Source organism: Natrix helvetica, assembly GCF_964273705.1.
Source record: "Natrix helvetica genome assembly, chromosome: 14".
NCBI classification, from domain to species: Eukaryota; Metazoa; Chordata; class Lepidosauria; order Squamata; family Natricidae; genus Natrix; species Natrix helvetica.
In genome coordinates, this window is record NC_138564.1 from 4,764,434 (window position 1) to 4,835,239 (window position 70,806).

The following is a 70,806-nucleotide window of genomic DNA, read 5'->3' on the forward strand; positions in this document are numbered from 1 at the left end:
GCGTGTGCTTGGCTCTCTTTTGCACGCGCGGGTGTTTATTTCTGTCCGGGGTGAGCGGCTTTGGACGCAGATGGCCAAGAAGTGAAAATCGCCATGGGACTTTTCGTTCGTTTTTTGCTGGGGGCGCAGTTTGTTTCTTGCTATATCTGAGATGGGGGTGGGGGGAGTGGATGAGGTTTCAGGATTTTTTCTTCTTCTTCTAGGGATCCGGATTCCAGAAGGGTTCTAAGAATTTGGTCGTAATAAAGCAAGGCAAATCCAATTGTTTTTGGAAAGCCATGATCTCAAACCTAAAAACCTAATATATATGTTGTATTTGTGCTGATAAATAAATAAAGGGAGACTAGTATAGATCTATTTCGAGCTAATTAGCTCTCATCAGCTAGCCATACCCTTACTGGGATTTGAACCTGGGCTCCAGGGAACCTGGGAACCAGTAAGGGTATGGCTAGCTGATGAGAGCTAAATAGCTTGAAATAGATCTATACTAGTCTCCCTTTATTTATTTATCAGCACAAATACAACACAAATATAAAAAAGGCAACATTAAAAATAAAAATATGGTTTTCTGCCTGGATGGTCTTCTGTAATGAGCCGAAGGACAGAAAGAGGGAGTAGTGAGCTTCCTCCCATATTTGGGCATACTAGGGGTTGTAACACAAATACATATATATGTATGTATGCATGCAAATATGCACAGTGCTTAATTGACAAGTTTGAGTAGAGAATAGAATAGAGTAGAATAGAATAAGGAAGGGAATGGGAATAGAATAAGGAAAGGAATGGGAATAGAATAGAATAAGGAAGGGAATGGGAATAGAATAGAATTCTTTATTGGCCAAGTGATTGGATGCACAAGGAATTTGTCTTTGGTGTATATGCTCTCAGTGTACATAAAAGAAAAGATACATTCGTCATGAATCATAATGATATCAACACTGAATGATAGTCATAGGGTACAAATAAGCAATCAAATCATACTAGGAAACAATATAAGGATACAAGTAACAAAGTTACAGTCCTGCAGTCATAAGTGGGAGGAGATGGGAGATAGGCAGGATGAGAAGATTAATAATAATGCAGACTTAGTAAATAGTTGAGGGAATTATTTGTTTAGCAGAGTGATGGCCTTGGGAGGGGGGATGTCCTTGTGTCTAGTTGTCTTGGTGTGCAGTGCACTGTAGCCTCGTTTTGAAGGTAGATGAAACAATTTATGTCCAGGACGCGAGGAGTCTGTAGTTATTTTCACAGCCCTCTTTTTGACTCGTGCAGTGTGCAGGTCCTCCATGGAAGGCAGGTTGGTAGTAATTGTTTTTTCTGCAGTTCTAATTATCCTCTGAAGTCTGTGTCTGACTTGTTGGGTTGCAGAACCAAACCAGACAGTTATGGAGGTGCAGATAAGGAGAAGTAAGAATGAGATATGAAATGTAGACATACAGGAAGAAAGGTATAACAGTAGGTAGTGGAATTAACATACAATACCAGTCAGTAAATAAGTCAGAATCTCCAGTAGAAAGAATTGCACAATTCAGAGTCTGATAACATTTTATTTTTCTCCTGGAAACTGATTCATTGTTATTGTTACTGCAATATTGGCAGGATTATTTTTCTCTGCACAGATTTGGAGGCACAATCAATCCAGCTTTCTTTTTATCCTGAGCATTTCCAGTGATGTTGAACTGCCATGCCCATGTTGGCTGGGGATGATAGACTTTGTCCTCCACAGCCCCCAAAGCGTTTACCTCTTTGGATTTCTGCTACAGAATTCAAAACCTGCCTTCCTGAGGCAAGAGGGTTTTAGACTTGAGATTTCAGATGATAAAGCCGCTTCTTTCTATTTCAAGAGATAAGTCGGAAAGATATGGCTTTAAAATCAGAAACTAGCTGCTATCTCTTTCCTAGGGGGAGGAAAAAAACACTCAAATACAGATAGTGGTGAGACTGAAAGAAATCAGAGTTTTTAAGGAAACTTGCAGCCAAACAGATTGGCTGTCCAGTTTCCAGTTTCTTTCTGACATCTGTCATTCACAAGAGAGAAAATCCTGCTTACCTTTGGACAGAAGTTCATTAACAGCTGCAGCTGAAAAATATTGATCAGGCTACTGTATCAATAATTTGATTATTATTATTGATAATACTTGGATAATTAAAACAATAATTTAATATTTGTTTCCACTGCTTAAGGCGGTTTGCAAGAGAATAATAAAACACAGGCTTAAATAAAGCCAAGGGAATTATGTATTCAAATGTGTGTTTACTTCTGCTGTTAAGGAGACCTGAAAGGGATTGAGGAATTCAGAGCTGTGGGGCTGGGGAATTCTGGGAGTTGAACTCCACATATCTGAAAACCACCAAAGCTGAGAAACACTAACCCAGGCAATCTAAACAAAAAATATCTGCAACCATTTCACCACAATACAGTATTTTTTCCTTAAGAGACAATAAAGAACACACAGTAGAATACCTAATACCTCATCTACCTAATATAGGACACTGTTATTGTTGTTTTTGAGTTTCTTTGAATTTGGTCTCGGACACCACACATTCCACAGTCTATATTATCATCTGTCTATCTCTCCATCATCCGTTCATCCATCATTCTCTGTCTCTCTCTCTTCATCCATCTATCCATTGTCTGTCTGTCTGTCTGTTTATCAATCATCTATCTATCTATCTATCTATCTATCTATCTATCTATCTATCTATCTATCTATCTATCTATCTATCTATCTATCTATCTATCATCTAGAATATAGAGCTGGAAGGGACCTTGGAGGTCTTCTAGTCCAGCCTCATGCTCAAGTGAGAGAACCTATACCACCTCAGACAAGTGACTGTCCTCCCACCCTCTCTCCCCCTCTCCCTCTCATATAATAGAGCTCGAGGGGACCTTGGAGGTCTTCTAGTCCAGCCCCCTGCTCAAGCAGGAGAACCTATACCACCTCAGACAATGATTGCCCAGTCTCCCCCCCCCTTCTCTCTGTCTCTCCATCCGTTCATCCAGTCAGATTTGTGTGCCCCTCATCTCGTCTGGAGGCGGCTAACAAACAATAAAAAACCGGTAAAAACATTAAAAATGACCATGGAATAAATCGCCCCAGTAAACAACAGTGTCCCGCTTAAGCGGAACGGCATGGCCGCCCACCTTGTTGCTTGGGGGGACCGTTCCTAACGGCGGACTGCTGCAGCCGAAGGGCGGAGCGGACCATAGAGTTGAGGCAAGAGTGGACGAGGAGCCCCTGGCTTCCGGTGCCGGAAAAAGAGGGAATGAAGCCGCCAGGGACCTGACCGGAAGTAGGGCACAGCTGCCAACTGGCCATGCGGCTATTGCTCCTGGTTCCCGGGCGAGCCCAGACGGGCAACGGGACCACCGCCCGGAGGATACAGTAAGTGCCCCCCCCCACCTCCATGCCCGGCTTTGCACCCCCTTAGGCTGAAATTAGCCTGGTGCAAATCTCTGCAGCGCTTTGGCGGGTGGTGGGCAGGCGGGAGTTCGTCCGGTGCAGTTGCGAAGGGTGGACCAGTGGCTGGAGGGGATGCTCAGGACTTTCCCCCTGGGGCGGAAAGGGAGGCCCGTGTTGCTGGCTGGGTTCCCACGAGCCGCCAAACCCGGGTCGAGGAGACTTAAGCTAACAGTTGCAGAAAGTCTCATTTATAACATTCAAAAATGCATAACAAATACCAGTGACTGGTGCTAATTGTTGTTGTTGTTGTTGTTGTTGTTGTTGTTGTTGTTGTTGTTAATCTTTAGTGAGATTCACAGCCTTTGGGGCTGGTTGGTAGCCTAACACCTCGAGTCCTAACCAAGGACCTAGGAACTGTGGATATAAGCTGTTCCAAGTAGGATGTTTTTTTATAGTCAGAATTATTATTATTATTGTTGTTGTTGTTATTTCATTAAATATGAAACTCAGTCAACTGAACATTTAAAAATGTGTCACAAATACCAGTGACTAGTGCTAATTATTATTGTTGTTATTATTATTGTTGTTATTGTTATTATTATTATTATGTTGTTGTTGTTGTTGTTAATCTTTGGTGAGATTCACAGCCTTTGGGGCTGGTTGGTAGCCTAACACCTCGAGTCCTAACCAAGGAACTGGTTAAGGTAACATCAGAGGATATAAGCTGTTCCAAGTAGGGTGGTTTTTTATAGTCAGAATTATTGTTGTTGTTGTTGTTGTTATTTCATTAAATATGAAACTCAGTCAACTGATCATTCAAAAATACGTCACAAATACTATTGACTGGTGCTAATGGTTGATACGGGTTGCTGCCAGCGTCCTAGGTATCAACCAAGGACCTTCTTAAAATATAAGATGTTCCGAGCAGTGCAGTTTTTTGCAGTTCCGCTGGTGTTATTGCAGGAAGCTGCAATTTGGGGATGTATCTTGTAAAATTCTTGGACATGTTGCCAAGTGCCCCGATGAGAACTCTTTTGGGGACTTAAGGGGTGCACATCTGTGGGGTGAATCTGAAATGGGAAAACCGGGTAGTGGGAATGTAACTTTTTGAGTTTGTTTTGTATTCTGGCTGCTTGTTTTGTATCCTGCGTGGTTGTTTTATACTTTTAGGTGGTTATTTTGTCTTCTGGATACTTTGTATTGAAGGAAGTTAGCACCCACCCCCTCTTAGAAGAATGAAATATTGTAGGAATATTAAAAAGGCAGAATATTATATCCTAAAGGACAAAGACTTCATCCCTGGAAGCTTTCAAGAAGTGGCTGGACTGCCATCTATCAGAAATGGTGTAGGGTCTCCTGTTTGGGCAGTGGGGGTTGGACTAGATGACCTGTAAGGTCCCTCCCAGCTCTGTTATTCTATATTCTATTCTATGGTTCCTAAAGACAGAAACTTAGAGCCTCAGCTCTCTGCTCTAAATAGAAACTAAGAGGCCAACTTTTAGAAATGCAGATCTGGTAATCCATTCAAGGCAGGATTTTAAAACCCCAAGGGAGCCAGCATCTAAGATTAATTACATTTGTTAAACCAAGATTTTAAAAAACCAACTCGTTGCAGGCCTTCGCGAGACAAACTAATTAAAATCAAATTTAAAAATACACAACACGAGTCTCTAAATTACAAAATACTGTAAAACAAACTATAAAAATCCATGTGCTCATCAAAACAAATGTTCAGCTGCCCAGAATCACAGGTAATTGATGCTTCTGCTTCACCATTATACCATCTTCCCAAGCAGCCTCCATGTTTCCAGGGTCTTTCTCCCCGCTTAGAACTGAACCCGGATGAAAATTTCTTCCAACAGTTTTTTTCTGTATTTATATATGCATTGTAACCCGGATGTCAAACAATGTGTATTTGTCTGGGTGTAATACACCCATTTTACAAGAGGTTTTTGGATCTTAGCTTGGCCCGTATGTTGATTCTATACACAATGTGCAAACATGGCATTCTCTCCGACGTCAGAGTTCAAGAACTTTTGAACTTTGTTGAAGAACGCGTCTGAGCATGTAGGCGGCCAGGAAAACAACGGATTATCAAGCAAATTCTCTTCCCACCCAGCTTCTTAAAAGTCCAGCTTTTACTTCCATAGAGCATCACTAGGAATATCACGGCTTACATGAGAACGTAATTTATTTGATATTCCGAGTGGAAAAAAGTTAGATTAATGGAAGGGTCCTTGTAGGTCATCTAGTACAACCCCCCACTCGAGCAGGAGACCCTACACTATTTCTGACAAATGGCAGTCCAGTCTCTTCTTGAAAGCTTCCAGTGATGAAGCTCCCACAGCTTCTGAAGGCAAGTTCTCTTCCATTCGTTGATTGCTCTCACTGTCAGAAAATTTCTCATTATTTCCAGGTTGAATCTCTCCTTGTTCATTTTCCATCCATTATTCCTTGTCTGGCCTTCAGGTGCTTTGGAAAACAGCTTGACCCCCTCCTCTCTGTGGCAGCCCCTCAAATACTGGAAGACTGCTATCCTGTCTCCCCTGGTCCTTCTCTTCACTAGACTAGCCATGCCCAGTTCCTGCAACCGTTCGTCATGTTTTAGTTACAATGTTTTAGTTACATTAATTACAATGCATGCTGGTGGAAAAATGTTTGATCCAATTTCTGGAAATGTATGTATGTATATATACAATACAATACAATAATACAATAATACAATAGTAGAGTTGGAAGGGACCTTGGAGGTCTTCTAGTCCAACCCCCTGCCTAGGCAGGAAACCCTATACCCGTGATGGCGAACCTATGGCACGCGTGCCACAAGTGGCACGCGGAGCCATTTGTCAGGGCACGCGAGGCGCTGCCCTGTCAACTAGCCAGCGCACATGCGCGCGCTGGCCAGCTGACTTCACCTTTTTAAAAGCTATTTTTCGCCTTCCCCAGGTTCCAGAGGCTTTATTAGGAGCCTGGGGAGGGCGAAAAGAGCCTCCCCCGCCCCCCCGGAGGCTTCAGGGACCGTCCCTGAAGCCTTCGGAACGCTTAAAACCACCCTCCGAGCAAACCGGAAGTGACTCGGAGGGTCGTTTTAAGCGCTCCGAAGGCTTCAGGGAAGTCTCTGGACAGTCCCTGAAGCCTCTGGAGGGCCTCCAGGGGGTCGGGGGAGGCTCTTTTCCCCCTCCCCAGGCTCCTATAAAGCCCCTGGAGCATGGGGAGGGCAAAAAAAAATGTAAAAATGGGGGGGTTGCGCGTTTTGCGCGCATGCGCACTGGGGGGTCGCGCGTTGCATTATGGGTGCGGCACGCCTGCACTCGACCCCCCTGCACTCCCCCCACTTGTGGCACGCGAGCCAAAAAAGGTTTGCCATCACTGCCCTATACCGTTCCAGACAAATGGCTATCCAACATCTTCTTAAAGACTTCCAGTGTTGGGGCATTCACAACTTCTGGAGGCAAGCTGTTCCACTGATTAATTGTTCTGTCAGGAAGTTTCTCCTCAGTTCTAAGTTGCTTCTCTCCTTGATTAGTTTCCACCCATTGCTTCTTGTTCTGTCCTCAGGTGCCTTGGAGAATAGCTTGACTCCCTCTTCTTTGTGGCAACCCCTGAGATATTGGAACAATGCTATCATGTCTCCCCTAGTCCTTCTTTCTCTTAAGCTAGACATACCTAGTTCCTGCAACCGTTCTTCATATGTTTTAGTCTCCAGCATACAATACAATACAATACAATACAATACAATACAATACAATAGCAGAGTTGGAAGGGACCTTGGAGGTCTTCTAGTCCAACCCCCTGCCTAGGCAGGAAACTCTATACCATTTCAGACAAATGACTATCCAACATCTTCTTAAAGACTTCCAGTGTTGGGGCATTCACAACTTCTGGAGGCAACTTCTGTTCCACTGATTAATTGTTCGAACTGTCAGAAAATTTCTTCTCAGTTCTAAGTTGCTTCTCTCCTTGATTAGTTTCCACCCATTGCTTCTTGTTCTACCCTCAGGTGCCTTGGAGAATAGTTTGACTCCCTCTTCTTTGTGGCAACCCCTGAGATATTGGAACAATGCTATCATGTCTCCCTTAGTCCTTCTTTTCATTAAACTAGACATACCCAGTTCCAGCAACCGTTCTTCATATGTTTTAGCCTCCAGTCCCCTAATCCTCTTGGTTGCTCTTCTCTGCACTCTTTCTAGAGTCTCCACATCTTTTCTGCATCGTGGCGACCAAAACTGAATGCGTATTCCAAGTGTGGCCTTAACCCTTCACGTGATCTTGATTCTATCCCTCTGTTTATGCAGCCTAGAACTGTGTTGGCTTTTTTGGCAGCTGCTGCACACAACTGGCTCATATTTAAATAGTTGTTCGCTAGGACTCCAAGATCCCTTTCACAGTTACTACTATTGAGCAAGGTACCACTTACTGTATACTGTACCTGTGCATTTCGTTTTTCTTGCCTAAATGTAGAACCTTACTCTTTTCACCATTGAATTTCATTTTATTAGATAGTGCCCAATGTTCATATACACACACAGACACACACACATATATACTGTGTATTCCCGAAAATAAGACAGGGTCTTATTTTCTTTTGACCCCCCCCCCAAATATGTGCTTGGCCTTATATTCGGGGAGGTCTTATTATTTTTGAGGTGCAGGAGGCGGCAAGCATGGTCACCTCATGGCTGTTGGTGCATTGCAATATTTTCAGGAAGGGCTTTTGTTAGCGCATGCGCTCAAAAGCCCAAATATATATACATACATAACACACACACTTTGGCTGCTAATATCTCTCCTGAGTCTCATTAGGAAATTAGTTTCAAATCGTTGGCAAGCCTATTCATCTGAACGGTGGAAAGAAAGAAAAGAAATCTGATTTGTGTTATAGTGGACATCCTGCTCCCAATTTTAGTTGTAAGTGGGAAAATGACCTGAAGAGTAGAACTTCATGGCTTTAATTCCCCCCCCCCCCGCAGAAATTAATGCTAATATCCTGCCTTTTTTAACCTTATTCCGTCTGCTCCTTTTTTCCAAAGAGATCATTTACAAGCTGCTGGGCATTTGTGCACCTTGAAGGACACCTCCGATTATGAGTCCCCGTTGGCGATTTCAAATCTCATCTCTTCGGAGAAGTTGGAGGCAGCTCTGGGCATCCATCTTTTTAAAGCCGGAAGGCTTCTTCAAGGTAAGATAAGATCTCTTGGTTTCAAAAGGGGTGGAAAACAGTGTTGTTGTTGTTGTTTTGACAAAAGCCTGCTTCTTTAAAATGTGTGGTATAGCTTGGATAAGTCTGTTAATAACAGGGCTGCCATAATATGCATAACCCCCTAGGTGGAGGCAGAGAGTTAGTTTTCTGTATTGCTCTGCTACCCTCTGCTGGTTACGTAGATGTTTTGCACTGTGGATGTGTTCTTTGGCCTAACCCAGGGGTCGGCAATCTTAAACACTCAAAGAGCCACAAAGGTCCTAAACCGGAAGCCCCCCATTCAATTCTGGAGCCGACCGGAAGTCCAGTTCCCCCACCATAGAGTCTCCTCCTAGTGCGGCATCCATTTTCCTCTGCTGACCGGAAGTCCGGTTCCCCCACCATAGAGTCTCCTCCTAGTGCAGCTTTCTTTTTCCTCTGCTGACCAGAAGTCCGGTTCCCCCACCATAGAGTCTCCTCCTAGTGCAGCATCCTTTTTCCTCTGCTGACCGGAAGTCCAGTTCCCCCACCATAGAGTCTCCTCCTAGGGTGGCATCCTTTTGCCTCTGCCTGCCCTAACCGAAAGCAGGTTGCCAACCCCTGGCCTAACCATGGCCCAAATCTTTTCTAGCGACGTGAAATCTCCATTTTTAGCAGGAGAATAAGGCCAGGATTCAACAGAAGCCATCTGTTGGTAGTTCCTCTCCAAGAGATGCTTTTAATTGGCATTTCAACATCAGTGACTTATTGCTTTCCTATCTGCCTGCATTCCGCCCCCCCCCACCCCCTTGACGGCTGATGTCCAGAGATGCTGGACCACCTGACCAGCCTCTCTAGAAAAGCAGACATTGGAGAACAGCTGGCAAAATGGGTCACGAATTCCTCTGACAGCCACTTCTTGACAGTTTACCTGATTCCTTTTTAACAAGTGAACTCATTCTACCTAGAATTTAAAAACAGCCTTGTTCCTAATTAGCTGCCATCAACCGCTGCTGTTTGTTAGCTTAATGGAGTGTAAAACTGCCCAGTTAATTGTTTCTTCCCTCCCCTTCTACTCTCCTAATGCTTTTTTTTTTTAAAGAAGGGGGAGGTTTATAGTTTTGCTAGCATCACTGCTTTTGAGCCTCCCTGTTGGCAGCCGAGGGGTGCTTGATTTGAAAAGACACAATGCAAATTGCCCTTCTTCGTAACAACAAGACTGGCATGGTAGAACAGGTTTGAGTGGCCAGGTGGCTTCCATTTGGCCGAAGACAACCTGCGAGATGCCTGGTGTCGCATTTCCATTTGAAAAGACCTCTTCACCTGGCTAAAAGCACCTCCTCCTCCCAAGAAAGGCACGCCGGGGCAAGATTCAAAAAGGCAGAGGGATAATACAGGTGGTCCTCATTTAGTGGCGACCGTTTGCCACCCCACCGCTGAGAAGAAAGTAACTTGGCAACCTGTCCTTGCCTTGAAAACTTTTGTAGGTCTGTTAAACCAAGGAAAGTGTCAGATTGCCGAAAAATGCCCTAATTGGTTCATAAGTGGGGTGATTGATTCATAATTGATTCATAACAGGTATTTTGGCCCACCAGCGGCCAGTGGAGCTGGCAGCAGATTCGGACAGTGAGGAGGTTGGGGAGGAAGATTGGCCAGTCCTGGAGTCTGGGGAAGGCTCTGATGAGGGCTCTGTGTCGGAGGCAGAGATGAGTCCAGGGCCGTCTGACAGTTATCAGCTGCCTTCATCCTTGAGGCAGAAGAACAGCTGGAGTCTGTTCCCAGTGTGCACATGCGCAGAGTTGCCAGGAGAAGGGAACAGCTAGGGAACAAGAGCCGACTCAGGAGTAAAGGCACAGGGGGACGGTGAATGCCTTCCCCAATAGGGAATAAAAGAGGAGCAAAGGGGGGATGGAGTTTGCAGGAGACCACTAATTCATCCCTGCAATCTGCATCTGAAAGATATCGGCCTGGCCACTCTCCATGCCTGATAAAAGGTCGGTCATTGGGAACTCTCTTGAAAGACTGTGGGAGAGGAAAGACTTTGCTGGAGAGGAATTCACTGTCAATTCAATAAAAGGGATTTATCGGGACGACAACATGGCTTCGTGCTGCTGGGGAAGCCTAGATTGGAATAACAGGATCCTGAGCCTGGCCATTTTTCACTCAGGGATTGTTTTGCTTAATGACCCAGTGGATGATGGTTGTTAAACAAGGACGACGTGTGGAAGAAAGCACAAGCAAAGAACCGTCCTTGGAAAACAAAACCCAGAGGTCAAATGATAGAAAGTAGAGAGTGGTCTTCATATTACCACCTTCGTTGGGACTGGAATTTCCATTGCTGATTTTATGACCTTTTTTGTTTGTTAAGCAAATCTGCAGTTGTTAAGTGAATCGCGTGGTTCTTAAGCCAATCTGGGTTCCTCCCATTGATTTTGCTTGTTGGAAGGCCTGCTGGGAAGGTTACAAATGGCGATCCTGTGACCCCCCCCCCATTGGCAACGGTCATAAATCCCTACCGGTTGCCATTTTTAATTGTGATTGTGTGCTGCAATGGTTGCAAGGGCAAGGGCCAGTTGCAAGTCCCTTTTTTCAAAGCCATTGCAATTTCAAACGGTCGCGAAACAAATGGTTGCAAGTTGACTGCCTGGATTTGCAAGCCCCTTCCAACTGAGTACTTCAAGACGTGGGCTGCTTCAAAGGGGAGATCATTCAATCAGAACGTAGTTGGGAAGGATCTTGGAGAACTTCTAGCCTAGCTCAAGCAGGAGAACAGAGCAAAACAGAACAGAAGAGAATAAGGAATAGAATAGAATAGCTATTGGAATAGAATAGAATAAAATATGGAATGAAGTAGAATAGAATAGAACAGAATAGTTATGGGAATAGAATAGAAGAAACAATAGAATGGAATAAAGAATAGAATAGCTATTGGAATAGAATAGAATAGAATAGAATAGAATATGGAATGGAGTAGAATAGAATAGCTATTGGAATAGAATAGAATATTGGAATATAAGAATAGAATAGAATATGGAATGGAGTAGAATAGAATAGCTATTGGAATAGAATAACTATTGGAATATAATAGAATGGAATGTGGAATGGAGTAGAATAGAATAGAATAGAATAGAATATGGAATGGAGTAGAATAGAAGAAACAATAGAATGGAATAAAGAATAGAATAGCTATTGGAATAGAATAGAATTGAATAGAATAGCTATTGGAATAGAATAGAATAACTATTGGAATATAAGAATAGAATAGAATATGGAATGGAGTAGAATAGAATAGAATAGCTATTGGAATAGAATAGAATAATGGAATATAATAGAATAGAATGTGGAATGGAGTAGAATAGAATAGAATAGCTATTGGAATAGAATAACTATTGGAATAGAATAGAATAGAATAGAATAGAATATGGAATGGAGTAGAATAGAATAGAATAGCTTTTGGAATAGAATAGAATAGAATATGGAATGGAGTAGAAGAGAAGAGAATATGAAATGAGACTAGAAAAGAGTAGAATAGAATAGGGAATGGGTGAGATCATCCGTGGTTTCGGGGTGGGATACCATTTGTACGCTGATGATACTCAGCTGTACTTTTCCACCCCGAACCACCCCAACGAGGCCATCGAAGTGATGTCCCGGTGTGTGGAAGCCGTACGGATCTGGATGGATGACAACCGACTCAAGCTCAACCCCTCCAAGACGGAGTGGCTGTGGGTACCAGCTCCCCGGTTCAGCCAATTAATTCCATCATTGGCCATTGGGGGCATTCAACTTGCCCCCATGGAGCGGGCGCGCAATTTGGGCGTCCTCCTGGATGCCCGGCTGTCCATGGATGACCATGTGACAGCCGTGGCAAGGGGGGCGTTCCACCAGGTTCGCCTGGTGCGTCAATTGCGCCCCCTACTGGACCGGGACGCCTTACGCACAGTCACTCATGCGCTGGTGACGTCTCGCTTGGACTACTGTAACGCTCTCTACATGGGGCTTCCCTTGAAATGCACCCGGAGGCTACAGTTGGTCCAGAACGCAGCCGCGCGGGTAATTATGGGGAGTACTAGGTACTCCCATGTGACACCGTTCCTGCGCGAGCTGCACTGGCTTCCTGTGGTCTATCGGGTGCGTTTCAAGGTTTTGATAATAATCTTTAAAGCGCTCCATGGCTCAGGACCTAGTTACTTGCGGGATCGTATTCTGCCCCATACATCCCTGCGACCAATCCGCTCGCACAGAGAGGGCCTCCTCCAGGTGCCGTCCACTAGACAGTGTCGGGGGGCGGCGCCTAGGAGTAGAGCCTTCTCTGTGGCGGGCCCAGCCCTGTGGAATGACCTCCCTCCGGATATTAGGAATACCTCTGACCTCCGCTCCTTTCGTATTAAGCTTAAGACCCACCTATTCCAAGCAGCTGGCCTGGCTCAACTTTGATCTAACCATATCGCTCCTGACGGGTTTTTACTGGGTATTTTAATTATATTTAATTATCTAGGGGTTTTTAAATACTGTATTTTAATTGTTTTATTTATCAGCCGACCTCCTCCTTGTGTATGTCTCGGTATATGTCTCTGTTATATGTTTGTTTTGTCCACATATTTATTTCATATGTTTCATTGTACGCCGCCCCGAGTCCTTCGGGAGAGGGTGCGGCTAAGAAATAAATTATTATTATTATTATTATTATTATTATTATTATTATTATTATTATTATTATTATTATTATTATATAAGACTAGACTAGACTAGACTAGACTAGACTTTGGAGATCTTCTAGTCCAGCCCTACTCAAGCAAGAGAATCTATACTATTTCAGATAAGTGACTGTCTAGTCCAGGGGTGGGGAACTGTGGCTCTTTTGCGACTTGTGGACTTCAACTCCCAGAATTCCTGAGGCAGCTATGTTGGTTCTGGAATTCTGGGAGTTGAAGTCCACAAGTCGCAAAAGAGCCACAGTTCCCCACCCCTGGTCTAGTCTCTTCTTAAAAACCTCCAGTGATGAAGCACCACAACTTCTAAATGCAAGCTGTTCAACTGGTTAAGTGTCCTCACCTTTAGTTTCTCCTTAGTTTTAGGTTACTTCTCTTGATTAGTTCCCACCCATTGCTTCTTGTCCTGCCTTCAGGTGCTTTGGAGAATAGCTTGACTCCCTCTTCTTTGGGGCAGCCCCTGAGGTATTGGAATCCTGCTATCATGTCACCCCTAGTCCTTCTTTTCATCAAAGTAGACATATGCAGTTCCTGCAACCGTTCTTCGTGTGTTTTAGTCCCTTTGGAAGGGTTTCACCCAACACTGATCTCAGAGTTTTGTTTGGTGGACCAAGAGGCACCATCTGTGCCACAGGATTAAGAACTGTTGAAATTCTCAATTTTTCAGAAAGTCCCATTCCTTATGGAATTATCTTTGGAGGCACGGATGTTAATGAAGATGCCAAAAATGACGAGAAGGCCCAAATTATGGAGAAGGTGTTGGATGCAGCCAGGTAAAGAAATGTTCCTCTTACTTCTCCTTATTGTCCTATCATGAATCAATCAACATCTATTTGGACCTTTGTCCCCAAATTGTTTTTTTTTTCCCAAAAGACCACTGGACTATCTTGGTGTTTTCTTTGAAAGCATTTCACTTCTTTTTCAAGAAGCTTCTTCAGTTCTTGGATGAGAAGCAAAAACAAGAACGTCCAGTTGCCTTTTTGGAAAAAGCATCTTTTGGGCAACCATGGCCTGGATAATTGAGAATCTCCATAGACTGTTTGGACATTCCTTAGATTGGAGCAGAGGATCTATAAGTCAACCTTCTTCAAGACTCCGTCTTGGAAAGTCCTCAACTGTGGACACTTGGGTGGTGGGATCTTACGATTCAGAGCCCATTTTGGCAAAGGCCTCAATTTGGAGAACCTTTCTGGATGAGGCCCCCTGTCAGGCCTGCAGTCATATTCCTTTTAGGATCTTTGGCCTGCCACACACACTCTCATTTTACTATGCTGTTTCATTAGTGGGTTAATTGGGAGGGGGAGTAGTAAGGAGTAGAATTGTAGAATGTGTTGTTGTCAAAATAAAACATTCCTTTCTAGAAGCCCAAGGTCATCTTTCGTCTCCGCACCTCTGCACCTGACCGGAACTAGATGGGTGGAAATGCCAGTGTGGCAGAGGAAGATTGGACCATGGGATGGGCTTGTGGGTGTGGGGGCAAGGTTTTGAACTTTCAACTGGGTGGAAACCCCAGGAAGCTTTCAGATTCGGGTTTCCACAGTTTGTACCAACATGTCTCTCTTATTTAATTGGAACTTTGATGAAAGCTATGCCTTGAACTCTGATTTAATTCTGGATATTTGGAAGGCTGCTAAAAATAGCCCGTTTGCTTTGAACAGAAAGATCTTGAGTTGGGTTGTGTTTTTGAGTCCATCAAAAAAAAAATAGTCTGTCATGTTCAGAAGTATTTTCTTCTCCATGTCTCTAGGTTTGCTGTGTCCTTCACCGAAGCCATGAAAGAAGCAGCTGCAACGTATTGGGTAGGTGAGACTTGGGGATGGAGGACATTTTTTATTTTGCCTCTTTCTCTTTATTTAATTTGCTTCCCCTTGGTTTTGAAGATTCTTGGTTTTGAGCTTGAAGTTCTTCTGCAAGGAGTTTGCTCACCTGGCTTAAGTCATGCCAATCCTCCTCCTCCTCCTCCTCCTCCTCCTCCTCCTGGACCTTCAGTGGTAAAAACAGATGTGACATTCTTGCGAAAAGACAGAAATTGGTCCTCTTTGAAGCTACCTCTCCTCCTCCTCTTGATCTTCATCCTCATCGTCAATGAAAAGATATCTCTTCTCCTTTTCTTCTCCATTAACACCAACATAACCTTGTGGGGAACACTCTTCCTCCTCCCTTCTGCCTGCTTCTCCTCTTCCTCCTCCTCCTCCTCATTAGGGATCTTCAAAGATAACAACAGATTTGACATTCATGTGAAAAGAGAGAAAATAATCAGAGACATATCCTCTTTTTGATCTCCTCCTCTTCTTTTTCTTCTCCTTCTTTCTTCTTCTTCCTCCTCCTCCTCTTCCTCTTCTTCCTTCCTTCCTTTCTTCCTTCCTTCCTTCCTTCCTTCCTTTCTTTCTTTCTTTCTTTCTTTCTTTCTTTCTTTCTTTCTTCTTTTTCTAGGTATCTCTTCCTCGTCTCCTCCTCCTCCTTTTCTCCATCAACACATCAACTTGAATGGGAAACAGCCTTCCTTCTCTCGTCTTCCACCACCAACAACACCACCTTTTTGCTCCTGGTCCCTCTGTCTTTTCCCCTTTCTCCTCTTGGCAAACCACGCCCCCAACTCAAATTTCTGCAAGCCCCATTCTATCCATTTCTGTGCTCCATCTGTACCTCCCTTCAGCCCACAAATCAGCTTCTCAACCTTGCAGCGTTCAGATGCAACGCTAGCCAAACACCTGCAATTCCAAAGTACGCCATTTTTTAGAACCAGGTTGGGCGCAAAGGGGGCCTGCTAAGTTTGGGGGCTTACCTGTGCACTGGCAAACCAAGGTCAAGAGCTCTTGGGAACAGGATTGGCAACCTGAATGCAGGTAGAAAAACAAGGGCGATGGGTGGGAGAGCGAATTGAGGCTTGTGTCTGGCTTGAAAGCGGTAAAAAAAAAAAAGGCAGATTTGGTTCACCAATGTTGGAACCTGGAGGAGAATTGCTTTTTGTGTAAATACAGTGTTTGATAGCAATCACAGACATGCCTTTAATTTATTTCGATACCTTCAAAAAGAACTACTCTAGATAAGTGCCCTCTTCGGCTATGATTCTCTGCCTTGAAAACAAATTATGCCTCTTTTGTGGGCAAGCTTCTTCTTTTTTTCCCCCCTCCGTCTCTCCGAATGGCGGCCTTCATTAACCGTTCTTGTTTCTTTTTTCTTCCTTTTGATTTTTATTTTTAAAAACCCTCTGTAATGATGGCAGTGGGGGTTTGTCATTTGCCCAGGAAGACAAATAAGTCTAATAAAAGGTAGAAAAATAGTGCTGGAGAATGACTCTCTCTCTTTCTCTCTTTTTCTTTCTCTCTCATTCTCTTTCTCTCTCTCCTTCCCTTTCTCTCTCTGTCTCTCCTTATCTCTCCTCTTTTTCTCCTTCCCTTTCTCTCCCTCTTTCTCTCTCATTCTCTCTGTTTCTCTCTCCTTCCCTTTATCTTTCTCTCTCTCTTTCTCCTTTTCTCTCTCTTTCTCCCTTTCATTCTCTCTCTTTCTCTCTTCTCTCATTCTTCTTCCCTTTCTTTCCCTTTCTCTCTTATTCTTTCTGTTTTTCTCTCTTTCTCCTTCCCTTTCTCTCCCTCTTTCTCTCTCATTCTCTCTGTTTCTCTCTCCTTCCCTTTCTCTACCTCTCTCTCTCTTTTTCTCTCTCTTTCTCCCTTTCATTCTCTCTCTTTCTCTCTTCTCTCATTCTTCTTCCCTTTCTTTCCCTCTTTCTCTCTCTCTTATTCTCTCTGTTTCTCCTCTTCCTCCTTCCCTTTCTCTCCCTCTTTCTCTCTCTCCTCTCCCTCCCTCTTTCTCTCTCTCTCCTCTCCCTTTTCCTTTCTCTCTCCTTCCCTTTCCCTCCCCCTCTTCTCTTTTTTTCTCTCTCTTAAAAATCTGCTTCGCTAAAATCCTGATAAGAGTATCAAGTTACAGAAATTGATTGCTGCTTACCATAAATATTGATTGAAGCTCATTGAGGGCTGCCTGCTCTGATTAGCGCCTGACGTCACCCAAGCAGCTGCTTTTTAAAAGGGGTAATTTTAGCCAAAAATCTAGGCTCATCTTCTTGGCTGTGTCTTTTAGACTGCCCAGTTTTTAAAGCCAGCATTGAGATCTTTATTTATTCCTTCTTTTCCTTGAATATATTTCTGAACGGCCTGCGTAGGGTCAAAGCCCAACGCGAAAAGAAAAACAGTTCTCAACTTACAACCATTCTTTTAGTGACTGTTCAAACTTACAACAGCACTGAAAAACAGGATGTAGACACTACATTTTTCACACTTAGCACCATGGGAGCATCTGATGGCCATGAGATCAAAATTGAGCCGCTTGGCAACTGACTTGTACTTATGACGGTTGCCATGTCTCAGGATCATGCGACCTTCCAACCAATAGAAAAGCCTGATTCACTTAAATGTGTTACTAACAAATAATAATAGAATAGAATAGAATAGAATAGAATAGGAATAGGAATAGGAATAGGAATAGGAATAGAAAAAGAATAAAATAGCTATTGGAATAGAATTGAATAGGGAATAGAATAAACAGAATAGAATAGAATAGAAAAAGAATAGAATAGAATAGGAATAGAATAGAGTAGAATGGGATAGAATAGAAAAAGAATAGAATAGCTATTGGAATAGAATTTAATAGACGAATAGAATAGAATAAAAAAAATAGAATAGAATAGGAATAGAATAAAGTAGAATAGAATAGAATAGAAAAAGAATAGAATAGCTTTTGGAATAGAATTTAATAGAGGAATAGAATAGATTAGAATACAAAAAAATAGAATAGAATAGGAATAGAATAGAGTAGAATAGGATAGAATAGAAAAAGAATAGAATAGCTATTGGAATATAATTTAATAGAGGAATAGAATAGAATACAAAAATAGAATAGAATAGGAATAAAATAAAGTAGAATAGAATAGAAAAAGAATAGAATAGCTATTGGAATAGAATTTAATAGAGGAATAGAATAGACTAGAATACAAAAAAATAGAATAGGAATAGGAATAGAATAGAATAGAGTAGAATAGGATAGAATAGAAAAAGAATAGAATAGCTATTGGAATATAATTCAATAGAGGAATAGAATAGAAAATAATAGAATAGAATAGGAATATAATAAAATAGGAATAGAACAGCTATTGGAATAGAATTTAATAGAGGGATAGAATAGAATAACAGAGTTGGAAGGGACCTTGGAGGTCTTCTAGTCCAACCCCCTGCTTAGGCAAGAGACCCTACACCACTTCAGACAAAGGGTTATCCAATCTCTTCTTAAAAACTTCCAGTGTTGGAGCATTCATTGGACGCTTTTTAAGAAGAGACTGGACAATCTGAAATGGAAGAGGGTTTCCTGCCTGAGCAGGGGGTTGGACTAGAAGACCTCCAAGGTCCCTTTTAACTCTGTTATTCTATTAACAGGACTAGAACAGGGGTGTCGAACTCAAGGCCTGTGGGATCCTGATGAAATGAGGGGAGGAACCAGGATGTATCTTGCAGACAAAAGTCTCTTGTTTATTTCTTTTTGTTGGCCTCTCTTTGCACACATTCAGAATAGCAACCTTTGAAAGGTGAACAATTTTGCAAAAGATTGCTTTGTCCCTTTAGTTCGAGTGATTAACTGTATTTCCCCTGTGTTTTCTTTCTTTTTTTTTTTATTATTCATTTGCAAAGCCTCAAAGCAGGGACAAAATCTGTGTCCAGGCTCAAGGTAAGCGTTTCTTTTTTTTTTTCAAAATCCTCTTTCCGCCCCCTGGAGAACGATTTCCTCTTTCTGTCTATCTTCCAAATGGGAAGCAACCACCTGCTTCCCTCCAAGCTTCGTGGTTTCTTTGGTTTTGCATAAAAACAAGAAGAAAATGAACTTGCCATCTCTGGATTTAAGGATTAGATAGGCGAGATCAAAGAAAGAAGAGCCATATGATGTAACTTTGGAAAGAGGTTAAAATATATTTGTATTTTTAACAGCTGTGGACAAGAGTAGAAGGCTCTTTCTTTTCTTACTTTCTTTATTTCTCTCTCTCTCTCTCTCTCTCTCTCTCCCTCTTTCCTTTCCTCTTTCTTTTTCTTTCTTTCCTTCTTTCTTTCTTTCTGTCTTTTTCCTTTCTTTCTCTCTTCCTCTTTCCTTTCCTCTTTCCTTTTTGTTTCTTTCCTTCCTTCCTTTCTTCTTTCTTTCTTTCCTCCTCCTTCCCTCCCTCCCTCCCTCCCTCCTTTTCCTTTTTTCTTCTTTCTTTTGTTTGTTTCCATTCTTCCTTTGCTTCCTTCCTTCCCTCCCTCTTTTTCTTTAGTCTTTTCTTTCTTTCCTTTCTTTCCTTCCATTATTTTATTTCTTTCCTTTCTTTTTCCCCCCCTCCCTCGTTTCCTTTTTTCTTTCTTTTTTCTTTCCTGCTTTCCTGCTTTTTTTGCTTGCACATTTTGGCTTTTTCTTTCATTTTCTTTTTTTCTTTCTTGTATTACTTTGTCTTGGTTTTTATTTCCTTGTTTAAAGGTTCGATGCGCACGTTTGATTTTTCCTTCGTTCTCTTTTTTTCTTCCTTCCTTCCCATTAGTTTGTCTTCATTTTTATCCACTTGTTTTAAAAGTTTCAATTAAGAAAAACGATAGACCAAATGAAAACAAGCTGCTGAAATTCTTGCCCTGGGTTTGGAGGGGCAGCTGGACGCAAACCCCGAATTTGCTCTCATTTATAGGGATCGTGAGCCTTCCAAATAGGCAGCATAACTGGGCCGAATTTCTGCAGAGGGCAGGTAAGAATGCATGCAAGCGTGAAATGTCCCGGATTTTTTAGTAAAAGTCTTTCTGAACACAAATCTCTTCCTCTTTGGAGATCTGGGAAGGGAGAGGGAAGGGTAAATGAACGGAGAGGAGGGAAGGGAGAGGAGGGGAATAGAAGGGGGCAAGGGAATGGAAAGGAGAAAGGAAAGGAATGGAGGTAAATGGATTAGGGACAAAATGAATGAATGAGAAAGGGAGAGAAGGGAGAGGAAAGGAAAAGCGAGGAAAGGAGGTGAATGGATGGGAAAGAGAATAAATGAATAGGAAGGAACGGAACTGAAAGGTGGACATAGGGAAGGGATTAAATGGATGGGGAAAGGAAAGGAAAGGGGAGGAAAGGAAAGGAGGTAAATGGATGAGAAAGAGAATAAATAAATGGGAAAGAAAGGAAAGGAAGCTGGGAGGAAAGGGAAGAAAAGGGGGAGAATGGAAGGAAAGGAAAGGTGGACAGAGGGAAGGGATTAAAAAGATGGGGAAAGGAAAGAAAGGGGGAGGAAAGGAGGTAAATGGATGGGAAAAAGAATAAATGAATGGAAAGGAAAGGAAGATGGGAGGAAAGGGAACGAGGAAGATGGGAGGGGAGGGAAGGGAAGAAAAGGGGGAGAATGGAAGAAAAGAAAAGAGAGGAAAGGGAACGAGGTAAATGGATGGGGAAAAGAATAAATGAATGGAAAGGAAAGGAAAGGAAGATGGGAGGAAAGGGAAAGAGGAAGATGGGAGGGAAGGGAAGAAAAGGGGGAGAATGGAAGGAAAGGAAAGGTGGACAGAGGGAAGGGATTAAATGGATGGGGAAAGGAAAGAAAGGGGGAGGAAAGGAGGTAAATGGATGGGAAAAAGAATAAATGAATGGGAAGGAAAGGAAAGGAAAGGAAGATGGGTGGAAAGGGAAAGAGGAAGATGGGAGGGGGAGGGAAGGAAAGAAAAGGAGGAACGGAAAGGGGTTAAATGGATGAGGAAAGGAAAGGAAAAGAAAAATAAACGAGGAAGGAGAAGAAAAGAGAGGGGAAAAGAAAGAGAAGGAAAAATGCCCAGGAAACCATCACGATACCTCCTAACACTGTTTACCCCAGTTTGAACAGAATTCCTCCGCACCACGCCTGCCCCATCCCCTTGCCATTTCACTGAGGCAAACCTGGGGAATTGAACCCAGAGCCAAAAACCTCTTCTTCTCCTCTTCTTCAACCCCGGGGAAAGTGGATTGCTTAGCGGTAAAAAGAAAGGATTTTAAGATTTTCCCTCTGAAAGTTCTGCAAAAGAGCTCGTACATCCCTCCCTGCTTCCTCAGCCGGTTGGGGTACTTTATTGCTCCCCCCACCCCCACCCCGCAAACTTTATCCTGGAGTCAAAACAACTCCGTTGGGCCTTGTGGCTTGGCCCACGAATCACACCCTCCGAGCTGTCAGCAATTCGAGTACCGAGAAGCCCGGAAGACTTTCCCTTCAAGCTGAGCGCTGGTGACAAGTAGATAATTAAAAATTTCCATAGAGTGCGCCGCAGGCGGCTCGGCCCTGGTTCAGCCTCCCCTCCGCCAATCCTGGCAACTCCCTTGATTTGCCGAATCAGGCTTCTTTTGGAAAGTAGAAAAGCACTAAGCACAAATCAGAAAGGAGGTTGAAGAACCCTTCATTGTTCTGTATTTTGGCAGGAGGCTATTGTGGCTCAGTGGCTAAGACCCTGAGCTTGTCGATCAGAAAGATTGGTGGTTGGGCAGTTCGAATCCCTAGCGCCAGCATAACGGAGCGAGCCAAGCAAAAACGCTGGCCCTTTTAGACTCGGGATGTACACGTTGCGTTGTTAGCCTGGAAGTGCTGGAAAAAAACGGGCTTGAAACGGAGAACTTTGAAAGTCGCCATTGCTTTTTGCCAGCTAGATGGGTCTATAGCTAGGGGGAGGGGGCTCCTGCCCATTTTGTGACTGAACTTATAGACATGTGGGTGGGAGATCACCAGGAAACATTTAAGTTTCATTGTGGCACCGGGGACGGACCGGCCTCTCAAGATATCAGAACCACCACAGACTTCCGCTCCTTCCGACAAAAATTGAAGACTCACCGGTTTCGATTAGCTGGCCTGGCATAATTATAATTGCGACAACTGTTACCTCCTGGAAACATATTCTTACCTGGTTATTTATAGGGTACGGTTTTAAATTTAACTGATTTTAGGGTTTTTAGAACCATATTTATATTCTTCCGTACAGTTCTTTTAAATTTTTAACCTCCTCCTTATGTGTATTTATATCTGTATTTATATTTGTATTTGATACTTGTTGTTTGTTGTGTGGACTGTACACCGCCCCAAGTCCTTTTTGGGAGAGGGGCGGTCTAGAAATGCGAAGAAAATAAAAAATAAAAATAAATAAATACTGGGCTGATCCTGGTTATGTAAATGGAACCCACACATCAACGGGAAGAAAGGGTGGTTGCCTATCCGATCCGCTAAACCCCCTGAGGGAGAAGGGGGGGTTTCCAATATTACCAACGCTGAACCTAACCTAGCGGCCGTGGTGCAGGAAAAAATTGAGGGGGAGGAGAAAACCCCAAAGGAATATTGGGACCTAAAGGACGTTTTCAGTGAAAAATCCTCTGATAAATTACCCCCTCACCACGCGACGGATTGCAGCATTGAGATCCTCCCAGGAGTAAAACTTCCAAAACCCCAGATTTACTCAATGACCTCACGCGAAATGGAGGAATTGCGGAAGTTAATAATACTTTATTTACAGTCACAGACCAAAACACGACCACCTCCGGCTGGACTTCCCTGGCGCTATCCCCCACCGCGAGGAGGTGGAACCAGACTCTACAAGCTGGTACCGCCCCAGGCACCTGATGGAATCGGATAGATTCCAGACGGAGCTTGGGCCAATACCTGTAGCCCTGTCCCGCTCCCGCTCCGAGGACCTAGTGACTGCCTGGAATAGGGCGACGACTGGGGCCTTGGACCGGGTTGCGCCTTTGCGACCTCTCCTGCGGCATCGACCCACCCGGGCTCCTTGGTTTACTGAGGAGCTAAGGGTGATGAAGCGCCACAGGAGACGTCTAGAGAGCAGGTGGAGGTCCTCACACTCCGAATCTGACCAAACACAGGTAAGAGCCTATTTGCGGACTTACCTTGTGGCAATAAGAGCGGCCAAGCGTAGGCATTGTGCCGCCCTTATTGCGTCCGCGGATAACCGCCCTGCCGCCCTGTTTCGGGTGACCCGCTCCCTTTTATCGCAGGGGACGCGGGGGGCACCCTTACAGGGAAGAGCAGAGGAGTTTGGGGAATATCTGCAGGACAAAATTGCTCAGATCCGGAGCGGATGGACCTCCGTCAGTGGACCAGACGAGCCGTCAACAGCGAGTCTTGAGAGACCATTCTGGGAGGAGTTTGACTCTGTTGCCCCCGAGGATTTGGACAGGTTGCGTGGACGGCTGCGGCCCACCACATGTTCAATGGACCCGTGTCCCTCCTGGCTGGTACTGGCAGCCTGGGAGGTGACACGAGGCTGGCTTCTGGGCCTGGTGAACGCCTCATTGGGTGAGGGATACTTACCAACCGCCTTGAAAGAGGCGGTGGTGAGACCCTTGCTCAAGAGGCCTTCGCTCGACCCAATGGAGCTAGCTAATTACCGTCCAGTCTCCAACCTCCCCTTTTTGGCGAAGGTTGTTGAGAATGTGGTGGCGCAGCAGTTCCCACGACACCTGGCATCAGGCTTCCCCAATACAACAGCTCTAAGCTGAGCATAGTTTACCCAGTCATCCCAGCAAAAAGTCTGGCTGCCCCGGTGATTACTAGAAGCCAAGGCACTTCGAATGAGGTCACGACGGATCTCATGTGCAAACTCAAGGAGGGCCTTGAGTCCGATGACTGGTTCAAGGAACATTCAAACAAATGTACCATGAAAGATGGATTGACTTGGGTAGGGGCTAAATTATATGTTCCTGTTGACCTGAAAACTATTGTTCTTCAATGGGCCCACGATTCGAGAATGACAGGCCATTTTGGATTTGTAAAGACTTTACATCTGGTTAAGAGACAATTTTGGTGGCCTTCATTGAAAAAAGACATTGAGTCCTACATAGCCAGTTGTCCCGTTTGTGCTGCCACAAAGCGCCCACTGGGAAAACCCCAGGGCCTTCTCCAAGGTGTGGCCCACCCTGAGGCCCCATGGAAGGAGATATTGATGGACTTCATCGTCGAATTGCCAGAGAGTCTAGGAAATATTGTGATTTGGGTAATTACTGACCTGTTTTCCAAACAAGTTCATTTTGTGCCCTGTTCCAAAATCCCATCAGCTAAGTCGTTAGCTAAGTTATTTATTTCACATGTGTACCGGTTACAAGGAGTAACTGAACGCATAATTTCGGATAGGGGGGTTCAGTTCACCTCCCTCTTCTAGAAGAAGTTTCTGAAGCTAATTGGCTCTGCCCAGGGGCTAAGCTCCGCCCACCATCCTCAGATTAACGGGGCTTCTGAGCGGACTAATTCTGTTTTGGAACAGTACCTCCGGTGTTTCATCAATTATCAACAAGATAACTGGGCTGAACTGTTACCACATGCTGAGGTGGCATACAACATCTCTGTGCACAGCAGTACCGGCTTGATCCCTTTTAGAGTTGTGTTTGGACAGGACTTTGTACCAATTCCTGAGTTGCCTCGAGAAAAACCACAAATTTTGTCCCTCTCCGAGTGGAATGACCAGCTTCGCCAAATTTGGCCCATGACCCGCAAGGCGTTGGAGGCTGCTCACCGGGCGCACAAAAAACAGGCTGACGAAAAGAAGGTGAAGCAAAGGGAGTACAAAGTAGGAGATCGAGTGTTTATGTCCACCAAGTTTCTACAAACCACCCAGAAATCAAAGACACTGGGGCCGAAGTATGTCGGTCCTTTCCCTATTGTGAAAATCATTAATCCTGTTTCTGTAAGCATCTTAAGTGGATTTATCCTGTATTTCATGAAAACCTGTTGAAACCAGAGCACACTTCTTCTTTTTGTGCGCCCCTACCTGCACCCCCTGCCCCTCTTCTTATTGAGGGAGAGCAACACTTTGAGGTTAAGGAAGTCCCGTTACTTGTCCCAGCTTCTGCCAACCTAGCAGTTCGAAAGCACGTAAAAAATGCAAGTAGAAAAATAGGATCCACCTTTGGTGGGAAGGGAACAGCGTTCCGTGTGTCTTCGGTGTTGAGTCACATGACCATGGAGACGTCTTCGGACAGCACTGGCTCTTCGGCTTTGAAACCAAGATGGGCATCTCCCCCTAGAGGCGGGAATGACTAGCACATATGTGTGAGGGGAACCTTTACCTATTGTGGAGAGACAGGAAATGGATGGGTTGAGTTTGGCAGTTGGATTGGGGAGGAAGTTGGATATCTTGGCTAGTTTCTTGATGTACTTATGGGGGGTTCTGTGCTCCCCAGTTTTCTGAGCCCCCCCCCAAATAAATAACCCTTTTAAGTTTCAAACCCCCAAAACATCATGTTGAGAACATCCGTGACTTGTGATGGATGGGCCACGAAGGAGGCAGATGCAAGTAGGAAGTCACTTATCGTAGGAATTAATCAGAAATGGGGAATAAATCGGGTTCTCTTAGGGTTTTTGAAATGGGAGTAGAAGTATGTGTTTTCAGGATTGGCAAAGTCCTCGAGACCACCAGCAGAGAGATTCGGTGGAATAATTGTACTGAGGTCTGGATTTGGTCTTCAAAGTAACACTACTTGGAGTGTTAGTGGACAACCAGCTAAATAGGAGCCAGCAGTGTGCAGCGGCAGCCAAAAAAAACAATGCAATCCTAAATTGCATTAACAGAGGGATACAATCAAGATCAAGGGAGGTACTAATACCACTCTATAAAGCCTTTGTAAGACCACACCTAGAATCCTGCATCCAGTTTTGATCACCAGACTACAAAAAAGATGTTGAGACTCTAAAAAAGAGTGCAGAGAAGAGCAACCAGGATGATGAGGGGACTGGAGACTAAAACGTACGATGAACGGTTGCAGGAACTGGGCATGGCTAGTCTAGTGAAGAGAAGGACCAGGGGAGACAGGAGAGCAGACTTCCAATATTTGAGGGGCTGCCACAGAGAGGAGGGGGTCAAGCTATTCTCCAAAGCACCCAAAGGCCAGACAAGGAATAATGGATGGAAACTGACCAAGGAGAGATTCAACCTGGAAATAAGGAGGAATTTTCTGACAGGGAGAACCATCAACCCATGGAACAGAAGTTGCCTTCGGAAGTTATGGGAGCTTCATCACTTGAGACTTCAAACAAGAGACTTTTGTCAGAAATGGTATAGGGTCCCCTGCTTGGGTGGGGGGGTTGGACTAGATGACCTACAAGGTCCCTTCCAACTCTGTTAATCTGTAATCAAGAGAAATCTTGGGGTCCCCTTCCAGGCTAATGGGAGTTGTAGTCACAGGTACCACCCCGTCATCCTTAGGGGAGAAGACGCAAAACATTGCAAATTGATCCCCCAAGTTTGCCTATCGCTCATAAGTTCTCAACTTAACCGCAGTTTGTTTCCTGACCATTCCAAGTTACAGAGGGCACCAAAAAAGGAACTTATGTGACCATTTTCCACACTTACGACTGTTGCACCCTCCCCCAGAAGTCCCGTGGTCAAAATCCCTACTGACTCCTATTTACGACGGTTGGCAGCGTCCCGTGATACCTTTTTGCGACCTTCTGAGGTGGTGTGGGAGGGGGGGGGGAAGCTAGATTCACAACGACCATGTTAGTAACTTTCCCCCGCTGCAGGGATTCGCTTAACAACGGTGGCCAGACGGGTCGTAAATTGAGGCAAAGGTCACTTATCAAATGTCTCCCTTGGCAGCAGAAATGTTTGGGCTCCATTTGCGGTCGTAAGTCGAGGAGCCAGCTGTACTTGAGGAGAATATTTTGAAGACGCAGCAAAGGGCAGGTGGGGGAAGCTTTGAAATACTCACAGGTTGCGTTGCGTTGCTATGCGTTTGTGAAGGACGACAAAGGAAAAAATACGAAAAGGTCAGCCCGCCGCGAAGAATTCCTCATATATATTTTTTTTGAAAAATGCAGCTTTTGGCTGCTGTGAATACAGTTAACAAGTTACCTCCACAGAAGGAGAAGGAGGAGAAGAGGGGAAAAAATTAAAATTGGAAATGGTTTAGACCTCCGCGGAATATTAAAATTGCATTAAGGGTAATTTTTGCTTCTTTACATTATCAAGCAGAATGGCTCTGTGCTTTCTGGAGCACACTGAGGGATATTTTGATTATGAATCTCGTTTTCTCTCTCTCTCTCTCTTCCAAGCCTTCTTTTCTTTTCAGCTCCTGTTTGGTAATTGAGCTATTTGGACTGAGTTTTTTTTCCCTTTTCTTTCCCCCCCCCCCCTTTCACGTTTCCTTTCGCTCGCCTTCTGTCGTCTGCTGCTTTGTAGCATCACCTGGTTCCGACTGGATCTTAATGAGGCGTTTGCAAATTCTAGAGGAAAGCAGATTATATATATATATATATATATATATATATATATATATATATATATATATATATATATATATATATATACACACACACACACACACACACACACACACACACACACACACACACACACATACATATTCACTTTCTCTCTCTTTCTCTCCCTCTCTCCTCTTTCTCTCCTTTGCTCTCTCTCTTTCTCTCCTTTCTTTCTCTCTCTCTTCTCTATCTTTTCCTTTCTCACTTTCTTTCTCTTTCTCTCCTTTTCTCTCTCTTTCTCTCCCCTCTCCTTTCTCTCTCTCCTTTTCTTTCTCTTTTCCTTTCTCTCCTTTTCTCTCTCTCTCCTTTTCTCTCTCTTTTCCTTTCTCACTTTCTTTCTCTTTCTCTCCTTTTCTCTCTCTTTCTCTCCTCTCTCCTTTTCCTTTCTCTCCTTTCTCTCTCCCCCTTTCTCTCTTTCTCTTCTTTCTGTCTCCTTTTCTCTCTCTTTCCTTTCTCTTTCTCTTTTTCTCTCCTCTTTCTCACTCCCCTTTTCTCTCTTTCTCTTCTTTCTCTCTCCTTTTCTCTCTCTCTTTTTCCTTTCTCTTTCTCTTTTTCTCTCCTCTTTCTCTCCTTTCTCTCTCTCTTCTCTCTCTCTCTCCTCTCTCCTTTTCCTTTCTGTCCTTTCTCTCCCCCCTTTTCTCTCTTTCTCTTCTTTCTCTCTCCTTTTCTCTCTTTTTTTCCTTTCTCTTTCTCTTTTCCTCTCCTCTTTCTCTCTCCCCTTTTCTCTCTTTCTCTTCTTTCTCTCTCCTTTTCTCTCTCTCTTTTTCCTTTCTCTTTTTCTCTCCTCTTTCTCTCCTTTCTCTCTCTCTTCTCTCTCTCTCTCCTTTTCTCTTTCTCCTCCCTCTCTCCCTCCCTCCCTCTCTCTCTCTTTCTCTCTTTCCGGATTGGGTTTTAATTTCCAGAAAGCAATATTACAACCCTGGACACTGCGTCCTCCTACCCCCACTTCCCTGGTGATATTTAGGAGAGATAAAGAGACGGCATTGGTGGTGCTGGTTTTAGATTACTTATCAGCTGCCCCCACCCCCTCCTGTTTTATACCAATTTTGAAATAGATTTTGCAGAGATTGTTTTTAAAAAAACGAAGTGGTGGACAGGGGAAACAGCCATCAAAGCCTTCCCCCTTTTTTTTGCTTTTCTTCTTGTTTGAAAGGTCACTGCAGGGAGAGAGAGAGAGACGGAAATACCATAAAAACAGAGAGGATGGTTGTATCGTTTCCAGTTTAGTTCTTTCGGCAAAAAAAAGAGCTTAAAAATACCCCCTGAATTACTTGCAGCATCTACAGTGGATGGAGGCATCAATAAAGCTGCTGAAACCCGGCGGCCTCGTTTTTTGTCACCTTCGGGTGTTTTGAAGTCCTCGAGTTACAACCGTATTGAGCCCGGCTGTTGCGGTCCTCAATTGTTCACCGTCGTAAAGCACGATCGATGGTGCTTTTACGTCGGGGTTTTTGTGGCGGTCGTTAAGTGAACGCCCGTAAAGCAAACGTGGCCGTGAGTGCGATCGTGTCCAAGTCGCGAAACGGACACCGCGGTTGTAAGTGCAAACCCATTGATTGGTAGGGGAAGCGTTTCGCCGAAAACTGGGAGGAACTGAACGGGGTTTTGGGCAAAAACCATTTGGTAAATTCAGTCGCGGGACAGCGGGAATCTCCAGACTGATGTAAGTGTGGTTGTGTTGCTGAACCCTCCCAAATGCAATCACGTGACTATGGGAGCAGGGGTGGGATTCAGAAAATTTAGCAACCGATTCTCTGCATTCTAACCACTAGCCATCATGGAGGGAAAGAGGGAGGGAGGGAGGGAGGGAGGAAGGGAAGGAAGGAAGGAAGGAAGGAAGGAAGGAAGGAAGGAAGGAAGGAAGGGACTAGCAATAGCAATAACGCATAAGACTTATATACTGCTTTACAGTACTTTCCAGTCCTCTCTAACTGGTTTACAGAGTCAGCCTCTTGCTCCCAAAAATCTGGGTCCTCATTTTGCCCACCTTGAAAGGAGGGAAGGCTGAGTCAACCTTGAGTTGGTCAGGATCGAACCGCTGGCAGTCAGCACAATTAGATTGCAATACTGCATTCTAACTACTATGCCATCATGTAGGTAGGGAGGGAAAGAAGGAAGGAAGGAAGGAGAAAAGGAAGAGCAATAGCAATAAGACTTACATACTGCTTCACAGCACTTTACAGCCCCCTCTAAGCGGTTTACAGAGTCAGCCTCTTGCCCCCAACAATCTGGGTCCTCATTTTACCCACCTTGGAAGGACAGAAGGCTGAGCCAACCTTGAGCCCATAAAAATTGAACTGCTGACACCCGGCAGAGTTAGCCTGCAATACTGCATTCTAACCACTGTACCACCACGGCTCCTAATAAGAGGGAAGGTGTTGGGTTGGAATCCACAATTTGGCAAATTCCCAAACGGGGCCTTGGCCCTTCTTTAATTTTCCGAGAAGTGCTGATCCTTTGAAACTTAAAAAGAAGCTTCAACCCTCCTCTCTCTACAGGGATTGCCCAGGACGACCAGAGTCTATACACCTTCCTGCTGATCTGTGGACTAAGGAGAGTCAAAGATCCACTTTATCTGCTGGATGTTTTCTCAGGTCAATATTTTCCCGTCCAACGTCTTCGCAATACATTTGGCATGGATGACCTTGCAAACGGCCATCTTTCTGGATGACTGGGAGGCATAATTTGAGGAGGCAGGGGGGCCTGGAATGTGACGGATACAGCTGTTGTGTCCATCTGACCGGAGTTTGGGTTTTCTAACATCTAAATTTTTCTAACTTTGTGTGTGTGTGTCTGGTTAGGGAGGCGCATTCTCCTTTTTTACAACATCACTTGGTGCTATGGAATGAAGAGCCTCTCAGAGCCTCAGAATTGTAGCACCACATAATTTTTAGGGGCCCCCCAAATCTGTCAGATTTGTCTTGTTCTGGTTCTGATCAGGTTCCAAGTGCCACAAAAATCAAGATACGATGTGTTTTGTAACTAAGTAATTTGGCCCTGGAGAAAAAGTGGGAAATGTAAAAAAAAAATGGTAAAAGATCTGGTGTTACAGGACTCTGCAACAGATCTGAATGCAGAGCTTAGAACAGAGCGCAGAGAAGAGCAACAAAGAGGATGAGGGGACTGGAGGCTAAAATATATGAAGAACGGTTGCAGGAACTGGGTATGTCTAGTTTAATAAAAGAAGGACATGGGGAGACATGATAGCAGTCTTCCAATATCTCAGGGGTTGCCACAAAGAAGAGGGAGTCAAACTATTCTCCAAAGACAAGAAGCAATAGGTGGAAACCACTCAGAGGCTCTTAGTGTATCAGTGAGCTGGGCAGTGAAATAAATTTAATCAAGCGATTAAAAAATAAGTAAATGGAGCCCTTTTTCTTTGAGGACTGAGGATTCTTGGTTTTATAAATTATTTTATATAAGACAGGGTGAATATCTGACTGTCGGGTTGAAGGAACAGCTCCGGAGATGACAGGATATCAACCGTCATCCTTGGCCTATCTCTTTAATTGATCACATTAAATTAAAATTAATTTCATTGATTGAGTGGTCCATTTGCTCGCCAGACAAATCTGAATTCTCCAGGTTTATTCTTTTGTTTATTCAGTTCCTGGAGCCGTTTTTCTTCAGCAACCAAGATGATTAGGGGATTGGAGGCTAAAACATATGAAGAACGGTTGCAGGAACTGGGCATGTCTAGTTTGATGAAAAGAAGGACCAGGGGAGACATGATAGCAATCTTCCAATATCTCAGAGGCAGCCACAAAGAAGAGGGAGTCAAGCTATTCTCCAAAGCACCTGAGGACAAGAAGCAATGGGTGGAAACTAATGAAGGAGAGAAGCAACTTAGAACTAAGCAGAAATTTCCTGACAGTCAGAACAATTAATCAGTGGAACAACTTGCCTCCAGAAGTTGTGAATTCTCCAACACTGGAAGGTTTTAAGAAGATGTTGCATCAGTGTTTGTCTGCAGTGGTGTAGGGTTTCCTGCCTAAGTAGGGGGTTGGACTAGAAGACCTCCAAGGTCCCTTCCAACTCTATTATTCTATCTCAAGCAAGTGACTCTGGACACCAAACATAAAACAATTAAAAAGAGTTACAGGATACTGCAAAAATATATAGGGCAACCCAAAGGGGAAAAAATTCCATTATAGGTGTCAATTTAGCCAGAAAACAGGGGCCTTGATATTTAGATTGACGCTACATTGGTGTAGGAAACGGTTTACTAATCAAAGGAGGTATAACACTTAATTGATTGGCCATGGGAGATTTAGTTGAGGAATTACTCGTACTTCAAATGCTGGGGGAAGCTAAGAGCTAACCAACAGCTGGTTGAAATGTTCCTTCTCAGGAACAGAATCCTCCACCATTTGGGTCCAATGTTTCTGTAGGCATCTCTGGTAGCTTCCCACCTCAGCTGGACTAAAATAACAACTTGAAACTGCTTCAACCAGTAACATCAAGACACTTGTTGTGGCCTGTCAGCGGCCAGAGGAGTTGGCAGCAGATTCAGACAGTGAGGAGGTTGGGGAGGAGTCTGGGGAAGGCTCTGTGTTGGAAGCAGAGAGGAGGTCAGGGCCATCTGACAGTTCTCAGCTGCCTTCAGAGTCAGACATCAGTGAGGCAGAAGAACAGCTGGAGCCTGTTCCCAGTGTGCGCATTTGCAGAGTTGCCAGACGAAGGGAACAGCTAAAGAACAGGGGTTGACTTGGGAGTAAGGCCACAGGGGGACGATGAATGGCCCCTCCCAGAGGAAATAAAAGAGGAGCAAAAGGGGAGGGGAGTTTGCAGGAGACCATTAGTTCCTTCCTGCATTCTTGCCAAGAATTGCACCGTCTGAAAGATCTCGGCCTGGCCACTCTCCAAGCCTGATAAGGTCTGTGACTGTAAATCCTCCCTTGAAAGACTTTGCTGGATGTGAATGAGCAGAATTAATAAAAGGGGTTTTTGTCAGAACAAGGAGTTTGCTTCATGCTCTTGGGAAGTCTGGGTCAGAACAACTTCTGCCACCAGTTATTGTTAGTCCATGTTACCATGCTTTAGTCTCACCTGAATTTTCATCTAACTAGAGTTCTCACCTGTTCACTTGACAGAGTGGCATCGGGAGGACTCCAGGGTACACCTGCTCATTGTTGGACCTGCCGTAAGTTCTCTCCATGCCCCCATCACCACTATGAATGAACTCCATCCTCCATGCTCCTCGTTGTCCTTTCCTTCTCTTTCCTTCCATCTTTCCCAGCATTAAGCTATTTCCAGCGAGCCAATTCTTTGCATAAGATTTATTTTATTTTATTTAGTTAGCTGTAAGGTAAAGTTAAGGTTCCCCTCGCACATATGTGCCAGTCGTTCCTGACTCTAGGGGGCGGTGCTCATCTCCGTTTCAAAGCCGAAGAGCCAGCGCTGTCCGAAGACGTCTCCGTGGTCATGTGGCCGGCATGACTCAACGCCAAAGGCGCACAGAACGCTGTTCCCTTCCCACCAAAGGTGGTCCTTATTTGTCTACTTGCATTTTTAAATGTGCTTTCGAACTGCTAGGTTGGCAGAAGCTGGGACAAGTCACGGGAGCTCACTCCGTTAGGCGGCGCTGGGGATTCGAACCGCTGAGCTGCCAATCTTTCTGATCAACAAACTCAGCGCCTTAGCCCCTGAGCCACCGTGTCCCCTGTTAGTTAGTTGTACCCCACCAAATTGATCAACACAGAAAACATATCGAACCTAAGTTCCTCTTTATTTTCCCAACAAAAGCCCTGTGATATGGGCGACACTAGGAGAGAGAGATTGGCCCAAGGTTGGTTTTCGTGCCTAAGGCGGGACTAGAAATCTTCTGGTGATTGGCCCAAAGTCACCCAGCTGGCTTTCGTGCCTAAGGTAGGACTAGAACTCACCGTCTCCTGGTGATTGGCCCAAAGTCACCCAGCTGGCTTTCGTGCCTAAGACAGGACTAGAACTCACCGTCTCCTGGTGATTGGCCCAAAGTCACCCAGCTGGCTTTCATGCCTAAGGTAGGACTAGAACTCACCGTCTCCTGGTGATTGGCCCAAAGTCACCCAGCTGGCTTTCGTGCCTAAGGTAGGACTAGAACTCACCGTCTCCTGGTGATTGGCCCAAAGTCACCCAGCTGGCTTTCGTGCCTAAGGTAGGACTAGAACTCACCGTCTCCTGGTGATTGGCCCAAAGTCACCCAGCTGGCTTTCGTGCCTAAGACAGGACTAGAACTCACCGTCTCCTGGTGATTGGCCCAAAGTCACCCAGCTGGCTTTCGTGCCTAAGGTAGGACTAGAACTCACGGTCTCCTGGTGATTGGCCCAAAGTCACCCAGATGGCTTTCGTGCCTAAGACAGGACTAGAACTCACCGTCTCCTGGTGATTGGCCCAAAGTCACCCAGATGGCTTTCATGCCTAAGGTAGGACTAGAACTCACCGTCTCCTGGTGATTGGCCCAAAGTCACCCAGATGGCTTTCATGCCTAAGGTAGGACTAGAACTCACCGTCTCCTGGTGATTGGCCCAAAGTCACCCAGATGGCTTTCGTGCCTAAAACAGGACTAGAACTCACCGTCTCCTGGTGATTGGCCCAAAGTCACCCAGCTGGCTTTCGTGCCTAAGGTAGGACTAGAACTCACGGTCTCCTGGTGATTGGCCCAAAGTCACCCAGATGGCTTTCGTGCCTAAGACAGGACTAGAACTCACCGTCTCCTGGTGATTGGCCCAAAGTCACCCAGATGGCTTTCATGCCTAAGGTAGGACTAGAACTCACCGTCTCCTGGTGATTGGCCCAAAGTCACCCAGATGGCTTTCATGCCTAAGACAGGACTAGAACTCACCGTCTCCTGGTGATTGGCCCAAAGTCACCCAGATGGCTTTCATGCCTAAAACAGGACTAGAACTCCCAGTCTCCTGGTTTGTAGGCCAGCACCTTAACCACTAGACCAGACAGGCTCTCTAAATTGCCCCCAGTAGGAGACGTTTCCTTTTATTACCTTGTCTTGATAAAAAATCCGCTTTCTTTCAACGTCGAACCTTTGTCTTCCCGCTTCCCGTTTGGCTACAGCTCCTATTTCCCCATCCTATTAATTTTTTTCCCCCTTTCCACTCCGGTTCACTGCAAGATTGGAAAGCGAACTGGTGTGGAAGAGAAGATTGTGGAAAGGTACATAATCTAAACATGTATTTTATTTTTATTTTTTTTCTCCCCCTCCCTTTTCTGGCTTCTGATGCCTCCCTGCTTAGTGGAGGCTTCAGGCAGTCCACTTGTCAATTTTTATTTGCGTCAAGTTTCCTCCCAAATGAGTTGTTGGAAGTGCCGGAGGGAGCTGCCAGGACGTTACACATCTGGAAAAAACCTCAAATTCTCTCTCTTTCTGAGCTTAGTCCTGGTTGTCGGGGGGGGGGGAGGCAGGTAGGTTGGTGGGAAGCAGGAGAAAGTTTTTTTGGGGGGAAAAACAACGAATAAAAGAGCGAAGTTTTAAGTCCTCAAATTAGAGCGTTAGAACTAAATCCTCTGACATGAATGTTGGCATGGTAGATATTTGGTTTTTTTTAAAAACAAATGCTTTATTTTGGCATCCTACCCTGAGCAAACGACTTCTTTCCAACACCGACGATTTTATTTTCACAATCTGGAGCTTGTTTTCCTGGCGTGCAAGCCGTTTGTGCGTTGCCGTCTTTATTTTATTTTTATTTTGTTTCCCCCCGCTGTAGGCTGATCCAACTTTCGCAAAAGAAGTCGAGGAGAAGGTGAACAGGTAGGATGCTCCAAGGTGATAAGGAGATTATTATTATTATTATTATTCTCTCCCGAAGGAAACCTCTTGTTTATTTTCCTGAATTTCTTACCCCAACTTTCTCTAATCTCCTCTCCTCCAGAGGTTTAGAAGTACAACCTTGAGGGCCTTAGGGATCTTCACGCTATGATCCTTCCTTCCTTCCTTCCTCTCCTTCTCCCTTTCTTTCTTTCTCCCTTCCTTTGTCCCTCCCATCTTTCTCCTCCCTCCTCTTCTTCTCCCTCTCCTCCCTCTCCCTTTCTTTCTCCTCTCTTCCTCTCTACCTTCCTTTCACCCTCTGCCCTCCCTCCCATCTTTCTCCTTCCTTCCTTTCCTCCCTCCCTCCCTCTCCTCCCTTTTTTTCTCCCTCCCCTCCCTTCCTCTCCCTTCCTTTGTCCTCCCATCTTTCTCCTCCCTCCCTCTTCTCTCACTCTCCCTTTCTTCTCCCTCTCCCTTTCTTTCCCACTCTCCTCTCTTCCTTTCTACTTCCTTCCACCTTCTGCCCTCCTCACCATCTTCCCTTCCTTTCCTCCCATCATTCCTTCATCCCATTCTTCCCCCCATCTTCTTCCTTCCCTCCCTCCCATTTTCCTTCCTTTTTTTCCAACCCATCTTGTCTGTCTCCCTCCCATCTTTCTCCTTCCTTCCTTCCTCCCTTTCCTCCTGTCCTTCCTCCTTTCCTCCCATCCTAGCTCCCTCCTTCCCCTCTCCTTCCTTCCTTCCTTCCTTCCTTCCTTCTTTCCTTCCCCACCCATCTCCCTATCCAAAGCAATTCTGGGCGGCTTACTATGATTTAAGTTGTCATTTTGAGCAACCCAAAAAACCACTTTGGCTGCCCAAGCGCTTGGCGTTGGAGAGAGAGGCCTTGTGGCGTCACATCCATTAGAGATGATCCACTTTCCCAGCTCTGAAGTGATGAAAACTTCCCAGCTCTGACAGATTTGCACCTGAAGGGGAAACTCGTCTTCTGCCCAAGAAGCATCCCAGGCCTGCTAGCCTGCTCACCCTATCCACGAAACCTGCTTTGATGTTGGGAGAGTGGGAAGCCTTACAGACAGGGATCCTTTTGTTCTGACCCAGGCTTCCTTAAAAATCAAGAAGCAGAGTCTGGATCCCAGCAAAACCCCTTTTATTTACACGTCTGTGAATTCCTTTCATTCACAGTCAGCCAGGCTTGGCAAACAGTCTTTCCGAGGAATATTTATCCACACGAACCTTATCTCGCTTGGAGAGCTGCCAGGAAGCTAGTTTCCAAACATGGGGCAAGGCAACACTTTGCCCAGAGTCTCTTATAGTCACAAACAGAACTTTCCACTCTCAAACGGACTAAAGGAATGAATTGTTTCCTGCAAAAGCCCCCTCCCCATTTGCCCCTCTTTTGTTTCCTCTGGGAGGGGCCAATCACCTCCAAGGTGTGGCTTTACTCTTGAGTCGACCCTGCTTTCTTAGTTGTTCTTGTTTTTTAGCAGCTCTGCGCATGCGCACACTGGGAACAGGCTCCAGCTGTTCCTCTGCCTCACTGCTGTCTAGCTCCCTCTCTGCCTCCGATGCAGAGCCCTCGTCTGAGCTTCCCTCAGCCCCCAGGACTGGGCCGTGCTCCTCCCCAACCTCCTCACTGTCCGACTCTGCTGCCAGCTCTTCTGTCCGCCAGGGGGCCACAGCAAGTTTCGGATTTAGCTCAGTCTCAGGATGTCCATCGATTTGACTCTGGGGTTACGAAGAAGTCAGAGTCTGAAAGAACAGCGTTTAGGCTCTTGCGCAGTCGGGCAGCGCAAGGAAGTGTGATTAAAATGTAATATTCCCCCTGCCTCCAGGAATCGGGAATCGCATTGCAACGTATCTAGAAGATGGCAGGCTGGGCCTTTTTTTAAAAAAGTGTTTTTTTTTTAATTTTTAGTCCCATACACACATTTACAAGTATACATTCTCCTAGTTATTTTTCTGATCACATTTTAACACTTTTAAACATTCATTTTTCATATAAATAGATATATATGATTGGGATTGCTTTGCTCACCATCCCATACACCTATTTTGTTTTACCGCCACTCTACTTTTCTTTCTTTTCCTTTTCTCCCTCCCTCCCTTCTCTACTTTCTTCTCCTCCTCCTCTCCTTTCTCTTTCCTTCTTTCCCTTCTTCTCCCCTACTCCTCTCTACCTCTTCCCCTTCATGCTCTCTGTCCTCCACTTCCTACCCCTCCCCATCTTCCACTCCTTTCCTCTTCTTCCCCTTCTTCTCCCCTACTCCTCTCTACCTCTTCCCCTTCATGCCCTCTGTCCTCCTCTTCCTACCCCTCCCCATCTTCCACTCCTTTCCTCTTTCTTCTTCCCCTTCCTCTCCCCTACTCCTCTCTACCTCTGCCGCTTCATGCCCTCTGTCCTCCTTTTCCTACCACTCTCCATCTTCCTTTCCTCTTTCTTCTTCCCCTTCCTCTCCCCTACTCCTCTCTACCTCTTCCCCTTCATGCCCTCTGTCCTCCTCTTCCTACCACTCTCCATCTTCCTTTCCTCTTTCTTCTTCCCCTCCCCTTCTCCTCTCTACCTCTTCCCCTTCATGCCCTCTGTCCTCCTCTTCCTACCCCTCTCCATCTTCCTTTCCTCTTTCTTCTTCCCCTTCCTCTCCCCTACTCCTCTCTACCTCTTCCTCTTCATGCTCTCTGTCCTCCTCTTCCTACCCCTACCCATCTTCCACTCCTTTCCTCTTTCTTCTTCCCCTTCCTCTCCCCTACTCCTCTCTACCTCTTCCTCTTCATGCCCTCTGTCCTCCTCTTCCTACCTCTCTCCATCTTCCACTCCTTTCTTCTTTCTTCTTCCCCTTCCTCTCCCCTACTCCTCTCTACCTCTTCCCCTTCATGCCCTCTGTCGTCCTTTTCCTACCCCTCCCCATCTTCCACTCCTTTCCTCTTTCTTCTTCCCCTTCCTCTCCCCTACTCCTCTCTACCTCTTCCCCTTCATGCCCTCTGTCGTCCTTTTCCTACCCCTCCCCATCTTCCACTCCTTTCCTCTTTCTTCTTCCCCTCTCCTTCCCTCTCTTCAGGCAGGCTACAGTGAGGCTGCCTTAGCATCAGACCACTTGCTTTTTAAGGCGCCTATTCTTAACTTCCCTGAGAAATCAATAAACCCTCTGACTTAGCGTTTCTTGTTGAAATAGGTTGGCTCCGCGCTTCTGCGCTTGACATTTTGGTGAGGCCTTGTGGCCCGGCCTCAGGAGAAACGGACTAAATTCCATGTCATGCTTCAGAACACACCCGCTAGAATCTCTCCAGGAGACAGCTTAACACACACCCCCTCCAAAAATATATATATGGGTGGATAAATAATTAAAAGAAATGAATTCACAGTTGACCTCTTCGACGGAGAAACATCTAAGAAATTACGAACTGAAGGACAGTTAAGAAAATAAAATAAAAGGGAGCAGTTTAGGGAAAGTTTATGTTGGACGTTCCATAACAACACAGAATTTAGAAATGATACTGAATTATATTTGGGTTGGCGGAAATGCCATCCCATAAACTGAGCTTTGAAATATACACCAACAACAATAGAAAAAGAAAGGGAGAGAGGAGGAGAGAATGAAAGGAAGACGGGGCAAAGAAGAAAGAGGTAAGGAGAGGAGGGTGGAAGGGAGAGGCAGAGAAGGAGAGAGGGTAGGAAGGGGAAGAGGAAGAGTAGGAGTAGGGGAGAGGGAAGGGAAGAAGAAAGAGGTAAGGAGAGGAGGGTGGAAGGAAGAGAAAGAGAAGGAGAGAGGGTAGGAAGGGGAAGAGGAAGAGTAGGAGTAGGGGAGAGGGAAGGGAAGAAGGAAGAGGGAAGGAGAGGAGGGAAGGACGAAAGAGGGAAGGAGAGGAGGATGGAAGGGAGAGAAAGAGAAGGAGAGAGGGTAGGAAGGGGAAGGGGAAGAGTAGGAGTAGGAGAAAGGGAAGGGAAGAAGGAAGGGGAAGGAGAGGAGGAAGGAAGGAAGTAGAGAAGGGAGGGAGGGAGAAAAGAAAGGGAAAATAAAGTGGTGTTACAACAGACGGAAGGTATGGTAAATAAAGCAAACCAAACTGTATATTATAACCCATTAAATGAAACAATAAATGCATAAGAATGATAAATGTAAAGAAGAATAACCCTCATACTTAAAATGGTATGTAACAGAATAACATAAAAAAATTCTTTGGAAAAACAACGAATTTTTTAAAAAAACGAACACAAAAATTTAAAATCACGGTAGAATTGGCAAATCTCTCTCCACCACCCCAAGACGCTGATCATCTATGGAGATTCTTTCATCAGATTGAGGATTGATATTCCAGAGATCAATCCTCAATCTGACGGAATTCCATCTCTTTCTTAGTGATGGTGGCTAACGGGCAGAGATGGTGGGAGTTACAGGTAGTCCTTAAGTTACGTCCGTTCCTTTTAACGACCACTTGAAGTCATGACGGCGCTGAAAACAGCCATGACTGGTCTTTACGCTGAGGACTGTGCCAGTATTTCCTGCGATGACGTGATTAAAACTCTTGGCAACTGGCATGTACACCCGACTGTTGCAGTCGTGCAATCTCCGTTTGCAACAAGCAAAGTGCATGGGAAAACTGAACAACGGCACGTTTTCTCTTGATGCCGTCAGAGAAAAACGGTCGTTAATTGGAGCATGACTCACATAAAGACCTCATGAACTAGCAAAGAAAGTTCTGTTCCTGATTGTGGTAGTAAGCGGGGGGGGGGGACGGCTTCTACCAGCCATCCATTGGAAGACGATTAACAAGCTGGATTTACTCTGTAGGTCAGATGGGGTCCACTTATTGCCGGAAGTCCCCCAGGAAGATCTTCACGCCGTTATGAAAAACTGTTTTGCTGTCGTGAACAGTTCTGTATCGGAAGGGATGTCAGCTGCGATTTTAGAGGTAATAATACTTCCTTACTTCCTGGTGGGGAGAACCCTGTTGAGCATTCCTCTTGGCAACCTGTGTTCTCCTCGTGTTGAGGTTTCTCAAAACTCTTAAAAGATGTAGAACATAGAATAATAGAGTTGGAAGGGACCTTGAAGGTCTTCTAATCCAGCCCCCTGCTCAAGCAGGAGACCTTATGTCATTTCAGGCAAATGGCTGGCCAATCTCTTCTTAAAACCTCCAGATGAAGGCAAGTTGTTCCATTGATTCATTGTTCTAACTGTTAGGAAGTTTCTCCTTAGTTCTAAGTTGCTTCTCTCCTTGATTAGTTTCCACCCATTGCTTCTTGTTCTGCCCTCAGGTGCTTTGGAGAATAGTTTGACTCCCTCTTCTTTGTGGCAACCCCTGAGATATTGGAAGACTGCTATCCTGTCTCCCTTAGTCCTTCTCTTCATTAGACTAAATATACCCTGTTCCTTCAAACATTCATTGTATGGTTTAGCCTCCAAATCTCTTGTCATCTTTGTTGGTCTTCAAACAGACAAAGCTTTTTTTTGTCAAACAGACAAAGCTGTTTGAACTGTTTTGTGAAATTGACCAACAATGTTGAGTTTGCTCTCCCCTGTTTGGCCCTCTGACTTGGATCCTCATAGAGACCGAGAATGCAAGCACACATGTGTACACAGAGACAGACAAACAGGGAGAGGGAGAGAAAGAGAGAGGGAGAGGGAGAGAGAGAGAGAAAAAAAAAGAAATGAGAAAGAGAGAAAGGAAGAGAAAGAGGGAAAAAAGAGAGAGAAAGTGAGAGAGAAAGAAAGAAAAGGAGAGAGAGAAAAAGAAAGAAAGAAAAAGAAAAAAGAGAAAGAGATGAAGAGAAAGAAAGAGAGAAAAAAGAGAAAGAAAGAGAAAGAAAGAGGGAGAAAGAAAGAAGAGAGAAAAGGAAAGAGAGAAAGAAAGAGGGAGAAAGAAAGAATGAAAGAAAAAGAAAAAAGAAAGAGATGAAGAGAAAGAAAGTGAGAAAGAGAGAGAGAAAAAGAGAAAAAAGAGAAAGAAAGAGGGAGAAAGAAAGAAGAGAGAAAAGGAAAGAGAAAGAAAGAGGGAGAAAGAAAGAATGAAAGAAAGAAGAGAAAGAGAGATAAAAAGAAAGAGAGAGAAAGAAAGAGATAAAGAAAGAGAGAGACTGCAGAGGGGAAAACACAACTGAAAAATTTCTCTCTCTAAGAAAACCCCCTGAATGAAGCCCACTGTTTAAATCAACCCTATTATTAAAAGTCAGCTCTGATTTAGCCTGGCAATTGCAAGCAAGAGAGGCCAATTCTCCTTGGCTGATTTATCGGCCTCTTCTTCCTCTGAATTGTGAAAAGACCAAAGAGCTCACTGAACTGTGAACACCTCAAAGTTGGGGTGCCAAGAGAAAAGTTTTTAAAAACAAAAAGAAGAAGAAGGCAAGAACATACGTTTCCACTTCCCTTTTCACAATCTTCAAAAGGTCAGAAAATCTCTCTGGATTTCCTACCCGAAGAAGCTGGAAATCAAAATCAGAAAGGTTTGGACGAGGTTAAAACCCCTTTGGGCTCCCCTCCTCATTTTAAACGAGACCCTGAGGACTGGAAGCGCAGTTTGGAAAGGAAAATAATCGCGATCACCTCAGCAGCTCCAAAGATTCTCCCGGGTAAATCACAGGGGCAGGAAAAAAAAATCAATGGAAACCAGCTTTGAAATGCAATCTTTTCCTTCCTTCTGTTGGCGCTCTAAAGCCTTTTTTTAAAAAAAGTTATTTAGCCCGTTTATTGCTGGATGGTCTGGCCTGAAATTGTAAAGTCGGGATTTTAGATGTTGCAGCGAGCCAAGGCAAGTTTCAACTAGTTAACTTTTCTGGTTTATGTTGGCTGATCCAGGCAGGGTTTTCCGAAAGAGGAAAAATAGCCGAACAACCGAATAACAGAGTTGGAACGGACCTTGGAGGTCATCTAGTCCAACCCCCCACCCAAGCAGGAGACCGTACACCATGTCTGACAGATGGCAGTCCAGTCTCATCTTAAAAACCTCCAGTGATGGAGCGCCCACAACTTCTGAATGCAGTCTTCTGGAAAAGCAAAAATAAAATCCATGGCATTGTGATCAAGTTTGAGGTCAATGCAGAGGTCTTTGTGGCAAGCAATTCCACTGCTTAATTGTCCTCACTGTTAGAAGTTTCTCCTTAATTCCAGGTTGCTTCTCTCTTTGATCAGTTTCCAACCATTATTTTTTGTCTGGTGCTTTGGAGAATAACTTCTGACAGACGGCAGTCCAGTCTCTTCTTGAAAGTCTCCAGTGGTGAAGCTCCCACAACTTCTGAAGGCAACTTCTGTTCCATGGGTTGATGGTTCTCACTCTCAGAAAATTCCTCCTTATTTCCAGGTTGAATCTCTCCTTGATCAGTTTCCATCCATTCTTCCTTGTCTGACCTTCAAAGGTGCTTTGGAATAAGCTTGACCCCCTCCTCTCTGTGGCAGCCCCTCGAATATTGGAACATATGCTCTGAGAACCAAGAGACGGCAAAGTTTAGAGAGTTTGGTTGGGAGGTAGAGAGTTAAGATAAGAGCCCTCTTAACTCTCTTCCTCCCAACCAAACTCTCTACACGTTGCCTTCTCTTCGTCCTCCACAAGGCAGCCCCTCTCTTCCGGGATTCCAGACTACATTCCACCACATCTGATAAATTTTGCAGAGTTCCGTCCTTCTAATTTGGCCCCGGGATTTAATATTTGCTCAAGAGTTGAAGGAACAAGGAGGAGAAACATAACCGTACATCAACTGGAAGTGGTTTGCTTCTGAAAAGGGGGAACACCTTGTCAGCTGTCACATTCTAATGCATCCAAATTACAGGTATTTTTAATCACACAGTCACCTTGCTCAAGGAAAGGACAACTGCCTTAAAAGGCCCAGGCATTTAGGGCAGTAATTGCATACTGCATAAACCATTCAGGTAGGTTTGGTTGGTACAATGCCAAGCATTTGCCTCCTGCATTCGCCATCTGCCACCATAGTTCCTGCTGATGTAATAGCAGGATGTGGGTGTGCATGTATTAAACAAAAGTTCAGCAGATGAGTTGGATACAGATACAGATTAACAGAGTTGGAAGGGATTGTTTAGGTCATCTAGTCCAACCCCCAGCCCAAGCAGGAGACCCTACATCATTTCTGACAGAGGGCAATCCACTCTCTTCTGGAAAACTTCCAGGGATGAAACTCCCACAACTTCTGAAGGCAACTCATTCCATTGAATATAGAATAACAGAGATGGGAGGGACCTTGGAGGTCATCTAATCCAACCCCCCTCCCAAGCAGGAGACAGAGGGCAGTCCAGTCTCTTCTTGAAAGCTTCCAGGGATGAAGCTCCCACAACTTCTGAAGGCCAATTAAATGAATGAATTAATCTTAATCTTTAAATTACCTCTCTTCTCCGAAGACAATCTCCCCAAAAGACGTAATAATTTCAGCTCCTACATTCTACTACAAGTAGCCCTCGACTTAGAACAGTGACTGAAGTTACAACAGTGACTTATGACCTGGTTTTTTTTCACACGTACGACCTACAGCATCCCCATGGTCAAATGATGGAAATTTGAATGCTTTGGCAACTGGCTCTTATTTGTGACAGTGGCAGTGTGTCCCAGGGTCATGTGATCACCCCTTTTTTGTGACTTCTTAACCAACAAAATCAATGGGGAAGCCAGGTTCCCTTAACAACTAATTTAACCCACACCAGAGTTATCTGCAAGGCCTCCGTTCTACCAGATGTGAGCCCTGCATTCTCTGTGTTACAGGCAATGGATTTAAATGTTCCCGTGCTGGCAAGGAATATTCCAGGAAACGCTGCCGTAATTGCACACCAAATGACTGGATTATTATATACGACCCCAAAGGTAATAAGTTAAAATATGTGTAGGTCTGTCTGTCTTTCTATCTATCATCTATCTGTATACCTCTATCATCTCTCTTTCTCTCTCTATCATCTATCTATATCTATATCTATATCTATCTATCTATCTATCTATCTATCTATCTATCTATCTATCTATCTATCTATCTATTTATCTATCATCTGTGTCATCTATCTTTTGGCAGGCCTGAAGATCCAATGACCAAGATGGCTTCCAGGCCATCAGATATACATCTGTATATCTATATCTATCCTATGTCTGTCTGTCTATCATACATTTGTCTGTCTGTCTGTCTGTCTATCTATCTATCTATGTATCTATCCATCCATCCATCCGTCCATCCATCCATATCATCTGTATATCTTTATCATCTATCTGTATATCTATCTCCATCTATCTATCTGTTTGTCTGTCTACCTGTCTCTGTGTCCGTCTGTCCGTCCATCCATCATCCGTATCTTCTGTATATCTTTATCTATATATACCCCCATTTATCTATCTATCTATCTATCATCTATCTATCTATCTATCTATCTATCTATCTATCTCTACCTACCTACCTACCTCTATTATCTATGTCTGTGTCTGTCTGTCCATCTGTGTGTGTATGTATGTATGTATGTATGTCTATCATCTCTCTATCTCTCTACCTACCTACCTTATCTACCTACCTATCTACTTCCTACCTACCTACCTACCTATTCTATCTCCGTTGTTTCCTGACTGATGCTGGATAGGAGAAAGAAATAATTTCATAGCGGGAGCTGTCCATGACTCATGGTGCTGAAAGCCGACTTGGGGGTTAAGCTTTCAACCAGGACCTAATTCTGCCTCTCCTGCCCCCTGGGAAGCCCACAGGATGTGTCACCTCCCAGATAATTTATAGCTCCACTACCATAATGAAAACCTTGATCTTATTTGTGTTAAGCTTTCGAACCGTTTGTGGCACACAGGTCGCAGCTGTGAAAGTTCCTAACCACGGAGATTTTAAGTCCCCTGAACGTACGCTGCCGTGAAAGGTTCACCCCGTCTCCTAATTAACCAGAGTGTGTTATTAAAACTCAGAAAGAAGGGTCCAGGGGGGTAGAGGGAGGAATTACGGGGGAATTAATCCTGTTGATCCCATAAATTAGATTTCAGTTCCCCATCAATAATCAGGTACGTGCAATAACGCTACTCTTTTATAGAATAAAAATGCAGACCCAGATTAAATAAAACCACCAAGTGGAAAATACATTTTCTCCTTAAGCCTATTTTTTTTAAGCATGATGAATGCTGTTAAGTATAGCCAGGAAGTTAGATGTTCCGTTTTCATTAGTCTTTGATGGAACTACCCCCCTTCTGGAAAAAAAAAAATTCTGAGAAAAATGTTGCGCTTAACATGTTCCTCTCCATAGTTGTTTCCCTGCAGGCTCAGGAATGAATCTTTTTTTTCCTTATAAGTTACAGCAGGTTTTTCTTGAATCAGAACATTATTATTACGTTTTTAATGTGTCCTTGAGGTCCCAGGGGTGAAGACCAGAGAGAAAACAATATCTTACTTCAGGCTTTGAATTGGTTTCTTTTGTTTTGTTTTTTGGCAAATTGTCTTGAGAGTTGTGTTCCTCCTGATCTGTTCTGTGATCAAAGTTGGCGTTGGGTAAGATGGTGAGGTTCTAGAACCTTTTGAGAATTTTAGGCGGGGAGGGTATGATCAGTGTCCCCTCCCACCAAGAATCCACTATTAACAGCTAAGAATTATCTTGAGAGAGAAAGAGAGAGGGAGAGAAGGAGAGAGAGAAAAGGAAAAAGAAGGAGAGAGAGAAAATGAGAGAGAAGGAGGGAAAGAGGGAAGAAAGAGAGACAAGAGGAAGAGGAAGAGAAGAAGAGAGAGAGAAAAGGAGAAAGAGAAGAAGAGAGAAAGAGAGGAGAGAGAGAAAATGAAAGAGGAGAGAAAGGGAGAAGAGAGCGAGACAAAGAGGAAGAGGAAGAGGACAGAGAGAGAAAGAGGGGCAAAAAGGAGAAAGATGAGAGAGAAAGAGAAGGGAAAGAGAGAGAAGAGATAGAGAAAGAGAAAGAGGAAAGGAAGAAAAGGAGAAAGAGAAGGAGAGAGAGAGAAAGAGCAGAGAAAGAGAAGAAGAGAGAGAGAGGAGAGAGAGAAAATGAAAGAGGAGAGAAAAGGAGAAGAGAGAGAGACAAAGAGGAAGAGGAGAGAGAGAGAGAGGGGCAAAAAGGAGAAAGATGAGAGAGAAAGAGAAGGGAAAGAGAGAGAAGAGATAGAGAAAGAGAAAGAGGAAAGGAAGAAAAGGAGAAAGAGAAGGAGAGAGAGAGAAAGAGCAGAGAAAGAAAAAGAGAAAAAGAAGGGGAGAGAGAAAAGTAAAGAGAAAGAGAAAGGAGAAAGAGAAGGAGAGAAAGAGAGATCAGACAGACAGACAGAGACTTTGGTCTCTTTCCTTCTTTTCCTCCATTCTTTCATCAGCCAGAAGAAGTGGAAGAAATAACAACACCAATAAAGGAGAATATTTGTAACTCTGAGTTGAACTACGAGGGGTCCTTGGTGCTCTCTGAACTTGCTTGTTCTCCTGCAGACATTCATGACCCAACCTGGTTACATCACAAGTGCTAGAAGCGAGTGGGGTTTATGGATTAGAGGAAGAGGAGGACAAGGGGACGAAGAGGAGAAGGACTGTGAGGTCCTTGGTGCTCTCTGACCTTGGTTGTTTTCTTGCCAACATTTCATTACCCAACTAGGGAAGACTACCAATGTTGCTACCTGATGAGGTTGCCTAGTTGGATCATCAAGAAAACCACTAATCTCAGAGAACACCAAGGATCCAACAAGTTGAACTGTTATTTTGGGTTTTGGAAAACCATGTTGGGCAATCTTCTGGTAGACCATGAGTCTGGCATCTGCTTCCTAATCTGGGGTGCCCTTGAAAACAGGGTAGAGAGATTTCTAAGGAACTTTTGAGAAGTACTGCTGTTATCAGTCATAGAACTATACTAATAATGGCCCACGATATACTCTTCCTTTTCAGGAATTTGTCCAGCTGGCCAAAACTTTGATGAAAGACCCAGTTTTGTACAGAGAGATTGTAAGAAAGGCCCATGAATATGTCCTGAAGTACCATTCATGGGAGAAAGAAAGGAAGGTCTATCAGAACCTTGTTTTGAGACTTCATGAATGTTCTTGTACCAATCAACCATGAGTGGTTTTCTTCATCTTAATCTTCTGATTTGTCTTCATTCATGTTATTACCATTGTGATTTTGTAGGTTTTTGTACCGGTAGTAGACTTCTACAGCCTGGCAGCCCTCCAGGAGCATAGGACTTCTGTTCCCATAATCCCCTACCAGTCATTACCAAAGGACTATGGGAACTGAACTGAAACACATTACAGAAACTCACGTTGAAAAAAGAAATCCTAAATATGCAATCAATCTACCGTTTATTGTTGACTGGAAACACTTTATAGTTTTTTTTTTGCATGAAGCATAAGAAATGGAACTTATGATTTGTGGTTGGGATGATCAGAAGGAATAGATTATAGTTATGCTGTAGCTCGTAGAGCAATGTGTAAATTTAGAATTGTTTTTATAACTGATGTAAATAAAGAAAATTGGAAGTTATTTCTATATATTTTTGTTCTCTCTTTGCTTTTCCACTTTTGTTTCTTTGATCTTTCCTTCCTTCCTTCCTTCCTTCCTTCCTTCCTTCCTTCCTTCCTTCCTTCCTTCCTTCCTTCCTTCCTTCCCTACAATTATGCTGTAGCCCACAGAGCAAGGGGTAAATTTAGAATTGTTCTTATGATCTTTTCTTCCTTCCTTCCTTCCTTCCTTCCTTCCTTCCTTCCCTAGAGTTGTGCTGTAGCCCACAGAGCAGGGGGTAAATGTACAATTGTTCTTATAGCTGATGTAATATAAACAATCGGAAGTTATTTCTATATATTTTCTTTCTTGCTTTGCTTTTCCACTTTTTTTTCTTTGATTTTTTCTTCCTTCCTTCGCTCTTCCTTTCCTCCTTCCTTCCTTCCTTCCCTCTTCCTTCCCTCCCTCCTTTCTTCCCCCTTCCTTCCCTCCCTCCCTCCCTCCTTCCTTCTCCCTTCCTTCTTCCCTACCTCTTCCTTCCTTCCCTCTCCCCCTTCCTTATCTATTTATCTATCTGTCTGTCTATCTGTCTATCTATCTATCTATCTATCTATCTATCTATCTATCTATCTATCATCTATCTATCTATCTATTTTAGTTTCCATTGTGTTTTATCCTTTTTTTAAAAGAATCCTTAATCATTTCTATGCATCAAAATTGCATGGACATAATGCATTAAATAAAATAATCTGTCTGAATGACGGTGCGGTTGAGGTTAGGGTAATAAATAGTAACTATTTCCATTATTTGGGGTAATTTCACCTGCATCTCTACACAGATACACAAATGCTCAGTTAGGGATATCTATCGTAGATCTGTCTAGAAAGAGTGAATTAACCATCAACCCTAACAAAATTATTTGACTCTCTGCCGCTACGGATTCCCAGCTCGTTTTCCTTTCACCCAACTCCAGAAGACCCAAAATCAAATTTGAACCGAGTCAGCCCGTTTTAACTCTGCAGCTTTTTTTTTTCCAAAACGGAAAGAAAAACAAAAATGACAACTTTAAAAGGTTTTTAAAAAAAGGAGTCTCTTTTCTCAGTGCAAAGAACGGGGATGAAAAAAATTTAATTTCCTCTTCTTGTCAGCTGGAGCTGCTGAGGTAGTTTTACACACACACACACAAACAAACAAGCACACACTCCATTCCCTGCGGTGAGCAACTGCATTTTTTAAAATAATAATAAAAAAAATGAATTGGACTCTATTGGTCCAAAGCAGCCAATAAAAAAGACGAATCCATCTTGAAAGCAGAACTAGATAAATGCTACTTATCGGAGAATGTCTTTTAATGATTTCCTGCCGGTAACACAGCGAGAACTCTGGCCGGGGGTGGGGTGGGGTGGGGTGGGGAGAGCGAAAACAACTCAACTCATCTGTTGAGCGAAGACCATCTTCAGACCAGCTGATCTTATTTATTTATACATTCCTGGGGAACAGTAGATACCTCCAAATAAAACAGCCGTTCAGCTGGATTTCCTAAGCACGAATTTTCTTTGCGCAAGCTCATTTGTATTGGTTACGTACAACAATTTCGGCTCTTTGGTGTATTATTCCGGACTTCTAAATCCTTTAGTCATTACTGTGGTTCGATACACTTTCATAAGATTTGTCTCTCACCCCCCAACCCAAAAAAGCAATTAAAGGAAGACCCTTTGGCCCATAAATCTTAGAGCAAGCATGATTCATTTTTCATTCACGGTAATACTGGGTTGTTGTTTTTTTAATGCTTGCAAACAAAACCTTTCTGGAGTGTTCTGGCTTTAAAAAAAACAACAACTCTTGTTTTATGTTGGTTCAAGAAAACCCCACTGATTTTTGGCTTGATTCATCTGGGCTACTCTTGGCCTTGCGTGTTTGAATATTGTTTGGAATATGCTAATGAAGAGAAGGATTATGGGGGACGTATAGCAGCCTTGGGGATGCGGTGGCTCAGTGGCTAATGAATGGAATGGAGTGGAATAGAATAATGACAAAAATAATAAAAATGGAATGGAATATGGGACACGGTGACTCAGTGGCTAAGACGCTGAGCTTGTCGATCAGAAAGGTTGGCAGTTCAGCGGTTCGAATCCCTAGCACCGCGTAACGGAGTGAGCTCCCGTTGCTTGTCCCAGCTTCTGCCAACCTACATTCGAAAGCACGTAAAAAATGCAAGTAGAAAAATATGAGCCACCTTTGGTGGGAAGGGAACAGCGTTCCGTGCGCCTTCGGTATTGAGTCATGCCGGCCACATGACCACAGAGACATCTTCGGACAGCGCTGGCTCTTCGGCTTTGAAACGGAGATGAGCACCGGCCCCTAGAGTTGGGAATGACTAGAAAATACGTGCTCTTTGATCTGAAAGGGAAAAAAAGCAATAACACCACTCATTAAAAGAGATTGTTCCCAAGGAGGGTTTAAGGGGATGAGAATATCTTTGTTGTGTAGCTACAAGAGAGAGGGATTGGATTACGCTCTGTTTCTCTTTGAGAAATACTACACGCGGTCAGTCATGGTACAGCAGCCTCCTTAACTTTCGGAGCGGGTGGGGTTTTTAATGCCGGGTGGGGGGCAATGCAACGAGGATGCAAACTGGGCGGGGCTGGGTTTTGTGAACAACAGGTAATCAACTTGGAACCAAAATTGCCATTTGGTAAGGTGGTTTTTTAATGGGACGCGGTGGCTCAGTGACTAAGATGCTGAGCTTGTCGATCAGAAAGGTCGGCAGTTCAACACAAATTAATGGTAAAGCACGTCATGACAACCAAGGACAACGCAAGGCATCCATAAATCGCAATCAGCCTCACAGGTTCAATTAACCTCTCCATATCGTGCCCAGGTAGGCGTCCGTATTTCTAAAGCTTTCTGAAATGACAGCAGAGTCGGGGGCCAATTGAATCTCCAGAGAATACAATGAAGAGGTGCCACATAATGAGACTGTAATATCGCTAACAAGGGGCGCGGTGGCTAAGACGCTGAGCTTGTCGATCAGAAAGGTCGATGGTTTGAATCCCCAGCGCCGCGTAACGGAGTGAGCTTCCCGTGGGAAGGGAACAGCGTTCCATGCGCCTTCGGTGTTGAGTCATGCCGGCCACATGACCACGGAGACATCTTCGGACAGCACTGGCTCTTCGGCTTTGAAACGGAGATGAGCACCGCCCCCTAGAGTTGGGAACGACTAGCACAGATCTGTGAGGTGAACCTTTATAGCAGTCTTCCGATATTTGAGGAGCTGCCACAAAGAAGAGGGGGGTCAAATTATCCTCCAAAGCACCAGACAAGAAACAAGGGATGGAAGCGAATCAAAAAGAGAAGCGATCTGGAATTAAGGAGAAACTTCCTAACAGTGAGGACAAATTAACCAGTGGAACAGTGTGCCACTAGAAGTTGTGGAAGCTCCATTACTGTAATATTACAGGGGTGGGATTCAGCCGGTTCTGGTGAGCGTTTGGCCCCGCCCACCCATCCCTGCGGTTTCCTGTCCTATATTTCCCTGGTTTTAAGCTCAGCTGATTCACATGGACCAGGGGATTGCCGTGCATCAGCTGTTTTACTCACATGTGCTGACCTAGAAGGTTAAGTTTTGATGCTTAAAAAGGTCGTACTCACTGAACCGGTTCTTAAACCAGTTTCATCCCACCACTGTTAATGTGTGTGTGTGTGTGTGTGTTTATTATATCATATCCGTTTCTAAGCCAAAGAGCCAGCACTGTCCGGAGACGTCTCCGTGGTCATGTGGCCGGCATGACTCAACACCGAAGGCGCACGGAACGCTGTTCCCTTCCCACCAAAGGTGGTTCCTATTTTTCTACTTGCATTTTTCACCTGCTTTGGAATTGCTAGGTTGGCAGAAGGTGGGACAAGTCACGGGGAGCTCACTCCGTTAAGCAGCACGAGGGATTCGAACCACTGAACTGTTGATCTTTCCGATCAACAAGCTCAGCGTCTTAGCCACTGAGCCACCGGGTCCATATATAGAGAGATAGATAGATATAGATATATGCAGTAGATATTTGATTTGTATCCTAGATGTTTTTGTTCATGCAGTGGTGTTTTCCTTGCGCAAAACGTTTTAAACTAACAGAATAAAATTAGGTATTTAAATTCCACCTCGCCCCAAAGAGCGACCTTGAGGCAAGGCTGAAGCGAGAGCTGCCCCCACTCCCCCACCCCGACACACATACATTTTTCAAGCTAGTTTTTGTCTGCTGCAAAAATTATCATTCCGCCTTGTTTGTCAGTCCACCGAGGCCCCCATTGCTCCTCCTATTTTTAGCAAGGCCAAAAGCTCTCATGGTGTTATAATTATCCCAATCAAATCCGTCAAGCTGGAGGGGGGGGGGGAGAGATCTTGCTCCATTGCATTTTCTGCAAATCGGATCCAGGTGGATGTGACTTTTTTTCTCTCTCTCTCGGGGATGGAAGAAACAAATTCCCAAATGGTTTTTTTGGGGGAGTAGGTAATTTTCAGGTTTTGCCAGAAGTGGGAGAAAGAACACTGGGCATTATTTCTGGGGGAATTGGGTGACCCTCCATATATGTTCAAAAATAATGGGCTACGAGAGAGGGACTGGCTCAAAGTCACGCAGACAACCTTTATGCCTAAGGCCTAACTAGAACTCCCAGACTCCTGGTGATTGGCCCAAAATCACCCAGACAACTTTCATGCCTAAGGTGGAACTAGAAATCCCAGACTCCTGGAGATTGGCCCAAAGTCACCCAGCTGCTTTCATGGCTAAGGCATGACTAAAACTCCCAGTCACCTGGTGATTGGCCCAAAATAACCCAGACAACTTTCATGCCTAAGGCGGAACTAGAACTGCCAGACTCCTGGAGATTGGCTCAAAGTCACCCAGACGACTTTCATGCCTAAGGCATGACTAAAACTGCCAGACTCCTGGTGATTGGCCCAAAATCACCCAGACAACTTTCATGCCTGAGGCAGAAGTAGAACTCCCAGATACCTGGTGATTGGTCCAAAGTCACTCAGACAGCTTTCGTGCCCAAGGCAGGATTAGAACGCACAAACTCCTGGAGATTGGCCCAAAGTCACCCAGCTGATTTTCATGACTAAGGCATGACTAAAACTCCCAGACTCATGGTGATTGGCCCAAAATCACCCAGACAACTTTCATGCCTAAGGCAGAACTAGAACTCCCAGGTTCCTGGAGATTGGCCCAAAGTCACCCAGCTGGCTTTCATGCCTAAGGCATGACTAAAATTCCAAGACTCCTGGTGATTGGCCCAAAATCACCCAGACAACTTTCATGCCTAAGGCAGAAGTAGAACTCCCAGATACCTGGTGATTGGTCCAAAGTCACCCAGACAGCTTTTGTGCTCAAGGCAGGACTAGAACGCACAAACTCCGGGTGGGTGGCCCAAAGTCTCTCGCCCTGTTTTCATGCCTAAAACAGGATTAGAACTCAGTCTTTAACTGAGTGCAAACTGGAACTCATCAACCCCCTCCTGCAAGTCAAAAGCCCAGCGAGAGTTGGCATCCAGCGAGTCACCCAGAGACCAAACCAAAGCCGTCTCTCTTTCAACACCCGGCCAAGTTTTCACCCAGTCCTTCCGAACGCCACTCCCCGCCTGCAAGCACAAATTTTAAAATCTTCAACGTCACCGAGGCCCCCTTTGGCTGCAGCCATAGAAACGGGGAGCAGCAAAAAATGCCAAGAAATGTAGCTTGGACGTTGGGTGTTGCATAAAGGACATTCTCTCCCCCCCTCCAGGGGACCCTGTTTGCAGACCATATGTTCCTCCTTCGGCTGCATCCAAACGAAGCTATGAGACACTCATTCCCGAGTCATAATTTAGCATCGTAGGACATAACGAACGTCGTTCGGCTGGGCTAAGGCATATTACGCGGCAGCGTTCTTGCTTGCAAGCGGTTTTTTTGATCGCTCTTCCCTCTGTTGACGGGAGAGCGCGCATTGTTTGATGGTTACTATTTTGGGAAGCTACAGAAGCCGACGTACATGCAGGGCATGGATGGAGTAGGCGAGAGCTTCAACCAGGTGGTTAATTAATGGCTGCTGTCCAAATTAAGTAACGCTCGGATGATGATGATGATTATTATTTAATAATAATCCAGCAGCCTTTTTGGAATTCTTTTAACTCTGTGGTTCAAAAGGCAGGAAAGAGCTGCGCATTTCAACTCTGGAGACCTGAACATCAGCCGAATAGATGAATAATTGCTGATGCTTATGAAAAGGGCGATTTTTCATTCTTTTCTTTTCCCCCCTTCTCTCCATCTTATCTTTCCTGCAAAAGGAGGAGAGGCCTCTCCATAGAACAATTGGACATGTCAACCTGCTTTTTTGAGAGGGTGTTTGGATTCAGAATGCTGCAAGGGAGGAGGGGAGTTAAGCTGAAGGTTTAAGGCTTTATCCTGGTAAGATTCTGTCTATAGTGTGTAAGGAAACAAAAATCCAGACTCCTGAATTGTTCTATGTCCATGATGGCGAACATATGGAGCTCTATTCATTGCCAGCACTCAGCAGCTCTCTGATCCAGCACGTGCCGGCCAGCTGATTTTCAGCCTCCCGGAGGGCCGGGGGAGGCCGTTTTCCCCCTCCCCAGGCTTCAGGAAAGCCTCCGGAGCCTAGAGAGGGCTAAAAAACAGGCCCAACAGCTTTCCTGAAGCCCAGGAAGGGCAAAAAAAAAAAGGCCTAATGGGGAAACTGGAAGTTCGGGAATGAACTTCCGGTTGGCACATTGGGCCTGTTTTTCGCCCTCTCCAGGCTCCAGAAACTTTGCTGAAGCCTAGAGTGTCAGCGTTCCAAATATCATGCAGAATTAAATCAAAGTCCAAGGCAGAGCTATCCTTAAAGTTCCAATTTAATAAGACAGACATGTTGGCACAAACTGTGGAATCCCAAATCTAAAAGCTTCCTGGGATTCCACCCAGTTGAAAGTCCATGATCTTATCCCCACACCCATCAATCCATCACATGGTCCAATCTTCTTCGGCCATGCTGGCATCTCCACCCAGCTGGTTCCGGTCAGGCGCAGAGGGGCAGAGACAAAAGATGACCTTGGGTTTCTAGAAAGGAATGACAACAACACATTCCACAATTCTACTCCTTTCTATTCTCCCCTCCCAATTACTACACTGATGAAACAGCATCATGAAATAATAGAGTGCGTGGCAGGCTAAAGATCCTAAAAAGGAATATGACTGCAGGCCTGACATAGAGAGGGTGAAAACGGACGTTTTTGTCCTCCCCAGGCTTTAGAAAAGCCTCCGGAGCCTGGGAGGATGAAAATCCCCCCCCCATGCACACATATGCAGGTGGGTGGGTTGCTTGCGCATGTATAGGTGGATGGGCACACCTTTAGAAAAAGGTTAGTCATCACTGTTCTATGTCATTTTTGGGATTTGCCCGACACTCCTTCAGGTGTACAGTTCAGATGTGGTATTCTGCCAGTTCGCACCATTTCGGGCGAACAGGTTGCGGCCACAGTGCAGGGCTCCACTCCTGAACCGGTAGTAAAGATGAGAGTATAGCATTACTGGTACAGTTCCATAATGCAACTTCAAGACGTTTAAAACAACAACAACACAACGCAGAGGTTTTGTTTCCCTACAAAGCGTTCCTGCCTGATCCTTTTTCCTGCATTCACAATCCCTGTAAATTACAACACCCGGCCTAACGTTTAATTGTGGGAGATATTTAAATCTTGTCAATTAAGGGCTTTGCCAATTACCAGTTTCATGGTGGGTTACCTTTTTTTTCCCCTCCTCCCTCGAGAAGGTGACAAGGTGGTCACGATCAATAAATTAAAGGGAAGGCCCACTTTCGCCTCCCTCCCGATTAAGAGAGAGAGAGAGAGAGAGAGAGAGAGAGAGAGAGAGAGAGAGGGAGGGAGGGAGGGAGGGAGGGAGGGAGGGAGGGAGGGAGAGAGAGAGAGAGAGAGAGAGAGAGAGAGAGAGAGAGAGAGAGAGAGAGAGAGAGAGAGAGAGAGAGAGAGAGAGAGAGAGAAACGGTAGCTGGGTTGTTTATTACCCTTATTACATTATCTGTGGCAGCCAGGCAGAGAGGAAGGAAGGAGCGAGCAGTGTCAGGATGCTCTGAAATTTAATGAAGTGGTTCCAAATATTAATAGAGCGACTGAATAATGGAAGTGCACATTTTCCCCCAAGTCCTCTGACAATAACTATAACGAGGCCTCCCGGAAGCCGGTGAGATGGATTGGCAATGAGAAAGTGCCACTCTGGCATATTACAAGACCAGGAATACATTTAGCCGTGGTAAATGGAGATATTATTTTAATTCGTTCGTTCTTTAAGTCTAGGAAGGGAAGAAGGTGGGATCAGGTGGGAAGCTTGAAATTTTGGGCTTAGACAACTTAGAACTACGCTGCCTTCAGTCTGAGCGCAGTACATAAAATTATCTACTACAACGTCCTACCTGTCAGTGACTACTTCAGCTTCAACCACAATAACACATGAGCACACAATAGACACAAACGTCAAGTAAATTGCTCCAAACTCAACTGCAGAAAATACGACTTCAGCAACAGAGGGGTCCATGCCTGGAATGCTCTACCTGACACGGTTGTTTCTTCCCCAAACCCCCAAAACTTTAACCTTGGACTGTCTACCGTGGACCTCACCCAATTCCTAAGAGGTCTGTAAGGGGCGTGCATAAGCGCACCAACGTGCCTACTTTCCCTGGCCCACTGACCCCACTTATTCGTATCCATTTCATGCATTCATAATCTTGTATATACAGTAATTATATCTATTATCTTATACATGCTTGACAAATAAAATAAATAAAATAATACAAAAAATAATACAAAAAATAATAAACAAAATAAATAAAATAAATAAAATAATTAAAAAACAAATAATAAAATAAATAAAATAAATAAAATAATTAAAATAAATAAAATAAATAAAATAAATAAAATAAATAAAATAAATAAAATAATTTAAAAACAAATAATAAAATAAATAAAATAAATAAAATAAATAAAATAAATAAAATAAATAAAATAAATAAAATAAATAAATAAAATAAATAAAATAAATAAATAAAATAATTAAAATAAATAAAATAAATAAAATAAATAAAATAAATAAATAAAATGAAATAAAATGAAATAAATAAAATGAAATAAATGAAATAAATAAAATGAAATAAATGAAATAAATAAAATAATACATAAAATAAATAAAATAATACATAAAACAATACATAAAATAAATAAAATACAGTTGCTTCCATCCTTCACGATGGGCAATCTGATTTTCGCTTACTGGGAGAAAGTTGACACAAGCCAGTCCTTAATTGGTGGGATTTGGGTTAGGTCCGGCAAGACAAGAATTTGGAATTGACTGGATCACCGAATCTGGGGAAGAGATCTAGGATGGATTTTGCAAGGCTCGAGTGCTGGTTCTGAAGGTGTGGCAGTTTCCGTGTAAAGTCACCTTGTGGTCCAAAGTCACTTTGTAGGGGAAATGGCAGCATAAATGAAACAAAACAAAACATAATAAAATATAATAAAACAAATAAAATAATAAAATAAATAAATAAAAACAATAAAATAAATAAATAAAAACTAATAAAAGAAATAAAACTAATAAAATGAATGCAAATGATAAAATAAATACAAACGATAAAATAAATAAAAATGAAAAAATAAATAAAGCTAATAAAATAAATAAAGCTAATAAAATAAATAAAGCTAATAAAATAAATAAAGCTAATACAATAAATAAAGCTAATAAAATAAATAAAGCTAATAAAATAAATAAAGCTAATGAAATAAATAAAATGATAAAAGAAAACAAAAGAAGATAAAATAACAATGTGATTTATGGGTCTACGGATAGCTGAACCACGCTCTCACCAACACTGGCAGGACAAACTACCATATACATATTAACAAGGAACAAAACCAATACATTCCCACACTGATGTTTCCTACTTGGGTCATGAAACATCTGCAAGAAAACAATCAAACTCGGAGCTCCAAGGACCCCACAGTCCTCCTATTTTTCTCCTTCTCCTTCTCCACTCCACAAAATCCACTCCCTTCTAGCACTGATGTTGTCTCCTAATTGGGTGATGAAATGTCTGCAAGAAAGCTACCAGGCTCAGGGAGCACCAAGGACCCCTCAGTCCTCCTCTTCCTCCTCTTCTCCTTCTCCTCCACTCCACAAATCCCACTCCCTCCTAGGCTAGCACTCATGATGTCCCCTACCAGGGTCGTGAAATATGTGCAAGCAAACTACCAAGCTCAGAGAGCACCAAGGACTCCACAACTCAACCCTTCGGCGACAGAGACGCCCTTCTATTGGAACAGAAGTCTTCCTGAGTCTTCACCTAATCCCACTCGACTTTAATACGTGATCCCTGGTGCCCCTTCCTCTCCACTATCTTTCTAAAAAGGTTTTTTTTTTCCCAACAAGCATTAGGGAAATTAAACTCCTCGAGAGCTGCAGAAATCCAGCAAGCTATTTTGAGCTCAAAGTGTGCGTGAAGTGAAAAAGGTTCTGACGATCAAACGCAGGAAGGGAGGACAAGGATGAAACAATCTCACCGGGCGAGCAAAAACCTAGCAAACTAAGGCGGGGGGGGGAGAATTTAAACCAGAAACTGGCCAGTATGAATCTCTTCCCTTTCAATTCTGTGAGGCTGAGTGTCATCCCCTCCGTCGGAGCCTGAATCTGGGGTGGGGTGGGGAGATGAGCTGGAACTGGAGACGGCTTCGTTGGCTTTGGAGGAAAATGGGGAAGGGCTCAGGTGAGGAGCAAGAACCACCCTCCTCCTGATCCCCGAGCACGGAGAGTGGAGAGAAGGCAAGAACAGCACAGACTACAGTGCTGGCAGGAAGGAAAGAAGGAAGGAAGGAAGGGGAAAAGGAAGCAGAAAGCAATAGGAATAGTACTTATATACCACTTCATAGTGCTTTACAGCTCTCTCTAAGCGGAGTCAGCATATGGTTCCCAACAATTTGGGTCCTCATTTTACCGACCTCGGAAGGATGGAAGGATGAGTCAACCTTGAGCCTGGTGAGATTCGATCTGCCAAACTGCTGGCAGCCAGTGATCAGCAGAAGCAGCCTGTAGTACTGCATTCTAACCACTCCATGCCATAGAAGGAAGGAAGGAAGGAAGGAAGGAAGGAAGGAAGGAAGGAAGGAAGGAAGGAAGGAAGGAAGGAAGGGGAAAAGGTAGCACAAAAGCAATAGGAATAGCACTTATATACCACTTCATAGTGCTTTACAGCCCTCTCTAAGTGGTTTATTAGAGTCAGCATATGGTCCCCAACAATTTGGGACCTCATTTTACCAACCTTGGAAGGGTGGAAGGATGAATCAACCTTGAGCCTGGTGAGATTTGAACTACCAAATTTGCAGGCAGCAGAAGTAGCCTGCAATACTGCATGTCAACTCGCAAAGCAATCAGGGTGTGCTCTGGAGTTGCCATGGGGCAGGAAGGAGAGAGGACTGATGGAGCAGTTTAGGAGCCACATTCAGAAGCACATTCTTTTCCTCAAGATTGGATCTCAGATTACCGGAGCCAGCCTGAAAGGCATGTTTTTTACAGCCCATGAAATGTCTCGTTGGACAATGTGATTGATGACACACTCTGGGAGGAGGAGGGGGGAAAACAGGGTCACAGTTGAACCATAAATCATGTGGGGTCAGAGCTGACTTCACTCGGGAACAGTGCTGACATGTTGCTCCTAATAAATAACTGGGTTTCTTTTGAAATTTGGCTCGAGGCTCATGAGTTAATTAGGACATTTGTTGGAACCCTGACACTGTAGTCTAACCACTGCGCCACCGTGGCTCATGATCCTGTCCTGTGTCACTCCTGAAGAGGACACCATGGATGTTCAAATAAATAAAGAAGTAATTAGGAAGTCAGTGCCTAATTACAAAAAAAATCCACACCTTGTTTTAGCCACAAATAACATTGTTTCCTCAAGCTGCCTTATCCAAATCTTGATCTTTTTTTTTTGCGGTCCTGATTTTCAGGGAACGGGGATTGAGTCTTAAGCCTAGCTCGAAGCATCTGTTGTAGCTTCTCATTTGAAGTTTGTTCTAGCCCTCACAACACACACACATACATACACACACACAAAACGGAGCTCCACTTAAAGCTGCAAAGCACCGCTGGGATGCTTGGCTCTTTTCTCCGCATTGCTTCATTTCTGTTTCATCCATTACCTGAACGTAGTATGAAAGCATTTTCTGCACTTACTTACCCTGGCACTGGGAGTGTGAGAAGTCCATTCGTCTTCATCATTAGCTAGCTGGAGAGAGAGAAAAGCCTAAAGAATTACTCTGTTCCTCAAATGAATCTGTTGCTTGCCTCGAGTCCGTTGTCCAGATCAATGTAGATGATGATTAACTAGCGGTTTGGGTGAGTAATCCCCAAAAGAAAAGACTGCCAGTGCGAGAGATCCTTTCTGAAAGCATTAAGAGGTTCCCCAGGAGAGTCTCTGGAGGTACTCAGTCATCCAAGTCCTTGTTGTCTCCAAGGGGCTTTTTCAAAAGGCAATGGGGCTGTTGGTTTCTGGAGGAGGAGGAGGAGGAGGAGGAGGAGGAGGAGGAGGAGGAGGAGGAGGAGGAGGAGGAGGAGGAGGAGGAGGAGGAGGAGGAGAAGAAGAAGAAGAAGAAGAAGAAGAAGAAGAAGAAGAAGAAGAAGAAGAAGAAATAATTTCGCTTCTCACCCAAGACAAGATTGGGTGGTCCACCTGCACTTGAAAAAACATTTTGAAGACAGCAAAGTCCCACATTTTGGATAGAGAGGACCGCTGGATTGAAAGAGGGGTTTAAAAAAATCCATTTATGTTAGAATTGAGGGGGAGCAACATGACACCACCTCTCTTCCAAGAAGATTCCACAAACAATTGCATCCCAATTTAGGTGACCCTGAGGGCACAGATAAACCCCCAATTGGCCTCAAGGATCTGCTAACGACTAGATGACTACAAAGAAACACAATCCTTCTATTTCCCCATCCATCCACCTCCCTCCTGTCAGAAGATATCCATCCCCCCCTCCATCAGAACTAATGAGGCTCCTTGAATGAGAAGCAAAAATCGTTTCTTCCTCTTTTTCTTCCTCTTCCTCCTCCTCCCTCCTCCTCCTCCCTCCTCCTCCTCCTTCTTCCTCCTCCTCCATTTCTCCTACCCCTCCTCTTTTCTTTTCTTTCTTTCTTTCTTTCTTTCTTTCTTTCTTTCTTCTTTTCTTTCTTTCCTTCTTTCCTTCTTTCTAGAAAAAAAATAGCCCAGTTGCCTTTTGCCTTTTGAAAAAGCACCTTTGAGATTCCCTAGGACTTCTGAAACATTTGCTTTGGTCTACATCCTGCATTAGATTCCATTCATTCCAGAAGTTGTGAATGCCCCAACGCTGGAAGTCTTTAAGAAGATGTTGGATAGCCATTTGTCTGAAACGGTATAGGGTTTCCTGCCTAGGCAGGGGGTTGGACTAGAAGACCTCCAAGGTCCCTTCCAACTCTGCTGTTGTATTGTATATGTGCAAATCCTTCATTGGTAGTTAAAGACCACTAGGCATTTGCGAGATATTGAAACCAATCACCTACTGTATCTGGGAAGTCAGCATTTTTATGAAGCAATGGAGAGAAGCATTAACCTTCTCCCATTCTGGAACATCCAAAATGCTGGAAGCTAATCCTGATCGTTTCTACCTTGAATACAAAGAACTAACAAGCTCCAAAGTTAACATCTCTGGTTCCAAATAAAAACCAATTACAAAGAAGTCCATAACTCTCTAGTTTCGAGTCAGACCTGGTCATGTCCGAGAGATGTGGTGAGTTGTTCTAACTAGTCCACCTGTCAAAATTCACCCTCCCATATCTGGAATGACAGAGGGTATTTCAGAAATGGGGAGATAGAAAGGGGCAAAGAGAAAGGCACTTGAGAAAGTTCAGTCAATCTTTCCTTCTCTGATCATCAAAGAAGTCCATGAGGAATAGAATTAGAATAACAGAGTTGGAAGGGACCATGGAGGTCTTCTAGTCCAACCCCCTGCTTAGGCAGGAAACCCTACACCACTTCAGACACACAGCTATCCAACATCTTAAAAACTTCCAGTGTTGGAGCATTCACAACTTCTGGAGGCAAGTTGTTCCACTGATTAATTGTTCTAACTGTCAGGAAATTCCTCCTTAGTTCTAGGTTGCTTCTCTCCTTGATTAATTTCCACCCATTGCTTCTTGTCTTGCCCTCTGGTGCTTTGGAGAATAGCTTGACTCCCTCTTCTTTGGGGCAGCCCCTGAGATATTGCAAGACTGCTATCATGTCTCCGCTAGTCCTTCTTTTATTTAACTAGACATACCCAGTTCTTGCAACCGTTCTTCATATGTTTTAGCCTCTAGTCACCTCATCATCTTTGTTGCTCTTCTCTGCGCTTTGCTCTAAACTCTGCATTCAGATCTGTTGCAGAGAGCTTTGTAACACCAGATCTTTACCATTTTTTTTTACATTTCCACTTTTTCTCCAAGGCCAAATTATTAAGTTACAAAACACATTGTATCTTGATTTTTGTGGGACATGGACCTGATCAGAACCAGAAAAAGACAAATCTGAGAGAAGAAGGTGAGCTCTCCAATTTTGGGGCTAAAAATTCTGTGGTGCTAAAATTCCGTGCTGAAGTTCTATGGGGAAAAAAATAAAAAGGATTCCTAAACACAGTCTGAACGTGACAAATGGCCACCGAGTTTTATTTAATTAAAAAACGGGGAAGCTTTTATATTCCCCTTGACGAAGACTCAAGTTGCGATCTTTCCTACTAAATCACTTAGTAAATCTTCTTGGGGGGGGGGGGAACGAATGAAAGAAAATGGATAAATACATTCCACATTTTTTGGCACTATTTCTGGTGAGAATTAGAGAAATGAGAAGTACCAAAGTAAGTCCACCTTACGATTTTGTTTCTGCTGGTCCTTGTGGCTTAGACATTCTCCTCCATCTCACGTGGACTGAGATATGGCCTTCAACATTTCCATTTTTCCCTCCCGCCCACTGCCCCAAACATAAGATCCAGGTGCCAAACCTGAAATACTGAGAATTAACCAGCTTGAAAGCATCTAAACCAGGATTTACTTTTGGGTCTTGATTAGGAAGGATCAGCTCAAAGAATGAGATCTTAATTTGACTTCTCCTTATTTAATTTTTTTTTATTTTCCCTTGTGTGTTGGCTTCAAACACCTCTCTACAAGTCCCATTCAATATATATATATATTTGTTATTTGGGATTTTGATCATACTCTACATGTTGTCCATGAAAACCCAACAAACCACAGTTGGGTTGTGCGCTAAGTTCTATTTTTTTTCCTTCTCTCTCTCTCTCTCTCTCTCTCTCTCTCTCTCTCTCTCTCTCTCTCCTTCTTGTCTTTGACTAGTATCTCAACGTAAAGGCAGAAAGGTGAGTGGGAGGGGAAAAAAAAGAAGAGATAAGAAAGAAAACCAAATCTTTTTCAGCTGTATTGTTACACTTTGTCATGGAGCTGTTCCATGTAGTTCCTTAGTTCTTTACATTCCCCCAGGTCCATGTCTTGACAAACCCATTTGATATCGTCCTCACTGCTGTTCAAAATGGCGTTGACTGTTGGGTAGCCACCATCCGAAGAGATGGTGGTGAAGGTGGTAAATTGGACTCGTTTCCGTTTGGAGGTGGGCGAGGTGGTTTGTTCGCTCTTCTGCTCCTTCCTTTCCGGGGTGGTAGAAGAATCTGTGGAAGATCGGAAGACTTGGCCGTTGAGGTTCTTCTGAGGGTTGGCACTGAGGAGATATTTGCTTTCTTCTAGATCCACGCTCCGGTCAATGGCCGTAATGCATTCCTCCTGTTGGGTGGAGAAATTGAGGTGGTTTTCCAGAAGTTCAGTTCTATTACTCAGTCCCACCCAGTCGTGAGAATGCCTCAGGCCTTCTTGCTCTTCAAATGGAGCCTGCTTATGCCTGTATTTCAAGGCAAAGGTGACGCAGTTAATGAGGAACACCAAGATGGCCAAGCAAAAGACACCGAGCAAAGCATACATCCCAATTTCCAAGTCACTTAAGCCCCTGGGTGTCTCATCGGGATCGTCCTCTTCCAAATCCCCATTGCTCCTGGGCAGGTCTACCTGAGCTGGAAAACTGGTGAAGTCTATCGGGAGATTTTGCATATGACCGTCGTCATCTAGGAGACTCTCGCGATCTTCTTTCTTACTCAAGACTGACTTCTGAGTGCTAGTTGTCCTGGTTTCTTCGTGTCCCATAGAGGAGCTGTAGTAAGGTCCCTCGGGACGAGATCTCTCCTGCAGGCTTGTCTTCTGACGGCGATCGGCGGTCCGGTTCTCCAGATGGACTCCGTCTCTGCCATGCTTGTTGTCACTTGGGTTGGGGACCGTGTCATTCTGGCCAAACTTGACCTTGATGTTCCCAGTACCCACCGCCAGAACGCTCTTCCTTTTCGACTTCTGGCACGATTCGCTGATCACCAGCTCGACTTTCACCAACAGACCCTGTCCTTCTGACTCGGCCACGAGGAAAGGCCATTTAAACTTGGGACTCTGGTGGATGGACACCACCTTCTCATCCAGAGACGTGGCCACCAAAGAAAAGTCCTTAGCGTCGTATATATCTAAGGGCATAACTGCTCCGTCACTGAACTGGATCCAGCAACTCATCACGGCTTCCTATTTTGGGGGGGGGGGGGGGAAGGAGACAGAATGATACTGGGGACAAACCCATCAAAATACAGGTCATCCTCAACTTACAACATTTCACTTAGTGATAGCTCAAAGTTACAACAGCATTGAAAAAAGTGACCTATGACCCTTCCAGTATCCCCATGGTTATGTGACCAAAATTCAGCCGCTTGGCAACTGGTTTCATTCTTATGACAGTTACACTCTCCCGGGGTCATAGGATCATCTTTCGCGACCTTCTGATGAGAAACGTCAGTGGGGAAACCAGGGTCACTTAACCTAGTTAGTGTTAGTAAGGCATTCACTTAACAACTGTGGCAAGAAAGGTCATAGAATGGGGCAAGACTCACTTAAGAAATGTCTCGTTTAGCAAGATAAATTTTGGCCTCAACTGTGGTCATGTCAAGGACTACCTGTATATAGTCAGAATGCAGACTTTTGAATAACTTACCATGTAAATTATTAATTTATAAAATTATTAATTTATAAAATGTATTGGGCACCCATCTTACCATAAATATATATATATATGATACCCAACACTGTCTGGCCTTTGGGTGACTTGGAGAATAGCTTAACCCCCTCCTCTCTGTGGCAGCCCCTCAAATATTAGAAGACTGCTATCCTGTCTCCCCAGGTCCTTCTCTTCACTAGACTAGCCATGCCCAGTTCCTGCAAGCATTCCTCATATATTTATTCTCCGGCCCCCTCATCGTCCTGGTTGCTCTTCTCTGCACACTTTCTAGAGTCTCCACATCTTTTTTGTAGTGTGGTGACCAAAACTGGATGCAGAACTCAAGGTGTGGTCTTACTAGGGCTTTATAGAGTGGTTAACAGATTAACAGAGTTGGAAGGGACCTTATAGGTCATCTATTCCAACCCCCTGCTCAAGCAGGAGACCCTACACCATTTCTGACAGATGGCAGCCCAGTTTCTTCTTGAAAGCCTCCAGTGATGAAGCTCCCACAACTTCTGAAGGCAACTTCTGTTCCATGGGTTGATTTTTCTCCCTGTCAGGAAATTTCTCCTTATTACTTAGTGGTATTTGCTCTCTCTCTCTCTCTCTCTCTCTCTCTCTCTCTCTCTCTCTCTCTCTCTCTCTCTCTCTCTCTCTCTCTCTCTCCTATCTATCATCTATCTATCTATCTATCTATCTATCTATCTATCTATCTATCTATCTATCTATCATCTATCTTTCTCCCCACCCACAGCACTTTTCTATCCATCTCCCCAAAACCACCAGGCTGGCAAAATCACATCTGGATGGTTTCCACGCTGAAGGACCAACAAGGTTAAGATGACAGAACTTGCTGAGATGGCTAAATTGACTCCTTTAATCAGAGAGAGAAAAAGACAATATCTCCGTTTATTGCTGACCAAAATCCCTTCTAGACTTTTTTTTTTTTTTTTGCTGTGAAAAACAGAAATGAATGAACTTGTGATTTACAGTTAGGATGATTAGACAGGATGGATTATAAAAAAGAGAGGGATGTTGTAACCATGGAGGAAGAGATAAATTGATAATTGGACTTATAACCGCCCTAAAGAATATATTGCGTGCTACTCCTTTGTAGCTTTTCTCCTTCTTTTTCTTTCTTTTTTCCTCTTTCTTGCCCTTTGAGTTTTCTTTTCCTTTTCTTTTTTCTGCCTACGTAATTAATTTATATTGTCTTTCAATCTTACTCTCGAAAAACACCTTTAATAAAAATTATATACATAAGGAATGAAGGACAGCCAAGGTTAAGGAACAGCTAAATTTGCAGTACAACCTGAGTGTATAAAATCCTCTTCCCCAAAACATGTATTTTTGGCAGGTGAGCAGTGCGATGTTGTATTATTTATGAGAGCTTACCAGAAGAAGAAGAAGAAGAAGAAAAAATACGTATTTTTTTTCACCCAGGGCTTGCTCTAGTTTTACCGCCCTATTTACTGGAACAATACTTCTCTATTTAGGAGTTCGGTGGCCTTCGGGGATGAGCACCTATAAATCTAAAATGTCCTTTTAGAATAATATTAACAATCGCACAAGGACAGCAGAGGGAGTTCACCTGCTCAGCTGGCAGAAGAGATCTGGAAAATGGTGGACCGTTGCCAAGGAACGCTGAAGGTTTGGCATCTTCTCCCTCTCTCTCTCTCTTTCTCTCTCTCTGATCCTTTCTCCCCCCCTCCCTCTCTCCCTCCCTCCCTCTCTCTCTTTCTCTCTCTCCCTTTCTCTGGTTCTCTCTCTCTGTCTCTCTCTCTCTTTCTCTTTCTCTCCCTCTCTCTCTCTCTTTCTCTCTCCCTCTCTCTTTCTCTCCCTCCCTCTCTCTCTCTCTCCCACTCTCTTTTTCTCTTTCTTTCTCTCCCCCCTCTCTCCCACTCTCTCTCTTTTTCTCTCTCTCCCTCTCTCTGGTTCCCACCCTCTCTCTTTCTCTCCCTCTCTCTCTCTCTTTCGCTCCCCCACTCTCTTTCTCTCTCCCTCCCTCTCTTTCTTTTTCTCTCCCCCTCTCTCTTCCACTCTCTCTCTCTCTCTGGTTCTCTCTGTCTTTCTCTCTCTTCCCCCCCTCTTTCTCTCTCCCTCTTTCTCTCCCTCCCTCTCTTTCTCTCCCTCCCTCTCTTTCTCTCCCTCTCTCTGATTATCTCCCTCTCCCTGGTTCTCTCTCTCCCCCCCTCCCTCCCTCTCTCTCCCTCCCTGTCTCTCTCTTTCTCTCTCTCCCCCTCTCTGGCTCCTTCTCTCTCCCCCCTCTTCCTCTTTTTTATATCTCTCCCTCTCTCTGGTTCTCCTTCCCTCTCTCCTTCTCTCTCTCCCCCTCTCCCTCTCTTTCTCTCTCTCTCTCTCTCTCTGGTTCTCCCTCCCTCCCTCTTTCTGATTCTCTCTCCCTCTCTCCCTCCATCTCTCTTTCTCTCTTCCCCTTCTCTCTGGTTCTCTCTCTCTCTCTCTCTCTCTCTCTCTCTCTCTCTCTCTCTCTCTCTCATGAAATGAAGTGGAAGGGAGCAAGGAAGAAATAGACATTAACACACTGCCTGATTCTCCACTTGGCTGCCTGTAGTTTCCTATGGGCCTTTAAAACACTCCCAATGAACTAGAGTCTCCATTCACCTACGGCTTGTCCAAGTATCAACGGAGAAGTAACCACTTATGCTTTAGAAAGAAATGTGCTCAGGTGGGACCCCTGGAGGTCCAACCGGAGGAAAGGAACTTCAGGTGTGAGGCTACTACCTGCTTTTCCGCTTGAAGCACTTCGTGGGCGATTGCCGTAGCGAAGATGGCTCTATTGCTCCCGGAGCTCAGCTGTAAGGAGAGCGAGAGGCCCGATACCAGCTGGATGCCTAAGTCAGTGATGGTCACCTTCTCATCCAGGACGGTCACCGTCTTCTCCGCCAATATGGCATCGGAAAGTGGGGACAGGATCTGCAGGAGGAAACCAAAGAGACGGCTCATCTCTACACTCCGAGGAAATCCCTTTTCCCAAACAGTCTTTGTGCCTCACTTTTGTCTATGTAGAGAGCCTTTATTTATTGATTTCCCCCCAGAAATCACCACGCTGTTAATCAGATCGCATCCCTGTAAAACAACAACGATACGTTACAAAGAGGGATTGGCTTGGGAGTTAAGTTTCAGGAAATGGGGATTGGGAAGGAAAGACGGAAAGGCAGGTGGGAGGGAGAGGGAAAAAGGAGGAGGAAAATGGGAGGGAAGGAGGGAAGGAAGAGAAGAAAAGAAGAAAAGAAAAAGAAGGGAAGAAAGAAAAGAAAAAGAAAGAAAAGAAAAAGGAGGGGGATGGGAAGAGAGCAAGAAAGGAAAAATAAGGAAAGAGGGGAAAGGAAGAAGAAGGAAGAATGAAGAGGGAAGGAAAAAGAAGAAAAGGAAAGAAGGAAGGAAGGAGAAAAGAGTGGAAGTAGACATTTGTTGGAAAAAGAAGGAGGAAAATGGGAGGGAGGGAGGGAGGGAGGGAAGGAAAGAGAAAAGGAAAAGAAGAGATAGGTTGGGAAAAAGAAGGAAAATGGGAGGGTGGGGGAATAAGACAAACAGAAAGTGAGAGAATGAGAAAAAGAGAGAAAGAGACGGAGAAAGGGGGTGAGAGCGAATAAGACACAGGGAGAATGAGAAAAAGAATGAGAGAGAATAAGACAGAGAAACAGAAAGAGAGAGAATGAGAGAGAGAGAGATGGAGAGGGGAGAGAGAATAAGCCAGAGAAAGAGAATGAGAAAAAGAGAGAGAGAGGTGGAGGGGGGAGAGAATAAGACACAGAATGAGATAATGAGAAAGAGAATGAGAGAGAATAAGACAGATAGAAAGAGAGAAAATGAGAAAAGAGAGAAAGATGGAAAGGAGGGGAGAGAGAGAGACAGTGAAAGAGAATGAGAAAAAGAATGAGGGAGAGAATAAGAGAGAAAGAGAGAATGAGAAAAACAACGAGAGAGAGAAAATAAGACAAACAAAGAGAGATTGAGAAAAAAGAGAGAAAAAGAGGGAGATGGAGAGGGAGGGAGGGAGAGAGAAAGAAAGAGAGAGAGGGAGAGGGGAGAGAGAATAAGACAGAGAAAGAGAATGAGAAAGAGAGAGATGGAGGGGGGAGAGAATAAGATACATAATGAGATAATGAGAACAAGAATGAGAGAGAATAAGACAGAGGAAGAGAATGAGGGAGAATAAGACAGATAGAAAGAGAGAAAATGAGAAAAGAGAGAGAAAGAGAGAAAGATGGAAAGGAGGGGAGAGAGAGAGAGACAGTGAAAGAGAATGAGAAAAAGAATGAGGGAGAGAATAAGACAGAGAAAGAGAGAATGAGAAAAACAACGAGAGAGAGAAAATAAGACAGATAAACAAAGAGAGATTGAGAAAAAAAGAGAGAGGAAGAGAGAGAGAGAGAGAAAGAGAGACAGGGAGAGAGAGAGAATGAGAAAAAGAGAGAAAGAACGAGAGAGAAAGATTTATAAACATGAAGCAATCCCGTGGACGAGATCTTGGCCATCCATATATATAGGTGACTTGAACGAATTCTCAGGAGGTGACAGGTATTCTTCCAAGTGAATGGACCAATTATCAATTTGTCACTCACTTCCTGGCTGCATTTCTCTCCCAAATATATTCTTTGTATTTCGGGACAGAAGGGAGAGTGAAGAGTTTCTGCAACTGATCGACGTCTTTAGAAAGAGTCGCCGAGTGATGCCATTCTAACAAAGCCCCCTCTTTTTAAAATATATTTTTAAAAAAGACTGATAAATTTGCTCGATGCAATGCGCGGGGTTGCCAAGTGCCATAAAAGCTTTTTGCAATGCAGGAGTGAGAGGAAGGGGCGGGGGAAACAACCACCCTCCTTATCTGTAGCTAATCCAACAGCATAAAATGAAGGTCTTAGTGCTTTCCGGGACATTCTTGAAACATAAAACGTTTCTTTCGGCTTTGTGCGATCATTTGGGTTTCTTTCTAGCAGAGTTGTCTGTTCCTTCCTATGTGTCCTCCTTCTCAAAGTAAACCAAGATCAGATTTGGGCTTTTTTTTTTTTTTCAAAAGAACTGTGGCTAAATATTCAGCGTTTTTACTACTTTAAGAGGCTCTTCTGGCTGGGAAATGGACCCCAATTTTCCTATCTGCTTCAGGAGTAGGTTGCTCCCGGCATGACTGCCGGTTCAGCATGTGCAAAACTTTTGCACACACGCTCCCTATCCTATCCCATCCCATCCCATAAATAATTCTATTCTATTCGCTTCTATTTTATTCTATTCTATTCCATTCCATTCCCTATCCTATCCTATCCCATCTCATCCCATAAATAATTCTATTCTATTCTAATCTAATCTATTTGCTTATATTTTATTCTATTCTATTCGCTTATATTTTATTCTATTCTACTCCATTCCATATTCTATTCTATTCTATTCTATTCTATTCTATTCTATTCTATTCCATTCCATGTTCTGTTCCGTTCCGTTCCATTCCATATTCTCTTCTCTTCTCTTCTATTCTATTCTATTCAGAGGAGTGGATCAACCTATTTTCCAAAGCTCCCCAGTGCAGGAGAAGAAGAAATGGATGGAAACTAATCAAGGAGAGAAGCAACCTAGAACTAAGGGGAAACTTCCTGACAGTGAGAACAATTAATGAGTGGAATGGCATCATTTCAGAAGTTGTGAGTGCTCCATCACTGGAGTTTTTAAGAAGAGATTGGACAGCCATTTGCCTTGAGCAGGGGGTTGGACTAGAAGACCTCCAAGGTCCCTTCCAACTCTTCAGTTATTCTGTTATTCAATTGTATGGATTTTGCACTTAACTAAACGTCCCAATTCACATGCCAGGTAGCCTGGAGCAACTTGTGGCCTTCATGTTTTAGTTGTGAACATCTCTAGAGCCTCCAGTTAGATGAAGATAGCTATGAATCTTTGGGTCTGATCTAGGAAGGAACCCGTCTTTTCACCCAGCCCTTCATTTTGCTCACCT

The 70,806-nt window shown here is 44.1% G+C and overlaps 2 protein-coding genes across 11 annotated transcripts in view; one reads left to right on the forward strand and one right to left on the reverse strand.

The window, feature by feature from the left end:
• The first annotated feature begins 3,132 nt into the window (after positions 1–3,132).
• GLT1D1 (glycosyltransferase 1 domain containing 1) lies at positions 3,133–47,850 on the forward strand. Of its 2 annotated transcripts, none has more exons than XM_081966942.1 (12): positions 3,133–3,386; positions 8,435–8,583; positions 13,942–14,047; positions 15,022–15,073; positions 18,956–18,992; positions 19,972–20,028; positions 30,036–30,131; positions 32,631–32,680; positions 35,238–35,281; positions 40,069–40,189; positions 43,982–44,087; positions 47,372–47,850. In XM_081966942.1, exons 1-12 carry the CDS (start codon positions 3,319–3,321, stop codon positions 47,458–47,460), a joined length of 975 nt encoding a protein of 324 aa, XP_081823068.1. In that variant the 5' UTR covers positions 3,133–3,318; the 3' UTR covers positions 47,461–47,850. The 2 variants fall into 2 exon arrangements, with proteins under 2 accessions (XP_081823068.1, XP_081823067.1); XM_081966941.1 differs by having other exon boundaries at positions 3,138–3,386; positions 43,982–44,080; positions 47,116–47,834.
• Positions 47,851–62,788: 14,938 nt separating this feature from the next.
• The window catches only part of LOC309399220 (transmembrane protein 132D-like), a 330,593-nt gene continuing 322,575 nt past the window's right edge, over positions 62,789–70,806 (reverse strand). For all 9 annotated transcript variants that reach the window (XM_081966866.1, XM_081966865.1, XM_081966868.1 and 6 more), the window contains 3 exons: positions 70,805–70,806; positions 67,584–67,775; positions 62,789–64,372 (listed from right to left, as the gene is read on the reverse strand). The exon at positions 70,805–70,806 is cut by the window's right edge and continues 272 nt beyond it. In XM_081966866.1, the coding sequence (XP_081822992.1) occupies positions 63,185–64,372; positions 67,584–67,775; positions 70,805–70,806 (1,382 nt within the window). In that variant the 3' untranslated portion in view covers positions 62,789–63,184. The remainder of the gene's footprint in view (positions 64,373–67,583; positions 67,776–70,804) is intronic.

What these genes read in the sequence shown, in the direction of transcription:
- GLT1D1 (XM_081966941.1), top strand. Translation starts at nt 3,319, where the DNA reads ATGCGGCTATTGCTCCTGGTTCCCGGGCGAGCCCAGACGGGCAACGGG. An exon ending in ACCACCGCCCGGAGGATACA is followed by an intron (nt 3,387 to 8,434) that starts GTAAGTGCCCCC and finishes TTTTTTCCAAAG; the next exon opens with AGATCATTTACAAGCTGCTG. An exon ending in AAGGTGTTGGATGCAGCCAG is followed by an intron (nt 14,048 to 15,021) that starts GTAAAGAAATGT and finishes CCATGTCTCTAG; the next exon opens with GTTTGCTGTGTCCTTCACCG.